General features: G+C 32.1%; 6 protein-coding genes across 6 annotated transcripts; 2 read left to right on the top strand and 4 right to left on the bottom strand.

The window, feature by feature from the left end:
* Positions 1 to 5,413: 5,413 nt before the first annotated feature.
* LOTGIDRAFT_162692 (hypothetical protein) lies at positions 5,414 to 13,596 on the bottom strand (the record flags this gene model as incomplete). Its single annotated transcript, XM_009058692.1, has 10 exons — positions 5,414 to 5,557; positions 6,268 to 6,376; positions 7,069 to 7,169; positions 7,750 to 7,859; positions 8,342 to 8,500; positions 9,323 to 9,472; positions 11,006 to 11,061; positions 12,207 to 12,340; positions 13,125 to 13,231; positions 13,575 to 13,596. The coding sequence occupies 10 exons, from the start codon at positions 13,594 to 13,596 to the stop codon at positions 5,414 to 5,416; spliced, it is 1,092 nt and encodes a 363-aa protein (XP_009056940.1).
* A 4,512-nt stretch (positions 13,597 to 18,108) lies between these two features.
* Positions 18,109 to 20,708, top strand: LOTGIDRAFT_87453 (hypothetical protein; the record flags this gene model as incomplete). The annotated part of the gene is made up of 3 exons (XM_009058613.1): positions 18,109 to 18,309; positions 18,801 to 18,935; positions 20,610 to 20,708. Coding segments are annotated over 3 exons (435 nt in total), but the record flags the coding sequence as incomplete, so codon positions are not given.
* A 12,274-nt stretch (positions 20,709 to 32,982) lies between these two features.
* On the bottom strand, positions 32,983 to 36,988 carry LOTGIDRAFT_206609 (hypothetical protein). Its single transcript, XM_009058691.1, has 10 exons — positions 36,832 to 36,988; positions 36,295 to 36,402; positions 35,945 to 36,148; positions 35,632 to 35,726; positions 35,307 to 35,441; positions 34,895 to 35,083; positions 34,596 to 34,739; positions 34,240 to 34,332; positions 33,898 to 34,047; positions 32,983 to 33,601 (listed from the first exon to the last, which is right to left on the bottom strand). The coding sequence occupies exons 1-10, from the start codon at positions 36,911 to 36,913 to the stop codon at positions 33,581 to 33,583; spliced, it is 1,221 nt and encodes a 406-aa protein (XP_009056939.1). The 5' UTR covers positions 36,914 to 36,988; the 3' UTR covers positions 32,983 to 33,580.
* A 5,686-nt stretch (positions 36,989 to 42,674) lies between these two features.
* On the top strand, positions 42,675 to 49,183 carry LOTGIDRAFT_233142 (hypothetical protein). Its single transcript, XM_009058690.1, has 8 exons — positions 42,675 to 42,835; positions 43,414 to 43,897; positions 44,702 to 44,838; positions 45,536 to 45,758; positions 46,504 to 47,086; positions 47,421 to 47,611; positions 48,461 to 48,624; positions 49,023 to 49,183. The coding sequence occupies exons 1-8, from the start codon at positions 42,725 to 42,727 to the stop codon at positions 49,098 to 49,100; spliced, it is 1,971 nt and encodes a 656-aa protein (XP_009056938.1). The 5' UTR covers positions 42,675 to 42,724; the 3' UTR covers positions 49,101 to 49,183.
* A 4,518-nt stretch (positions 49,184 to 53,701) lies between these two features.
* Positions 53,702 to 66,188, bottom strand: LOTGIDRAFT_120993 (hypothetical protein; the record flags this gene model as incomplete). Its single annotated transcript, XM_009058689.1, has 17 exons — positions 53,702 to 53,785; positions 54,353 to 54,562; positions 55,083 to 55,304; positions 55,354 to 55,516; positions 55,567 to 55,631; positions 55,754 to 55,842; positions 56,629 to 56,765; positions 57,461 to 57,615; positions 58,158 to 58,239; positions 58,644 to 58,707; positions 59,362 to 59,476; positions 60,009 to 60,113; positions 60,635 to 60,718; positions 61,112 to 61,214; positions 64,771 to 64,883; positions 65,289 to 65,373; positions 65,971 to 66,188. 17 exons carry the CDS (start codon positions 66,186 to 66,188, stop codon positions 53,702 to 53,704), a joined length of 2,094 nt encoding a protein of 697 aa, XP_009056937.1.
* A 4,439-nt stretch (positions 66,189 to 70,627) lies between these two features.
* Positions 70,628 to 71,197, bottom strand: LOTGIDRAFT_86469 (hypothetical protein; the record flags this gene model as incomplete). Its single annotated transcript, XM_009058612.1, has 2 exons — positions 70,628 to 70,832; positions 71,004 to 71,197. Coding segments are annotated over 2 exons (399 nt in total), but the record flags the coding sequence as incomplete, so codon positions are not given.
* Positions 71,198 to 72,089: the final 892 nt, after the last annotated feature.

Genomic DNA, 72,089 nt, shown 5'->3' with positions numbered 1-72,089 from the left:
CTTAAAACTTAAGACATACACGCTGGCATGTGGCACTGTTTAATCATCAAGAATTGGTTGTAAATTACAATATTTAAAGTAGAGACAGAACCAAACAATCAGACGATAGAACGAGTGTTCCACGTTTGAATACCTTGATGTTCATTCCATTCCATCTTATAACAAATCTAACTACTTGATGATCGCGACTGAAAATCTTGTCAGAATGATAATCCAGCCAAACGGAAGAAATTGCCAAGTGGGTATTAGAGAATGACAGGGCGACAGACGTGAGTAATTCCTGATAATTAGAGTAAGATAGTCGGAGGAATATCTCTGATAAATTGGCATTATAGAACCAAGAGATTGCCACTTAATTGGGCTTGTTAATAAGTACCTTTGTAGATGCTACACTGCACGGTTTCTATATATGGTACTTCACTGGACTGATTAAGTATTGTCAGGTCATATGAAGAGCCTCAAATACTCAATTAAAAATCTTCCCACCATACTTTTCAAATGCAAGTAGATTTGATCACCAATCGAAGTCAATAAAATCTCTATGAGACCTCGGCGACCATACACCGGCAATTAATCCGAAACTCACTGATTGTCTCCAAACGTTTGATGCTAAAGTAGACTATCTATTTAGAATAACATTCAGTATGAAAATGTGCATCAAAAACAAAAGATAGAGAAAAATTGCATAATTGAATTCGTTATCTTACAAAGCGTATCGTTCAACACAAGGATTCTTTACGACGACTTTTTGATTGTCAAAAGTTTTTGTGTGTGTGATATCACCACTCCTTGAAACTCTGAATCTTACTATATTTCTATTGCTTTAATAAAGCCAGAGGAATATTCTTAAACAAATATTAACACTGTAGCCTAATATATGAAATACAGATCATTTTGGATCATGAACAGTTTGCGATAAAGAATTGAGTTACACGTAGAATTGCACAGACAATTGTTTTAAGATTTTTGTCCGTTGAAAACATTAGTAGGTGTCTATAAGTTTTCTTTCGCCGCACACATACTGAAAATGATGTGAATAGCTCAAATAAGGATTTATATGGAAGAACAAAACATTTAGAGGCAATACAATATCCCTTTAATGTATCCGATGAAAATATCTTTGTGGTCAGATTTGCCCATTTCACAAAGTCGCCAGTGTAGAAATACGCTAGGATAATCATGGCAATCATACAGGCCTACGGATTTTTACTGAAATCCGATCAAAACTGTCTGGGCTCTATTCTGTCTAAATCAATATTAATGAGTAACAAATTCTCTTGCAGGAAAGGATTGCGTCTCACTCAGTTAAAAAGATATAACTGGAACAAATGCCCCCAACAACATAAAAAAAAGATAAATCGTCGTATCATTTCCCTAAGAAACTCAAATTCAGCTAACCATATCGCTTTCTAGAATCAGAATTACTTTACGTTTTCTTACACCCATATCCATCTAACCCATATACCTCACTTGTGATGAAACTTTGTATAGATTGTATATATGGTGAGACTTCGGTCAAGTTCGAAATTAGTAATAATTGGATGAAAGATTACAGGGTTATTACCCTTGACTTAGTAAAACACGTCAAATTTGGCTTGAAGGCACGATATAGATTATAGTTTTTAACCGATCTTGAAGAAACTTTGTATCGAGGGTGCAATTTTTATCTGATCTCGATGAAGCTTGGTATGCATGTACATATGGACAAGATCTCGGGGGGGGGGGGGGGGGGCAAAAGGGTTATCTTCCCCCCCCCCAGCCCCCAATTTTTTCGGGCAAAAATCTCTTAACTTGGTTAGAAATTCGGACAACCTTAGGTATTTATTAAGCCACTACAGACTTTGTTATCATTTCTTACAGATAGTAGCGGGCGTATGTTACATTGCCTGGCAAGCTATCTTTCCTATTACAACAACTGTAGTAAATTATCCCCATTGGAAATATAGACTTTTTACTAAATCGTCAGAAATAACAATGACACGGAGTATAGCCATAAATCATCAGTAAGAACTATAACACGGAGTAAGCCATCATTCATTAGTAATAACAATGATATGGAGTATTGAAAACAAATATCAGTGATAACAATGATATGGAACATTGAAATAATTCATCAGTTAAAACAATGATATGGAATATTTTTTGATATAAATTATCAGTAATAACAATGATATGGAGTATTGATATAAATTATCTGTAATAACAATGATATAGAGTATTGATATAAATTATCAGCAATAACAATGATATGGAGTATTGATATAAATTATCTGTAATAACAATGATATAGAGTATTGATATAAATTATCAGTAATAACAATGATATAGAGTATTGATATAAATTATCAGTAATAACAATGATATGGAGTATTGATATAAATTATCTGTAATAACAATGATATGGAGTATTGGTATAAATTATCTGTAATAACCAGTAATAACAATGATATGGAGTATTGATATAAATTATCAGTAATAACAATGATATGGAGTATTGATATAAATAATCTGTAATAACAATGATATGGAGTATTGATATAAATTATCAGTAATAACAATGATATGGAACATTGTCATAAATCATTAGTTTTAACTAGAATTTGGGGTCATGACACATAGCATAAGTAATAACAATGAAATAGGGAATTGACATAAAAAATCAGTAAAAATAATGATATAGAGTATTAATGGAAAACATCGATGTGATATGAAATATTGGCAATGGAAAAGGAAAAATGGCTATAATAACCAAAATTGGCTAATTCATATGAAAAAAAATTATCGATGGAATAAATCATCAGTAAGGACAATGAAAGGCAACAGTGACTAGATTATATAGTCAGAAATGACATTGAAAGAGAAAATTAGCTGGAATCATCAGTAATAAAAAAAAAATTGTTAGTATTTATCACAAGTAATAACAATGAAAGAGAGGTTGCTAGAATAAATTATCCATAATATTGAAAAAATTGGATAACAATAACAATAGAAGATGAAGATGGGTTGAATAAATTATCCATAACATTGAAAGAGAAAATCTTTTAATTCTTGCCATAAAAATCATATTGGGACAATCTAATAATGTTTGCCGACAAATCAGTCATAATAAGACAATCTAATAATGCTTGTCAGAACAAACCAGTCATAATAAGACAATCTTATAATGCTTGTCAGAACAAACCAGTCATAATAAGACAAGATATTAATGTTTGCCAGAACAAATCAGTCATAATAAGACAATCTATTAATGTTTGCCAGAACAAATCAGTCATAATAAGACAATCTAATAATGTTTGCCTGAAAAAATCAGTCATAATTTGCCAGAACAAATCAGACATAATAAGACAATCTAATAATGTTTGCCAGAACAAATCAGTCATAATAAGACAAGATATTAATGTTTGCCAGAACAAATCAGTCATAATAAGACAATCTATCAATATTTGCCAGAACAAATCAGTCATAATAAGACAATCTAACAATGAATAATAATGTGAATCTTAGGTGGCGCTTGATTGTTGAGTTCTGAACATGTCCTGTTCGTTCCAATTCTGGCCACAATCAAACAGTACAGAACCAGATTCAAAATTTTCCCTTTTAGTCCTTTCTTCACCATTGTGAACTCTGTCTGCATTTACTATTTTTGTGGCACACATGAACTCTGTTTTTATTGAACATCCAGTGGATTCCATAAATCCCAAACATGCAGAATTCACCAATCGAGCGCCCCCCTAGAGTAATGTATGCTAAATAATAAAATACAATTTGACCAGATCTGAGTACTATTTCAACAATTTACTACTGTACTTCATCAAGTCTGTCTTTGAGTGACGATTGTGAATTGATACTACTAGCTGAGGATATCAAGGCCTGGTAATTGGGTGCTATACGACTTCGAAGATCTTGATTAATAGCACTATGAACATCAAACTGGGAACCCGATACAGAATAGTAAGATGAACAATTGGAATCTGTCAAACATCTTGTGGATTTTTGATTCAGTATGTTACCCTACAAAAAGAGTTCAAACAATATGTAGACAATTCCAAACAATTTTACCACTTATAAAAAAGCTCTGGACGAACCAGCATAAATTTTCGCCAAATCACGTCAATTAAAATCGCCAGTGAATTTTCACGCTCCATCACGAAGGGACACATTTTGAAAATCACATATCAACATCATGTTCCATTGGTTTAAAAATACTGATCACATAACAAAATCCAACAAATTGCTTTGCTGTTGTAAGTAATGATCTGAAAGTCCAGGGTTCAATCCTGGCATAGGTCGAGATTATACCTTTTGAATTTTCAACCCGGTTTACCCGAGGACCTGAGTGCTACAGGCTGTGCACATTAAAGATCCCTCGACAGTTGGAAATTGAAAAAGAGCAGGTTAATGCCGCTGTCCTGGAAATATTTCCCTCATCGCACCCTGCATGGCGTTGCCAGTCTTCATTAGCCCACATGGTGCAGAAAAGTGGGAAGTAAAACTCAAATCATTTCATGTAACAATTAGCTAAAAAAGAAAGTAAAGGACATACCTGTTTCCAATCAATGATATTGAGAAGTATGGTAAATATCAAACATAATATTATAATAGACATCAAGAACATTAAAACATTGACCCAATCTTGAGCTTTATCTTCATCACTATAACAAAAGAACACAAGATCAACCAGAGCATGCATGAAAGAGATGCCAAGCTGACGAACAAAACACATGGCATCATATTTTTAATAAGGGTAGAATAAAGTTGTAATTCAAGAATCAGCGAGAACAGCAAAGGCTCCACCAACTCGATACAGATGTTAATCACCACAAACAACCAACCAAAACAGCGAACAAAATGACCGCCTGCCAATCTTTCTGGATATCTTTCGTCTGCATTTCAAGTATCTAATGCACACCTCAATACCATTTTGTCAAATACACACAAGACAACAAAAATCAAATTTCATCTTTAACAACACGCTTGTCACTTTGTTGTTGTGGGTAAAAAATATGAGAGCTGATTTTAAGAGGATTGGTCAATATTCAGGTGTCAATCATTCTTGCAGATCTGTGAAAAGGGACAACCACTTCAATAATTACAGTCTGATGACCTTCAAAGGTCAAACCATCTGTAAATGGGTACGGATAATCCAGATCAGTGCCAAGAGGTTTGGCCAAGGACCAGCTGGTAGAAAGGATCCTCAATTTTGAACCTAAGTTGTTATCCTTGTAAAATATAGTGGTTTCTATTTTTCTTGTTTACTGTTAAAATAGAATAATATACTTAACTGGATATGGATAACAATTACTTAAATAAATAAGTTAAAGTAAGTTATTTATTAAAGTAATTGTAACCCATATAATTGTGTCCAGTTATTCATACCTCAGTTACTAAATGCCACTCAAGGAAGATAAAATACTTACGGGCCACGAAGATTCAGTAATTTACCCATAACCAGATTAGCTATACCAATACCAATAAATTGAAATGATGTCAGTATTCCCATGGCTATACCTAATGCTCTAGGTTTGACAAGCAGTGGTACTGAGGGCCACATAGTAATCTAAATATATTGAAAGGTAATAATATTGCAGTGTGCGATGAGGAACTTCTTACCAAGAAAGATTACTCTTTTTCTTATTTATTTTTTGAAAACTGTCAAGGAATGCAGTATCTCCAAATTGTCAAGCTATTACGATCTTTATCTTATACCTTGACTGCAATAGCCACCTTTCTTGCATCACAGAATGCAACAATTTGACTGGATAGTAGGCCAGCAAATACAGCAAATCATAGCCTGACAGATAAACTGTAATCATTATGCCCCCTTGTTTACAGACTATCAAGGATTTTGGATTGTCTGATTTTTTGCTAACATACAATCCAACCAATCACCATTACCAAACTTCTGTGATACAAGAAAGGTGGCTATTGCAGTCAAGGCATAAAACAAAGATCGGAATAGCTTGACATTGTGAAGATGAGCATGCAGAACCTTGGTTTACTAATATTAGACAATAATGAATGGAGATCTCAAATCTAATCAGATACACTAATCTGAAATCCTTCATCCTATTTTGGACATTTCCTTCCAGTTAAATCTGTCAGACCTTTGTCAATCAAGTTATATGTAATTATTTGTTATCTTTGTTATTATTGTTCACCCTTCAAGCTTGGTGTTTAAATCTGTGCTATAATTATTATTTTGTCTGCACCTGTGGGATATAATAACCAAATTGATAGGTAAGTAATAAACTCCAACATAATACTTACCACTAAGATACCAAGTATAGGAGCTCCTAATAATGCTATATAATAAGGAGCTCCAGCTATATAAGATGCTATATGTTGGTTATAACCATATTTATCTTGATACAATTTACTGAAAAATAATATTAAAAATGTAAGACTTCAAATTTTGTCTGTTCCAAAAACCAGGCAATAAAGCTAACTACTACAGTAAAGATTGCAATTTCAAGGCATTTCATCACTTTATAGCAGATCACAGTCAATTTCAACTTTCCATAGTTAGTAATTAGATAACTTAACTTGAATCAGCAATTGAGAATTGTGGTAAATAGGTTACTAATGTTCAATCAGCAATAAAGGGAATAATGGTAAACAGATTACTAACCTTGAATCAGCAATATAGGGAATAATGGTAAACAGATTACTAACCTTGAATCAGCAATATAGGGAATAATGGTAAACAGATAACTAATCTTGAATCAGCTATATAATGAATAATGGTAAACAGATTACTGGCCTTGAATCAGCTATATAATGAATAATGGTAAACAGATTACTAACCTTGAATCAGCAATATAGGGAATAATTGTAAACTGATAACTAACCTTGAATCAGTAATCTAAGGTATAATGGTAAACAGATTACTAACCTTGAATCAGCAATATAATGAATAATGGTAAACAGATTGCTAACCTTGAATCAGCAATATAAGGAATAATGGTAAACAGATTACTAACCTTGAATCAGCAATATAATGAATAATGGTAAACAGATTGCTAACCTTGAATCAGCTATATAATGAATAATGGTAAACAGATTACTAACCTTGAATCAGCAATATATGGAATAATGGTTGAATAAGACAACATTGTTACTATTGTTAATATCCAATAAGTTGCAGAAAAATCACGGATATCCTTACATTCCTATAAATAAATAAAGTACATGTATACGAGAAACGGTCTTCTAAATGTCTGCTTAACCAGTCTTACTTCTAGCTTAACCTATCAACAGCATTTTCTAAGATGTCAAAGATGCGCACATTCAGGAACAATTCGAGGAGTCTTTTTTGTTTTGAGGTAGAATAATAGAGATACACTACAGCTACAGCAAACTATAGAAATAAATAATCCTTCATTGGCATATTAGAAGCGTAAGATATAGATAAATAAGACAATTATATGGATATATACTTCTGGAATATTTATTACTTCAACGTTTCAATGTGGTTCTCACACCGTCATCAGGAGTATAATCATTTTTAATCATACCCAAATATTCCAGCAGAAACATTCAACATATAATTTCATAACAGACTGTTTAAAATCAATCTAATATAAGAATTCCTAATGCTTTCTATGTTTCACACAGACAAATCCAGACTAAAATTTCAAAAAAGATTGCCAAATATATATATAAGTGGTGATTACTAATCCCAGCTCAGAAATTCAGTGCATGCGAAAGGTAACGAATACAGCAACAGTTCCATAGAAAAATTCAACCTACCAGAGTTCTTCTTACTTCTTTATCTGCTTTGTTCAATTTCTTCAAACCATATTGATCCAAGAAAGACATCAAAACAACAAATAGGAAACCACTACAACATAAGACACTACCTAAAACAAAGAGTCATTATATTATAATATATATATACACCAAATAAGCAATATAAGCTATGTAAGGTTCTAATGCACAGTGGGTCAGAGCGTTGGTTCATTCAAGATATCATTTGCTAGACTACATGGAACAAATGGTGGTTGTGGGCTCTGATATCGATCAGCATGTAAAAGTCCAATGACTTGAACAAGTCATCTTCACTCATAATTCCAGTTGTCCAGCTGTAAATGGGTGCGGATAATCCGGGAAAGATCAATGCCAAGACGTTTGACCAAGAACCAGCTGGTGGAAAGGATCCTTAACTGTGAACCTATTTAGTTATAGTTTTCTTCTTTTTTTTGCTTTCTCATAAAGAAATGGAAGTTGTCAAACACCCTTGGAGAGTTCCATCAGGTGTTCCAGAAGGGCATGATTTGTGTACTATTATCCACCACAGTGAAATTTTTGATCTTCAGTCTAACAGCATATTTGTACCACTTACTTGCCCAAAACAAAACTTCTAAACCAAATTTTTTAACCACAACACTTGTAACCAAAAAGTTAAAGACACTCCCAAGTCGTGAAAATGTTAAACAGATACCAAATGCCAGAGATAATTCTTTGTGACGAAACCAGAAAGCTGTCACCCTATCTTGAACAACTGAAAACGAACAGCAATATAATGTCATGGCTGGATTAATGAACATTAGATAGGATCACTAGTCATACTTCATTTTTGAAGAAAGCATGCGAAGTACGGTAACATATTCACAGTGCTTACAAGCTTATAGTGAATATGTGAACAAGGGCAATAACTCTAATAGAATATTATTATTTGTTTTTGCTGATTCTCGATATGATTCATACTTGGTTCTTAATGAATAATTTTTACTGATTTTTGTCCGAGACCAAAACTGTATGTAGCGTAAGATTTAGTTCAGTTGATATTACAGTAAGGGTATGGGCACACAAGCGGTCTTGGTTGGTGATTTTTGTAAAATCTTAGTAAAATTTTGCATGTGCAAGACAGATCGTCATCATCCAATCAGATTCATGTTCCTTTCAATTGCATGCTCTGCACGTGACAAGGTGGAAACGACCAACTGGAGATTTTTGTTTCCTCATGTGCCGGTGCAAGTCATTGAAACTCAAGAGAAGACTCTAATCAACGTCAAAAACTGCTCATGTGCCTGCACCCATCAGGTGTTTTCAACCTGGGGGCACTATCCCAAGTGAGTAATTTTGCAATTTTCGGGGTGTAGTGAGGCACTTGTAGTCTGGACGATCATAATGCAAGTCGTTCAATTCAGTCAGGCTATAGTCTATGACATGAAAAAGATTGCAGGGAAAACCGTAGAGAAAATCACAAACTAGTAAGGGAAGAGGGGGTAAATGCAATTGATCAAGGTTCCTGAAAGGGGTATTTGAAGGAAAAGATTGAAAACCCCTGCTGTAAATAACTAGAGAACTACATACAACTTACTTCTCATACCACTGTTTCCACTTCCCAGTAAAAATCGGCCTATCATTAACATTGGGAACATATATTCTGTATTTCTTAGTCCTTTGACTATAGATAGAGCAAATATCAGACTACCTGATAGTGATAAGGAACCATATAGCACAGCTCCAACTACAATATAGAATAGAATATTTGGCAGTACAGTAACAATCACCAGTATGAAATATTCAACCTTCAGTCATACACTTCTTTTGGATGATAATTAACAATATTTAACAAGGTTTGTCAAGGTTTTGCCTTTTACGAGCTGAAAATTCAACATGTTTTCAAGAACAAGGGCAATAGCTCATAAAACATATATTTTTTTTTAATAAGGTTTATCATTAAGTGATTATAAACACTCACTCAATTTTGTCAATATTTTAGCCTTCTAGAGTGTTAAAGAGCTACATGCATTGTGAACAGACAGGCAGAAGGAGGGGTCCAACAGATGGACCTGGGCGACGCAAATATGGCTCCACATGTAGGCAGATAAAAATATATCATTATAGATAAATAGAAATGAAAGCAAGCTAAATCAAATGAAACAACAACTGAAAAACTAACTATCAAAACTAATACACACAGACTTAAGTAAGACAAAAAGATAGCTTGCCAGGAAAGATAACATACGCGCACTGGCAGCTGTCAGAAATGATAAAAAGTCTTTATTGACTAAACTATGAATTTTCTCATATTAAAATCAATTGGAAACTTAAGTCTCTAATGTGTTCATAAACAAATTTTGACGCGTTTTTTCTAAGTCAAGGGCAATAACTCAAAGACCTTTCATCGAAATATCAAATTCAAACTTGTCCACTATCTCATCAATATAAATGATCACACCAAATTTCATTAAAATCAGTTGAAAACTGTAGTCTCTATTGTGTTTACAAGAAATGTTGACGGACCGATGGATAGGGGCGACGGCAAGGTATGTAGACATTTCCATGTGGGCGTATAACAAGTATAGTTAAAATGGTTGATGAAAAATATATAACCAATTTCCTTATAGCTTAAGTAAAAAGAAGAAGATAAAATATTTGCTTAATTTTTACAGTAAAGACGAGCACAAGCACAAAGTTATACAAATAACAAATACCTTTAATACTTTAAACCTAGGCTACAAGAGAAATGAATTTAATATTTGAATTATTTATTAAATGTCATCTGACAAGGATATGAACCACAACTTCCTGAATTCTTCAAATAACAATATAAAGTAAAGAATTAGAGTTAAAGGGATTATAGAGAGATTTTCTAAACTTTTTATGTCTATGACAGACACTGATAGCACCCATTTTTGTTCAATTTTCAGTCGGACATCTGTGATAGCAATTCCACTCAAACTAACCGTTTTCTAACATGGCTATCGCAAAGACTATTTGACGTAGATATTGTGATAATGATGTCATAAATCAGAATAGTTCAAGTGAATTGCAAAACTCACACACGTCTGACTGAAAATTTTGGAATGGCGCAAATCGATGTTATCAGTGTCCCTGATATGCATAAAATCTTCATAAAATTCTTTTTACAGTTTCTTTATTAGCCCACATGGTGCAGAAAAGTAGGTCATAAAACTCCATTCATTTCATTTCATTTACAGTTTCTTTAAAAAATTGTTAGATTACAATAAGAGTAATAAAAACTGAAGTTACTTACATTTAGTTCCTAGTTTATCTACCAGAACACCAGCTATTAATACATTGATAGAGGCACTGAAATAAACTTTATTAGTAAAATACCAACATAACTAGAGCTCAAATTATGGATAACTTAAGCCGCTCTTTGCAAACATCAAGGTAACTGTTTATGATAGCTTTACAACCATATATACTCTTTCACATTATTTTTCAAATATTTTAAATAATCACTGCCATACTACATAGCAGTAATGGGTCTTTTAGCTAATTTTTGAATAAAGTCATCTTCTGAAAATAGGTATCACCAGTTAGTAAATTTGACATTCGAATATCCTGTAACCTTAAAAGGACAGATGCACCATTTTGAAGGAATGATTTATGTAAGAAAATCACATAATTACTTTAAAAATACTTCAAACCAGGAATTTTACTCACTATTTTTATATATGTCTTTTCAATATATCACAGAGTATCTTATATTGACGAGTCGTCATTTTAACATTCAATCGCGGATAATTATGGACACACATGCATTTGAAGGCTCAAATTTTGACGGTGAGCTGTGAACACTATCACGGATTGGCTTAGCTAATAAAATGATTGGTCAAAAAAAATGGTGCACCTGTCCCTTCTGCATGGGAGAAGGGGAAGAACTCTGTCAATATCTTATCTTATCTTCATTTGTGTACTATATTTTGTACGAAATAAATATATTATTATTATTATTGCTGACGGTCAAACTCTGTTTCACAAATTTACTTTTAAAGATGGATTTTTGTGTCAAATTAAGCCTTTTCATCATGTATTCTTAATCATATCATTATGTTCTTATTGCATATAATAAAGATTTTTAACCAATCATAAATGTCCATGTAAGTACAGTCTGGATAAAAAAAGACTTTTTGACCTTTCTTGATCGGTCACTAATTCAAATTCTGCTGGTAACTCTCTTCAATTTAGTTAATTATGGATTAATTATGAACATGTGAGACACACTGGTATTTTTTCAAGTCATTAGAGCATCTCTACTTTCTATTCATACAAGTATTAGCATTTTCATTTTCATAAATCAAAATAAGGGAACCCATTTTTAATAGAGTTTCATGCCTGTACACTTTCAAGTGGCTATCAGCAAGTGTACTAACAAAACGCTATAAAAGTGAACAATAAACATTAATGATTTAAAACAAATGAGAGTGTAAAAATGATGCAAAACTTACGTCCATGCATACAAGGCAAATAATAGATTATAATGTAATGGACCTAGTCCAAGACATCCAGTACAACAGGTTACATTAAATTCTGAAGTAGCATTATCAACATCTAGAAATGATCCATTTTCATCACAATCCACCTGAAGTATATTTTCAACACTAAACATATATGCATCTAACAAAAGATAGCCCTACAAAGCAAGGTGACATACTCACACCAGCAGCTTTGATTGATTTGAGGTACTAATCATTGTTTATAGTCTGTACCGTGAGCCATGAGCCAATTGTGAACAGAGGGACGGATGACAATATGCTTCCATACTACATGTGGGCATATATAAATCAACAAAATACATAAAGAATTGTAAGCAAAAGTTGCACCATATAGCTAATAGAGTGAATACACGAAGTTGGAAATGACATTTCAGTGAAAAATTACAGGGATCATCTTCATGACATTGACCCACAAAATAAAAAGCAAAAGAATCTATAATGAATTGTTGCCTGTAGAGTGAGACATGCTCACTAATCAGGGGTGTGAAGGCTGAAATAGGTTGGAAACCACTGCATTATGGGGTAAATGTTTATAGATTTTAGTTTATAGTTTTCACAAATTGGAGCAAAATAAAATTAGACCTACAAAACAAGTGGAATGTCTCTTTAAGCAAAATAAAGTCACAATGAAATCTGATTTTCAGGCTAACATTGAAATGTGACACTGAAGTCTTAAAGAAGAAGTAAATACTAAAATCTAAATTATTTTTTTGGCATCACACATTATTATATTCACTAATGCACTAAACAAAATGATTTAACAGTATCACCCTTAGACTGGGTATTCTATACATTAGATCATTCAGCTACCCAGTGGTACAGATCAGTGTTTGAACATCTTAGCTGACAATAGCAGACAAAAATACTAACCGGTAATTCCTGTAATTCTGTTTGAATAGTGCTTGGCATATCAAAGGAGAAGAATGATCCAAATGTTAACATACATCCACAGAATAATATGAGGAATCTAAACGTACCTACAATAACAAATAAGAATCATCATATTCAATATGAATTATCTTCAACTTGAGCAAGACATGCAGAACATCTGAAAGTGCGGGCACACGAGCGGTCTTGGTCAGAGATATTTGTCGTCGATTAAAATTTAGGACATCTTTAGTGCAGAAATGAACAAGTGATATCTATTCAGAGCAGCAAACCTATATTGGTGAATGAACAATTGAGAGTCTATGTGTCAAAATATATCATATTGTTGTATATCTCTACTTAAAACACCGGTATCAGATAAATCATAAATATACATAGAAAATTTAGAAATAATAATGAACAATAATAATTGGCTTCAAATTCAATACTTACGAAACTCTGAATAAGAAGGCATTTTCAAATTATTTCTTTGCTTTCAAATCTGTTTAACCTTTGTTACCCTAGACAGTTTACCTGAAAATTGAAGAAATCCTCCTATTTAACGACAAAAAGCAAATTTCATTCAGCCATTTGAACAGATTGATCTTATTAACATTGAATAGAATAAATGATTTTAATCATGAACAAAGGATCAATTAGGCCTAATGTTTTAGAAAATGTTTAGCTTAAGCTTTTTTGAGATCCAAACCAACTTAACTGAAACCTCAAAGTTTATCATGTCACATGTTACTACATAATTATTACAATCAATTATAAATTTGGTATCGGTACTTATTTTTCGAATAGTCCCTATTGCCATAAGGTCAAGGAAAACAAATTAAAATTTGATATAAAAACTGTCTCAATCTATAATTTTTGATCCAACTTATTTGAAGGTTTTCCGGGAGATCTGGACAATGACAAAGTCATATAAGATAAAAAAAAAATAAGTCAGTCCACAACAGTCTATAATGATTGTATAAAGTCAAATGTGTGACCGTTCATGACAGCTGATTCATTTAGACTAGAGTTTGCAATAAGTAATCGAAACTAGTTGGTGACATTTAATGGTCTTTAGTGTGGATATGTTGTTCTACGCATGAAGTGCAAATTTGGTCGATTTCAATGCACGATGGGTAAAAAATTTGACCAGCCACAGACACGACATAAGGGTCAAAGAAGACGATAGACTTAAGTTATATTAGCACGGTCTGCGAATCTTACTTAGTTAGTTACTCTGAGTGATGATGCCTTGATTGTGTAATTTTGTTCTTTTAAGATTTCAAAAGCTTTGCTACATAAATGAATGTTGACAAAGTCTGTCTTATCGACTTCCTCTCCTGTCTGGTAAATACCAACACTTGTCAAGTCCGTGAGTAATGATGATTGCCAATCACATTTTCTTAGGAGTTTTCTGAAGTCTTACGATTTGTTTCCCCCGCGACGAGCACCTGCTTCCGGTGTCAAGGTCGGTGATAGATCAAGGTCAATGTCAAAGGTTGTGCATCCGGGTAGGCGTGTCAAAAGATCATCACACGCACCAAAATAGATACATTTTCAACTGAACCTCAGCTTTTTTTTAACTTATGCAAAAGTCTTGCGGACAGATATATGTAATTTTGATGTAACCCTATCTACTGAAATGTATTAACGATAGAGACTAACGGTAAGTATGAGATTTTTCTCTGGGATGGCTAATACTACAGAGAGTGGTTTGTTTACGATGTGTCTTTTTGAGTTGATATTGTGCTAAGTTTATCATGTATGTGTTCTGACCTCCCCTCTTTTTTTTAGAATTTGATTATGCATTGCCTACTGAGAACACATTTAGATTTACATATACGGGATAAATTTGTCTTTTGCTGAAAACTTTATAGAAAGTTGTTAGTAATGCTACCCTATGTCAAACAAGGTTATAAAGTAGATAGGTTAGATAAGGACATAGTAACTTTGACTTCAGTTTAGTAGATCCACCCCCTTCTGAATGACTATTTTTACTCTGAAACCCTTCATCATAAGACTTTCTGTTAAGCCCTTTCTTCATCCTTTTCATCTGTCATCTCATCATATATTGCCTGCTAAAATCGAAGCTTTTCCTTTGTCAAAATGTAGCAAAATCAAGTGTGCCATGTGGATCAGTGTTTGCAACTTATGTCATTCATGTTCTATGTGTAAAATTGGTATTATTATTTTTTGCTCACATGTATTCTAGAATTAAGGCTTTAAGTACATTGATAACTTAGATGCAGGAAAATATCAACAATGATCCAAAATTGGATATAAGGCGTATGTGTATTTAAGCAGTTGACAACAAGAATATTCTATATTCCAAACACTGTTCAATCTTATCAGTCCAAAATTGGGCTTTATACATGTTAGGAAAAATATTCCGCTGTATGGTGACCCTTGACTTATATCTTATTGACGCTTGCAACCATTTTGATGTGGTTTTCATAGAAGTGGTGTAGAAGCAATACCAGGATGACTTTTGATAGGACAGTTGATGGCACCAAAATTATTTCTTATATTAAAGAGCATTTCACCTAAATTTGTAATCAACTGAGCTAACACATCTAGTATTTCAGCACAAAGCTGCACTAGGAAACAGTGGATTGGGGAAGGGGGTTGAAGAAGATTCAACTTTAATTGTAAATGAGTATCGAAATAGATTGACTATGGATAAAGGACAACTTAATTTCTCCAGTGCATTGTCTGTATTTGAGATCTATTCATATAACAAGATAACATTCCATGGTGTAGCTTGTAATTAGAGCTGATTAGAATAGGTTATCTTTTAGCTTTTATTTCTATCATGATACATAACATCCTACAAACATTTATCTTAACTATATTATCTGAACTTTGACTTTTTCAATTTTGAAATCATTTTCTCTTGAATAGAATAAGACCCAGGTAAAAAAAATTTCAATTTTTAAAAGGGGTGTATTGCATATTCAATACCTTTCTTTAAGGGGCAGCATGCAAAATTTTCATTATCAAACATGTCGTAAGTTTTTGGTAATGTGTATGTGTAAACATATCTTAAGTGAAGATCAAGTTTTTTGATTTCCTAATATTAGTACCAGTGTCCATGATCGGTTTCTTGCATCTTGGCTGATTTGTTTGTTCAGGCATATTGGTCTGATTGTATCTCATGATATTGACTTCTTTAGTAGATGGTGGGTGTGAAGTAGATCATGCTTACTCTATTTGAAACAACTGATGGTACTTCTATTTGAAGGAGACCACTACTATTGTACTTGTACTCTTGATTTTTCCTTATTTTGGACGAGATTTTGATTTATTGAATTTTTTGCTAGTACGGATTTTGATTAACCCCTTTGACATATTGAAATTGCTCTAGCCCTTCAGCTTGTAACTGCTTTTTGGAGACAAGTCTGTGACAATCGAATTTTAGTTAAAATTAAAACAACTTTAGTTGTTAACTTCCTTTTCATAAAACTATTTGTATAGACCAAAAATTTAAGACCAAGTGAGGAAAGTTTCTCATGTTACTTACCGCTTTCTGAAGTGGGAATATTTTAACGTGACACGTTATCTCCCTTATACAGGGGTGACTTCTGCATTTGTTGGCGTGTTTGTAAGAGAATAAAAATGATTTGAATATGATATATGTCTTTACAGAACAATATTGAATGTGATATATAGCACAGCAGTTGATTTATAAAAGATTTTAAAATGGCTGGCACGAGTAGTAAAGGTAGGTCTATCAGAATGACATAGTTCCATCATGTGATGTGATTGGCAGATGAAGCCAATTTGTCTTGCAATGTGATTTAAGAATTTTTTTAGTTACTCTGAAACACTCTATAAATATCTAGACATTATCTCATCCAAAAATTTGACCACAGGATAACATTGATTGTCATAACTGTGGAAATTTTCAAGAAGTACTTTTCTACAGCTTGATTCGGAAAATATTACATTATAAAGGCAACTAACAATTTGAAAGGACGTCTGTTTGACCAATCGTACCTTAATCTCAGAAACAGGAATTTTTTAACTAAGCTCATCAGTAATAGTGTTCATACTTTTCTTGAGATTCTGGGAATTTGAAAGACCTTGAAAGAAATATTTGCTGTAAAATGTTGAAATGATTTGAGAACTAGAGGACTGTTCAAACAACTCTATTACATTTAATCAATATATATTAATTTAATAATATATATATTATATAACTAGTTAGTATGTTAGAATAACTTGTTAAACACAGAACACTTTCCTTTAATTTATAGTGCTTTGCATTGTATGAATTTCAATATATAAATAAAGATGGGTTCCCTTATTTTCATTGAAGGAAATGAAACTGATAATACTTATATGAATAGAAAGTAGAGGTGTTCTAATGACTTGGAAAACTATCAGTTTGTCTCACATGTTCATAATTAATTCATAATTAGCTAAATTAGAAGAGAATTACCAACAGAATTCCAATGAGTGACCGATCAAGAAAGGTCAAAAAGTCTTTTTCGTTGTTTATCCAGACTCTCATACATGGACATATATGATTGGTTAAAACTCTTAATTATATGCAATAAGAGCATAATGATATGATTAAGAATACATGTTAATTCATTAGAAACACCAATTAATCAAATAGTGTGCTTTATTTGACAATAGAAAATAAGGAAACCCATCTTTAATGTATACATAAGGATTTTTTTAAGCTTATGCAGGTGGCTGATAATCAGTGTTCAAGTTAGATTGAAAAATTTGATTTGCATTTTATCTCACCAAAACTTAGGTTTGGTTTAAATATAGTTAAATTTTGATTCGCATTTCTTAAAAATGCAGTAGTGAGCATCAAAAGATCTAGCCAATTAAAATTAGACCACTCTTTTGTTCCCTTTTTTTTTAAATTTGTTTTATTTTTAATATAGCCACTTCAGTTAGGGTCTAAAGACAGCCCTTTTGAGCAATCTTACAGTTTGATTTGATTTGCCTTTCAGATCCTCTTCCAGATGCCAGCAAATTTGAAGGTGAAGGAATGATTTTTCGTGCCAAATTGATTGGTTCTGAAATTGTACCAGAAGCCAGAGGTGATAAAATGTGCCAAGAAACTATTCAAAAGTTAAAAGCAATAGTCAAAGTATCAAAAGAACATAAACAGAAAATAAATGTGAATGTGTCATTAGAAGGATTAAAAATCTTAGATCAGGCCACTGGAGTAAGTATTGAAAGCAAAATCAGTTGAAACCTAAGCGGGTTTTCTAGTTTTTATTGGTGTTATTCATGGTTTATGTTTGTATCATTCAATTTTATAGCAAATGTCTGCAGTTCCTTTAATGTTAGAAATGCTTAATTGAAAGTGACATCACTATTATCAAAGCTGCTTATGATATCTAAGGTGCTTTGTAAAAGCTATGTTATAAATACTTAATTTGAGTAAAATTGCAAGACCAACAGATGATTTACGACAAATCAGAATGGTGAAAATAATGGCTCTGTCTCCAATTTCAGTTTAAAAAACCTCTTTTCAATCCCTTTAATAAGGATGCAGATTTCATATTATTTGTTCACAATATTGCAGCACATTTTCTGCCTTACTGCATTACTTTAGATGCCTTACCTTCTGCCTTTATGATAAGTTACTAAGTTTGTTATTTTTCAATTTTGGGTTATTAACTTCAATTTGATGTTGTGATAATTATATTTCAGAATGTAGAACACACACATGAAGTCCATAGAATATCGTTTATATCTCGTGATGTGACAGATTCTAGAGCTTTCGGCTATGTTTATGGACCTGGAGATGGATCTCACAAATTTTTTGCTATTAAAACAGAAAAAGCTGTGAGTACTATTTAGATTCATACCCAATTATTTGCTTTTCCCATTTAAAATGTCTTAAGTGTTCTGGCTTTTGCTCAAAATATTTTATGCTCAATAATTAGTATTATTTATCTCAAGATGTTTATATTTTAGGCTGAAGCGTTAGTGTTATCATTAAAAGATTTATATCAAGATGTTTATATTTTAGGCTGAAGCGTTAGTGTTATTATTAAGAGATTTATATCAAGATGTTTATATTTTAGGCTGAAGCGTTAGTGTTATCATTAAGAGACTTATATCAAGATGTTTATATTTTAGGCTGAAGCATTAGTGTTATTATTAAGAGGTTTGTATCAAGATGTTTATATTTTAGGCTGAAGCGTTAGTGTTATTATTAAGAGGTTTGTATCAAGATGTTTATATTTTAGGCTGAAGCATTAGTGTTATTATTAAGAGGTTTGTATCAAGATGTTTATATTTTAGGCTGAAGTGTTGGTGTTATCATTAAGAGACTTATATCAAGATGTTTATATTTTAGGCTGAAGTGTTATTGTTATCATTAAGAGACTTATATCAAGATGTTTATATTTTAGGCTGAAGCATTAGTGTTATTATTAAGAGGTTTGTATCAAGATGTTTATATTTTAGGCTGAAGTGTTGGTGTTATCATTAAGAGACTTATATCAAGATGTTTATATTTTAGGCTGAAGTGTTATTGTTATCATTAAGAGACTTATATCAAGATGTTTATATTTTAGGCTGAAGCGTTAGTGTTATTATTAAAAGATTTATATCAAGATGTTTATATTTTAGGCTGAAGCGTTAGTGTTATTATTAATAGATTTATCTCAAGATGTTTATTTTTTAGGCTGAAGCATATAAGTGTTATCATTTAGAGACTTATATCAAGATGTTTATATTTTAGGCTGAAGTGTTGGTGTTATCATTAAGAGACTTATATCAAGATGTTTATATTTTTGGCTGAAGTGTTAGTGTTATCATTAAGAGACTTATATCAAGATGTTTATATTTTAGGCTGAAGCATTAGTGTTATTATTAAGAGATTTATGTCAAGATTTTCATATTTTAGGCTGAAGCGTTAGTGTTATCATTAAGAGATTTATCTCAAGATGTTTATATTTTAGGCTGAAGTGTTAGTGTTATCATTAAGAGATTTATCTCAAGATGTTTATATTTTAGGCTGAAGTGTTATTGTTATCATTAAGAGATTTATCTCAAGATGTTTATATTTTAGGCTGAAGCGTTAGTGTTATCATTAAGAGATTTATCTCAAGATGTTTATATTTTAGGCTGAAGCATTAGTGTTATCATTAAGTGATTTATCTCAAGATGTTTATATTTTAGGCTGAAGCATTAGTGTTATTATTAAGAGATTTATGTCAAGATTTTCATATTTTAGGCTGAAGCGTTAGTGTTATCATTAAGAGATTTATCTCAAGATGTTTATATTTTAGGCTGAAGCGTTAGTGTTATCATTAAGAGATTTATCTCAAGATGTTTATATTTTAGGCTGAAGCGTTAGTGTTATCATTAAGAGATTTATCTCAAGATGTTTATATTTTAGGCTGAAGCGTTAGTGTTATTATTAAGAGATTTATCTCAAGATGTTTATATTTTAGGCTGAAGCGTTAGTGTTATCATTAAGAGATTTATATCAAGATGTTTATATTTTAGGCTGAAGCGTTAGTGTTATCATTAAGAGATTTATTTCAAGTGGTTTATGATTTAAAGAAGAAGGAAGTTGAAGAAGCTAAGAAACAGCAAGATCCAAATGTACTACAATTAAAGGGTGTTGAAGTTGGGGAAAGTGATGACTCTGTTTATCAGGTAGGATTAATGTTTATCACATGGGATAGATGTTTATCAGGTGGGATTAATGTTTATCAGGTAGGATTAATGTTTATCAGGTAGGATTAATGTTTATCAGGTAGGATTAATGTTTATCAAGTGGGATAGATGTTTACCAAGTGGGATAGATGTTTATCAGGTGGGATAAATGTATCAAGTGGCATTAATGTTTATCAGGTGGGACACCTAAATACACCGACTTTTGACTCATGTAATTCTAACTTTTGAAGAACTTTTCCAGGTTCCACAAAATGGTGCTCCTGTTGAAGGAACAGATGCTGAATATGCCGTGAGTTGGATTTTTTTTATGTATAACCTTTATAACAATTTATATATATACTTTTGGAATATAACAATTCAATGTAGTATAGTTAGATATATAATATTTGTAGTAACTGGTAGAAATATCTCATAGAAATAAGAATATCACAAAATTAAAATTTTTTAATAGAAGTCTTTTTTTATGTAATTGTTGTTTGCTTCAGTAGTTTAGTAGATTTTGTGACCACATTTTGATTTTTGCATGTGTATTTGTATTAGAAAGGGCACATTTTGAAGAAAAAATAGTTTTAAGTGTTTTTTTTTTATCAATGGTTATACAACTTGTACTTTTTTTGAGCCTAGAAATTCAAAATGTCCTCTTTAACTACCCTCAGCTTTGGGGATGGAATGCTCATATTAACTACATGTTTACATTCCTTATTGATTCTACTAACTGTACTGAGGAATATATATAGGTACCTAAGAGTAATAAACCCGTAGAGGAAGATTCTGGTGGTAATTTATTGGATTTAGAAGATCAACTAACAAATATAGAACAAGTGGGCATATTTATTTTAATTTATTTCTGAAAATAGCCTGTGTTTCCTTTTTCTGGACAGAGCTAAAAGTTTTTCTGTGGATTATTCATCATGAAATTTTTTTAAATATTTGTAATCCAGTTTTGATTAATTTTTTAAATATCAGAATTATGTACATGAATTTATCTCTTTTTTTTTCTTTTGAAGATTTTTGATAATTAAAATCAAAATTTTGAATCTAAAATTTAAAATTTTTCTCTTACACTGCCTTTTATGGTGGAAAAACAGCCCATTGGCAGGCTTTCAATAATGTCAAAAGACTGCAATTTTTATTGTTTTCAACTGATAATCCATGTTAATGATTTTGGGAAAAAATTGGAAACACAGGATATTTTTCTGCTTCAATTCAATCTGAAGGGATACAGTCTTCATGCTACACAGTGAACTATTCAGAATGAAGATTTTTTAATTAAATTATTTTGTTTTAAGTAAATACAAACTTCTGTAACATATTAGTTCCTTGAAGTCATCTTGATTGGAGATGGCTTTTACTAACCTGTAACTGATTCTATGTAGAAGAACTAGTCTGTTTCTTGTGGTCACCATAATTGTCTATTACATGCTCCATTTCGTAGAAAGTTCTCTTTTTTAATTGTAGACAAACTGTTAATCAGATTTATGTTGTGAAAAGTATGTAGTTGTAACATTCTGAAAAGTTATATATTAATTCTGACAATTTTGAAAAGTTATTTAGTAGCTCTGATACTCTGAAAGTTATTTCGTGTCTCTAACATTATGAAAGTTATTTCGTGTCTCTAACATTATGAAAGTTATTTCGTGTCTCTAACATTATGAAAGTTATTTCGTGTCTCTAACATTATGAAAAGCTATTTCGTATCTCCGAAATTATGAAAAGTTATTTCATATCTCTGACATTATGAAAAATTAATTCGTAGCTCTGGCGTTCTGAAAAAAAATTTCGTAGCTCTGTCATTATATTCTGGCATTCTGAAAAGTTATTTAATAGCTCTGACATTCTGAAAAGTTATTTCGTAGCTCTGACAATCTGAAAAGTTATTTCGTAGTTCTGATATTCTGAAAGGCTATTTAGTAGCTCTGACATTCTGAAGAGTTATTTCGTAGCTCAGATATTCTGAAAAGTTATTTAGTAGTTCTGATATTCTGAAAAGCTATTTAGTAGCTCTGACATTCTGACAGTTATTTCGTAGCTCTGATATTCTGAAAAGCTATTTAGTATTTCTGATATTCTGAAAAGCTATTTAGTAGCTCTGACATTCTGACAGTTATTTCGTAGCTCTGATATTCTGAAAAGCTATTTAGTATTTCTGATATTCTGAAAAACTATTTAGTAGCTCTGACATTCTGACAGTTATTTCGTAGCTCTGATATTCTGAAAAGCTATTTAGTATTTCTGATATTCTGAAAAACTATTTAGTAGGTCTAACATTCTGAAAAGCAATTTAGTAGCTCTAACGTTCTGAAAAAATATTTCAAAGTAACAAAAGAAGACTATGTTCCTTTCAGCGTCCACTTAAGTTGTCGTTTAATTTAATTGTTTGCTTTTTGCAGAAATTTGTTTTTGTATTAGAATGATATATTTATACATGTAAAATCAATGTTAATAGCATATAAAAGTTGGTTTGTTGTATTGTATGGGTTTTTGTGGTGTTTTTTGTTTTGTTTTGATAAATGGAATTTGCTGTGAAGGAATAATCTTATTGATAAGAGAAATTGAAAAGCAACAAGTACTATATTCGCTGGCACGGGGTTTAAGTCATGTTTAAAAATAATGTGATGATTACTGGTATAAACTATATCAAAGATCAAAATTATGAATGGCTATCATATAATAATTATAATTGGCCTAAAAATGATAATTCAGTGCCTCTTGATGAACTTTTCCCAACTGATTTACAATGTGTTTTATTGATGAAATGTTAAATTGAACATGCTGAAATCAAGAAAATAAAAAAATATCAACTTGAGTGTTTTTTTTAAAGAAATAGGTCAAAATTAAACATCTAGTCTAGATCTAAAACTGATACACTTAAGCTATATAACAGTTTATATAGGCATAACTGCATATCAACTCCTTGTCCTACAAATTAAGGGATATCTTTGCTAGATTACCAGACTGATATTCTTGTTGTTTATAATAAATATGCGGAAAAATTTTTTTATTAGAAAACGTAAAACGTAATGTCTCAATACGGAAACTTAAATTCAATAATGTTTTGGACTACTGTATAGGTTCTTGCCTTTAATGAAGCGAAGAGGTGCACGCTAAACAGAACAAAGCTATTTTGATCCTTACCTGAAATAAAAAGAGAGTACCCATATCTGAGTTCATATGGCACATATATTTTTCAATTTTCTTATTTTTTGTATTGTAGGGTATTGAACAAATGAGTTCATTTGATACTTTGTTCAGTGCTGGACCATCAGACGCACCAACATCAACTGCTCCTAATGTAGCAGCAACAACATCATCATCTGCTATGGATGATTTAGCCTGGGCTTCCACACCAGCGCAATCAGCACCAGCAGCATCAGCTTCTCAAGCTCTGGCTGGACTCGGTCAAACAACCACACCATTTGGTATACCTAGTATTAGTGGACCAGGAACACCATTTCCTTCCTCTACAGTTACATCTAGTCCATTTCAAACTGGTTTCCCGGGAACATCTGTTCAACCGGGTTTTGGTGTACCATCTCCTCGTTCTGGTTCCCCATTTGGTACACCTTTTGCAAGATCATCTTCACCATTTGCTCAGCCAAGTGGTTTTCAACAGGTAAGCAAAGTAGCTATTTGAAAGCTCTAATAGTTCAGTTTGCTTTCAGTTTGGCAATTTTACTGTTAAAGGGACAGGTTTGCCATTTTCTGGAGTAGATTTGGGTCTTCAATATACTTAAATTCAGAAATACTAGAAATGTACGAAATCACATAATTACTAGGAATTTCTTTTCCTATTTCTATAGTTGTCTTTTCTATAAATGACACTCTTTTTAACTTTTAAGCATGGGTAATTCTGGACACACATGGATTTGAAGGCTCATATTTTGTACTGTAAGTTGAGATATTGGTCATCAGCTAAGCTAAAAAAAATTACAGTTTTTGAGACTCGGGTATGATTGTTCAAACGAATGGCATTCCTGTCCTTTTTAAGAAAAAACTAAAAAATGATGATATGTTGGAATAAAGTACTAATCATTTTATTTTGCTTTTCAGTCCCCTGGTCTTCAACCACCTGGACTCCAGCCACCACCCAGGACAGCACCAAATATACCTGTTGCTACTGACCCGTTTGCTAATGATCCATTTGCAGCTTCTGCCTCCCAAAATGTGCCAGGAGGGATGAATCAGGGCAATATGTTTGGCTCTGCAGCTGGTAATCCATTTGGAACACCATCATCCACAGGTGCAAGTATGTTTCCACCATCTCCAGCACCAACTGGAAATGATTCAGGATGGCCCAATGCACCCCCAGACCTATTAGCTCCAATGAAAGTTGGTGGAGAATCTGATGCTCCAAAAGAACCTGAGAAGAAGAAAGATTTATTTGGTGATCTGTGTGATATAGGAGGTTTCAGTAAAGAGAAGAAATCGCCAAAAGATATGTTCAAAGATTTGAACTCTCCAGCCAAAAAGACTTTGAATGAGTTAAAATCTGAAAATTTAAAGGTTACTGCTAATCCTGCTCTACCACCATCACCTCAGCCAATATTTGGCTCTGGTGATCCATTTGGAATGCCAGCACCAAATGCTGTACCAGCTGCTGCTCCAGCATCAAATGATCCTTTTGGCAACTTTCCACCAATACCAACAACACAACAGGCAAGTGTTGATGCAGATCCATTTGGTCCACTTGATAAAACTATCCAAAAAATACCAGACCTTGCCAGCACATCATCAGATCCTTTCGACACGTCAACCTTCCTGCACATATCCACTCCTGCTAAATCTACACCATCCTTGTCATCACAATCAGCTCAATCAAATGCTGTCAAAGAAACTATATCACCTGCAAAAATTGCTCCTCCAGCTTCAATTCATCAAAGACCTCGTCCAAAAGCTAAAAAACCAGAGAGTATAGTCAGTGATAATACATCAATAGAGAAAACAATATTTAATGATAATGGATTCAGTATGCCTTCCCCAGATGAACCTCCCCCTCCATTGCCATCAGATGCTTTAATATTATCAAAAAATGCTCCTAAACCCCCACCTCGACCTCCTTCAGTGACCAGTAAACCATCCACTCCTAGTCGCTCAAATTCTGTGAGATTGAATAGTAGTTTATCAGTGCAATCTAATTTAAGTGTTTCAAGTCTTGGATCAGAAGATCACGATATTGAAAGTAGTTCAACAAGTACAAATGTGTCACCAGTTCCTCGAATTAAACCAAGAAGATGCAACTCCACAGCATCATCAACAGATCAAACTGAAAATCACTCTCCAAGTGTAACATCCCCTGTATCTCCAAGTTCCAGTGATACAACTTCTAATTATAATTCTGCACTGCAACGCCATCCTGTGCCAAAACCTAGAAAGAGCTTAACCAAAAAACCTCCCAATGTCAAATTGAACTATTCCTCTGTTCCCAGTGTATCTATCCCTTCAACTAATGAATACTCTAATCATAATTTAAAGGACTTTAATGATAACGATCCGTTTTTATCCAGTCAGCCAAAAAGTGATGATTTTGACTCTAGTTGGGATGCATTCAATAGTGATCCTAAATGGGATGCTTTTGCATTGCAGGACCCCTTTTCTAGTGACCAAAATGATGCATTTGCATTTAAGGACCCATTTTCTAGTAATCCCAAGGATGCATTTTCTAGTAATCCCAAGGATGCATTTTCAAAGACAAAGAATAGTTTTAGTGATTTAAAGAATGAAATTTTAAGTGACTCTAAGGATCCTTTTGCTAATGACTCGAAATGGGATCCATTTTCTAGTGATTTTGAAAAATCTATTCCGGTAAATAGTATTAATGAAATATCTGAATCAAAAGAAATATAATGGTAAGTATATCTTTACTGATGGTGTTGGTAGATAATTTTCATGGGTGTAGTATAGAAAGGTTGCACTTTTATTTATAAGGGGTTTGAAAGAGGTTTTGTCACTTTTTTTGTTTGTAGCTAATTTGTGACTTGTATTATTCCTGGAATATTCGATTTCGATCGGTCTCATTTACCCTACTTTGAAAATGATATCTAGATATTGGTGGGTCCGATTTGTCCTGTCCATGGATTTTCTGAATGGCTTTGAGACTTTGGTATTCTTTCGTTCAGCTCTATCAGGAACATTTCAAGCCAAATGGCTGATTTAGGGCTTTATTCTCAAAAATTCAATTTTGATTATTATTTTAGGCAAATCGTTGTAGGCATTTCGCTTATTACAATCAATAACAGAAGATTTTATTTTTCAAAGTGTATTTTATTTTGCTCAATATGATTTGTTGCCACAATACAATGCAATGTCGTTTATTTGCATACATACTGAATATTTTCTTTTTTCTATTATTGCAGAATAATAATTCAGCACCTTTTGGAGATCCATTTTAAATATTGTCCTTCACCTGGTAAGCTCTATTTGTATTATGTGTAATAGTTATTGTAAAACGAATGGTACGCTGCTGACGTAGCAACATTTTTCTCATTCACATTGCATGGTGTTGTCCTTCACCATTAGCTGTATCGATACAGAAGAGTACTTCATTTGATGTCACAGTATTTGCTGTTGATATTTGGCCATTCGCATTTCATAAAATTTTTTGTTACAATTCAAAATATAAATTTCTGATTGATCTTGCCAATGACGTTAGTTCTTTAAGAGTCTATACAGTCCAATAGAGAGTTACTGTTACTAGACTTGGCAAAAAATTCACGAAAAATATACATATTGATTTCATTCGCAGATCTTCAAGATAAATTTTGATATTGGCTAATCATAGGAAATATTGGATCACAAAAGGGGTGATTTTGAATCGCATATAGCAATATAATACTGCTTAAATTGAACTTTGGTTGATAAATATTTTGTGTTTTATAGATGTATTTAAAGATGAAAGAAGCATATGGTTCATCAATATAAAGTATATTCTTCATTCTTCCTTCAAAGATACCAAATTACTGTTAGCAGAGCATGAAACTTACAAATAATTTTAACAAATTTTTTTTTTTTTTTTTCTTTTATCCATTTTTCCATCTTGAGTTTTGAAATTTAATTTGCTTTTGGTTTTTTTTGACATCTTCATAGGTTTGAATTTTGCATTAAACAACAGCAGAGTGTTAGAAAACTGAAACCCTGTAATGATAGAAAATGTTTGGTTTATGCACAGGTTTTGAAATTTCATTAATATAATGTAACTACAAAATACTGATATAGCAGGATTGATCTTAATAAAAGGGATAGATGTGCCATTTTCGGGGGTTGATTCAGAAGTACTAGAAATGTACAAAAATCACATAATTCCTTTAAAAATACTTCAAAATAGGAATTTTACTCACTATTTCTATTTATATATTTTTTTTTTATATATATCACAAAGTATCTTAAATTGACGAGTGGATTCGAAGGCTCAAATTTTGATGGTGATTTCAACCTCGTTCTTTGATGGGTCACATTTTGTTTAATATTATTGTTTTGTTACACTTCTTTAGCCATATAAAGCCACAAAACAAAGAATTCTTTGGAGGAAATTCAAGTCTATAACAAGCCTTATTTTTTTTGCTGATGGCTCATGAATTTCTGCCATCTGCAATGCTGAGATTCCGAAGTATTATTTTTCATGTATTTTTTTTCGTGTCAAAAATTCCCAGCGTTGGAGAGAAATTTAATTGGTTGGTGGCATCATCAAACTGACAAATGTTTGAGAGGCCGTCTTTAGACTCTAAGTGAAGTGGCAACATTTAAAATACAAGTTAAACAAAAAAGCGGAAGGAGAGTTTGGTATAATTTTAATTATTGTTTGTTCACAAAAGCAATTATAAACATCACTATCTCTGATATAGTGTCACTAATAACATTATGCCTAAATGTGACTGGAACTTTGATTTTATATGTTTGATTTCACAATGAGATTTAAATCATATTTATTTACAATTCAATGGTATTTATATTTGTTATAAACACATAAATGTTTATTTATTTACACTAATCAGCACTGCTTTTATCAAATCAATTTGCACATTAATCATATCTTGATTTTAATTCTGTTATTAGCTATTATATTATTGATTTTTACGTAAAATGGTTGCAATTATCATATACCTGCCATTATGAATTGAACAAATACTGACTGATAAGTCATGGGCATTTTTTACACCTTGTAGCCTTGATGCTTGTATGTAGCTACATATGGTTTAAGGGATTCTAAAGATTTTTTTGTAACTTTTATGTGTATCAAGAACATTGTTATGCATCGTTCCAATTTTCAGTCAGGTGTATGTGGTTCCTGCGATTCCATTTAACCTAAGCGTTTTAAGATGTCACTATCACTTAATATAAGCAGATTTTGGGATAGTTTTAGGGGAATTGGAGAAACCACAGATATCTGACTGAAAATTGGAACAGTGCATATCAATGCTATCAGTGTAACAGATATGCATAAAAAGTTAAGAAAAAACTATTTACAATCCCTTTAAGTCGAGCAAAAATATTAATTAAAGATCTAGGTCTGTTTGTGTTATCAAAAAATTATATCAATCATTTCACCGACAGTATCTTTATCAAATATTAGGGGTGCAACGATTCGTGATGATCAATGATAAGATTTATTGTGATAATAATTGCGATTTATTTATTATTTTAGGGAAGAGAAATTTTTAAAAAAATTATAACAATTTTGTCATTGTTTACATGAAGACGTATAGAAGTAAAGAATTGTGAAAGAAAATTCTTAATGTTTGCAGTCAGAAATTATTTTTTTTAACAAATTTTGAGAAGAAAATCAATTTTGAGGATTCTGTGTCATTTGTTATTAAAGGAGGCTAATAAATAACTGCCAATACATCGTGATTATTTTTATCAAATGCATTACATGGATAAGAAAAGGAAAGAATAGCGATTCATCGGTGAATCGTTGCAGCCCTATCAAATATGTATCATTTAAGAAATCTTCCATATCAACAGTGTATTTAAATAACATGGTTTCCATGCACCAAAAAAACTTCGGAAACCAATGAGACCTGCTATAAATTAAGACCTCATAATACCTTTTAAGGAGTAGAAATAATTTGTTATTAGTTGTTATGTTTTTACAAGTAGTTATGTTTTTGTTTGGATATTTATGATTTACGTTATACCATCTTGTTTTTGTTATGTTTCATATTTTTAAGTTTCAAATTCTTGACACTTCTTAGATATAGAGCTATTTTGTTGTTAAAGGGATTGTAGAGACGTTTTCTAAAAAAAAAATTGATGTGTATCAGGGACAATGATAGCATCAATTTGCACTATTCCAATTCTGTGGTTCCTGCAATTCCACTAAAACTAATTGTTCTATGACGTCACTAATCCCAAAGGGTCTTATATGATAGAGCATAATTTGCCGTTAGTGACGTCATCAAACACTTAGATATAATGGAATTGCAGGAACCACAGATGTCAGATTGAAAATTGGATTGGTGCAAATGGATGCTATCAGTGTCCCTGATACACATACAAATTTTACAAAACCTCTTTAAGTAGCTTTATTTTAAATTGTGTTTCAATTGCTAGAGCTGTTTTGAGTGGAGTTGACCAGTAAATTGAAGTATTTGCTAAATATGGCAGAAGCTGTTTTAAGCTCTATTTGCAACTGTGTTCAGAATATAGAAATTTGGAAATGGTGATCATGTTATAGAGCTATTTTGCAATAGGCTTTATTTGGAAATTATATTTAACACTACTAAATCAGTTTTTTTAAAGCTTTTTCAAATTGTGCTTATTGTATTTTAGAACTACTTTGGAATATGTATTCTTTGGAAAGCATGCTGACTGCAACTAAATTGATTATTTTTTATTGTACTTTCATGACTTTTGTAAGCTCTTTTGGAATTTAAAAAATTGAAATAGCTGTAATTTGAAATTGACCTTATGTAGACATATGCAACATCCTCGCACAAAATTTTCATATAGATTATATAGCATAATGATATATTTTGCTCAAAAGTTAAAGTATTAGAGTTATCTTTTTTTTAAAAAGTAGATTATAGTGCTCTTTATTGAAGTGTATTGCAACTTACTTCAGGTCTATACCTTCTGTTTTACTATCTTCATAATTATCAAGGTATTAAGAATTCTTTCTAAAAGGGATTCTAAAGAGGTTTTGTGAAATTTTTATGTGTATGACACTGATAGCATCATTCCAATTTTCAGTCAGACGTCTGTGGTTCCTGCAATTCCACTAAAACAAAGTGTTTGACGATGTCACTAATCGCAAAATATGCTTTATCACATAAGGCCCTTCGCATTCAGTGACGTAATTAAACAGATAGTTTTAGTGGACTTGCAGGAACCAAATTGATGCAAATTGATGGTGTCCCCGATTCACATACAAAAATTAGAAAAACCTCTTTACAATCCCTTTAATTCATAAAACCATGACCATTGTGAAGATGCTATAATGCAAACACTTCCTTATTATTCATCTATGCATAGTGTTTAAAGAGTTTTATATACTTACATAATGCTTTCATTATAATAATGTACATTAAGTCAAATTTCTGATCTATAGCCTATGCTTTGACCTTCATATGCCAAAATACCATACACTTTTTACTGTGATTGTAAATTTTAATGAACAATCTTAATTAATATGCAATCATGATGAGTGCCTCTTATATAGAAATATTAGTTAAAACACAATTATTGTTTTCTTTCACAAAATATTATCTGAGGCCCATGGACATGTATAGGCCTACAATTAGGGTTCTTTCATGTCAGATGTACACTCTATGCACAAAATATATTCACTATTAGAATTTTAGATATCATCTGCACTGTTCATTTTCATTGTCACAGTTTTGTACAAAAAAAATATAGAATTTCAGAATTTCTCTAAATAACACAATTTAAATTCAAATTAGTGAATCCTGCTACAATTTAATCTTTCATTTAGAAAGACTTTGAGATTTTCATCCTTAAGAGGGTATTTTTTAGCATATATTTGCTTCATTGGAAATTAGCAATAGTGGGTAATTTTTGATCTTCCATGTGTTACTGAGTGATTTTTTTCTGAAAATTTTTTGAAAGTTGATTGATAACTGTTTTATTTTCTGTCCAAAATTTAAACTATGCCATTGTGATTTTTAATGTAGATAAAATATATTATAACAACACATCTGTGATTATTTCATTATTCTATATTCATATCTTATAATACGTGCCTTTTCCATTAATAAAACTTACTAATTACTTAGAATCCTTTTTTGTTGTTTGTTGTTTCTATGATACAGTCTTTGAGCACTTGGTAGGAAATGGTGTTTAGCAATGGCTGAAAAAGCTATAGCAAGTTTTCTAACAAACGAAAAAGGAAGTTTATGTACAATTGTTTAGGGTTTGCATATTTTTCGGTCAGTCTGACCTTTGAAAGAAAATGAAGACATAGCAAGAATATTGAATTTTTTTAAATTTTGTTATCTCCCTTTGACCATCCTTAGAGTGAGATGAGAATAGTTTTCAAGGCATTGGCCTAGGTCATGAAGTAAGAAACAAAAACAAGGGGATAGGTTTCAAGTGAGGGCTTTCTCTTTGCCCATGGTGTTATTTTCATGTCAAAGTTATCTGAATATTTACATTTCCAGCTGATAAAACTCAAATTCAGCTATCTTATCTTAGAGTGTAGTCTACATGGTCACCTTCTGTTTGTTAAGTCATATGCGCTAATATGATGAAGGTCTAGAAATATTTTACCATATTTCTTCATATAGATTTCAATGCTGCCCAAATCGCTTTTACTAGATCCCAAAAGGAACTTCAGAGGGGAAAGGAATCAATTCTAGCATGAGATATCTTGGGCTCCCTTAACCTCGATTCCTTGCTTTTGTAATGAAGGTCAGAGGGGCCTGACAAGTCTGTGATAAATGGAATTAAGTTCAATGCCATTAAAAATTGCACTGGCTGCTGCTGCTAACTATGGCTAAGACACGCTAGGTTTTTTTTTAATAAAGCCATTTTGATTGACAATGATGTTAAGTGACTTTGTTAGGGTTAGGCATATGTTTTTTAATGCCCATTTTTGTACCATTGCGGTGCAAATAGTCACAATAGTCACAGTCTTACAAAATACATGTATATCTTCATCCTGATATAGGTTGTGAAACAGCCGAAGTCCCTTTACCCTTTTATAAGAATCAACTGTCCATAAGAAAATTCACAACCACTGGCAAATAAATGAAAGACAATTTTATATAAAAAAGAAGTATTTATTACCATATAACAACTTTTTATAACTAATTTTGGTAAAATACACTTCTTCACCTTAAGTCTAGATTTCAAGGCTGCCTACACACAGTTTCATACTCTATCTACACAGCAGAAAACTGTGTCTAGACATCCATACTATTTTTGTCAATGTACAGAAATATTTTACATCAAGTTTACTATACACTTAAATATATTTTCTTTTAAATAATAAAAAAAAAAGAACCATGAACGTAACGATGAAATCATGATTTTAGTAGCCCAAGTTGAAATGCAACATCCATCAAAAAAAAAAAAAAAAAAAAAACATCACAACAAAAAAATAGCTTTCAAAAATCTTCATATAACAACTTAAAATTAAGAGCAGGTACTTTTGTAGAATTGTCTTTATGCCAGATGAAAAAAATCATATCACAAGATACTGCACAGCATTATGATATTAATACCATGCTTATCCACTTGAAATATTATCCCATTACTTGGAGTTTCCTCTTCGTCGGATGATAAAAATGACCAACAATTTGATGAAATGGCGATTTAAAATGAAAGGAATAGGAACATTTGGATTATAATTCATCATGGTCAGGCTGAAAATAGAAAACAAATATACATTTAGCAAAAAAAAAGTCTTTGTACCAAAAAATCACTAAAAGCCAGCTGAATTATACAAATACATCACATATAAATATGCTTCTTGCAAAAAAATTTCACCAAGTAAAATTTCAATTTTTTATTTAACTTTTTACATGATTTATAGTGAGATGGAAAAATTACCCAAGTCTAATTTTAAGTTTGTGCTTGATTAGTTAGATTTTGTTAAACTCGATACCTAAAAATCTTTCAGACATGTACTAAAATCATTAAGAGCCAAAAAACTACTGACCTCTTTCTCATCCTCCTCCTCTTCCTTATCTTCTTCCTCATCATCATCATCTTTTTTGGCATCTTCCTCTTCTTTACGTTTCTTTTCTTCCTCTTCTCTCTTTTTACTTTCTTCTTCATCTTGTGCTTCTTTCATTTTCTTTTCTGGGTCCTAAAATAAAAATAAACTTTATAATTATAAAATATCAGGCACACATACAACTATAAAAAAAAGCTGTGCTTTGTTTCATAAACTCAAACATTTGACCATCCCAAAAATGTGCAATTTGTGCATCCTTGCAATTATTATTTTATGTTTCTTAAATTCTGATCTCATCTAAAGAAAAATATCTTTATAACCTACCTTTGTTTCTCCCCATGTGTCTGTTCCGTATTTTTCTGCATATTTTTCATCATCAGTGATCAAGACATTGTCGAAAATAGTTCCAGATTTTACCTACAAAATATTTATCAAATTAAAATACAAAAAAAACTGAATTTTAAGTATAACATGCCTGGCCTAAAATATAAAGAGTTCTTAGCTGCAGAACATTAAAATATTTTGCATCTTTCACATAAAAATCATCTGCTTATGGTATTGTGAATGTAATATGAATGCAATACCAATACACAATACCATAGGATGTAAGAATTTGAATTCATATGTTAACAAATTCCATCTCAACACTTTGTGGCTAACCAAACAACATCTATACATACCTGCCATAAATCAAATCCAAGAGCACCAATATCATCATATTTGTATAAACTATCATCAGAGGAATATTCTGGATTATCAATTTCAGGGTGTACCCATTTTCCTTTGTATTTTGGATTAGGTATCTGTTTTGGCTTCCATTCACCCTAGAATAAACACAAATAATTAGTTCATTGTAGTGGACATGGACAAATTCATCAAGGGAACACTATATGTTCTTTTACTGCTTTAATCTATGACCTGCTCAGAACCAAAAGGTAATAAAATAAATACCAATTTAGGACAAAAACAAACCACTTACTTTGTATTCTGGGTTGTCAATCATTGGTGGTTCCCATTCACCATCCATCTCATCATCCCAATCATCGGGTTTCTTAGCTTCTGGGTCGGGAATATGTTCTGGTTTATCGTAATCTTCTGGTTTAGTATCTTCAGGATCATCAATATTTTCACGATCATCCCAATCTTCTGGTTTCTTAGCTTCTGGATCCTTAAAAACAATATGGAAAATATTTATCTCTTGTTGAACAAGATTCTCTTAAATAATGCAGGTCTTTAAAACATGGCAAAAATTACACTTTAAATAGACATTGATGATAGAAAATGACCTCCAGGCAATAATTAATAGATTTTCAGATTTGTACCGCCCTTTGGATTAGTCACAATTTTTCCATATTAGGCCGCTTTATTCGTGGAATTCCAATGCATCTTACCTTAATTTTCTTAGGGGGAAGGAAATCCCAGTCTGATTCTAAATCACCACTTTCAACCTTTTCGTTATCAATTTTTACAACATATGTATTATCTGAGTTGACAACCAAAGTGTACAGATGTGTGTAAACATCATCCTGAAATGAATAAAGATAAAATTAAGATAAGCAAAATTACAATTGAAAACTGACCACTGTCTAATTTTCAGATTTCACCTGATCGTGTTAAAAAGCAGATATACTATTGCTTTCTTTGTTAAATCAACAGCGTTACAAAAGACCATAGACACTAGATAAATTCCTTGGTTCAAATAGTTTTTTTTTTTACCTTGCATCGGATATCTTTTTTGATTAATAAGTTTTTGCCTTTGTAGTTGAAGATCACATGGACTTTCTTAGTACCTGGTCCACAAATATCAGGCCCTGAAATAAAAGTACACTTATCATTAACATGTTTGCTCTATCACACCTTTAGAGCTTTTAACATTACATTCATAAAATTCAGTATTAATCATTGTCCAAAATGTCAATTTAGCCATTTGTTAAATCATCGGAAAAGAGATGAGAAAAAAACTATTACATAACTTGATACTTTTTTAACCATGATGCTGGTGAAATTTGTTTAATTTCTGAGTACTTACCAAACATGATCAAGTATGGGGAATCACCATGCATGTTTTCTTGATCTAAGTCACTGGAGAAAACTTTAACATATCCACCACCACAATCAATGTTTTGTTCATGTTTTACTGTGAATTGTACGACCAGTGATTTTCCTTCATTGCTGAATTTATCAAATTTAGCAGAAAGGCCATAAAATCTGGCATCCTGAGATGTTTGAATACCTGAAATAAGAAAAGTTTATCAATATATCTCAGCTCAAATTTTGCCTTTCTGGAATGTCTTAAATCAAATCCAGACTGAAAATGGTAAAAAAAAACTGAAGTAAAGCCTTAAATTTCAGGTTATTTTCTGTTTATCATATACATACCTTTGTCTTTATCAGCATCCCCATAAAATTTACCAGCAGACCAAACAAATTTTCCCTGCTCTGCTCCTTTTTTGGTGGATTCTACCCAATTGTCAGTGTATGATTCATCTGAAATACGACAATAATATAGCAATTTAATATATTTAAAAGCTTCTAAACTACCCCTACTCTACTGGCCAAGAAAATATTTATTAAAAGATTGTTATCCTCAACTTAAGCCCTGTAGGCTATAGGCTAGGCTTATGCCAAGTTTTTGTTGGGTGTAGGCCTAGTGTATGTGCCTGTCTTTCCATCTTTTAACTAAACTTTAAACGAATCAACAATTTTTTCAATTAAACTTAGGTCTAACCATTTTTGCAACATGATATTCATGCCAATAATAATGGAACTCAGCCTACAAAATTGTGACAGAAGAAAATCTAAATTGACTTAAAAAAAAAAAAAGCAAAGCAAGCACATCGTTCCACAATATTCAATTCACATGTGTAGACTGTTGAAAATGATTATTTGATATCAAAACACAATCAAAATACATACCTTTGAATTCTTCATTAAAATACACTTTGGGATCACATAATACAGTGCCCACAAGGGCAAGAAACAATAAACCTGCTTTCATTTTGACCAGACACTCACAATTTTTGGAAGGACCTAACACAACCGGTGCCGAAGTAAGTATAGTTTCCCAACCACGTGACTCAGACAGTTGTACAGCTCTGATTGGCTTTCATCAACCAATCAGCTTTCACCACGCGCAGAGCAGGGAATCACCCCGCGTGGATTCCTCCGGAAAATACCGAGATTTAGCGGAAAACATTACGGAACAAACCGATGTTAGGAATTATTAAAGGGGCATAACTTTTTTGTTTATATTTTTTCTAGAGGAAGTTGACATTCTCATGTTCAGGTAATATTTCGTTTTTCGAAACTTTAAACCCAAATCTTTACACATGATTGACTTAAATTGTCTCCATAGACATAGTCCAAATTACAGTGTCAAATTTTATTTTCAGTGATTATATTTTCCAAATAGTTTAGCCTGTCTTTATCTATTATTAATTTTGACAAAATTTTTTCCTTCAGTGGCGGCTTCAGTTTCAGACGTTCCGTGCACAGACATGTCCTGTCTGTAGTCTGTACCACTCTTCACAATGAGAAACTGAAGTTTGTCTTCACTTGCATAAATGTCAACACTTTGAGCTGTTTCAATTTTAAATAGGGCTACAGCTCAAAGAGTTGGATATATCGCAGATGGAAATTGGTAACCGTAACATAGGCATTGAAAATTTATCAACCCCCTAATCAGGCCTAATCTTGACTCTGGTTTAGGCCTTACTTAGGGCAGTTCAGGCCATAATCTTTATAGCTCCCTTTTTTTACTTTTGTTTAAAGGGACATGTTCGCCATCCGTTACACCAATTACTATAATCTCAAAAGACAGGAATATTTTTATCTAAACACAGCTAAGCTAACCAGTAATAGTGTTCAAAGCTAACTGTCAAAATTTTAGCTTTTAAATCCATGTGTGTCTAGAATTATCCGCGTTGAAAGGTTAAAAGGACGACTCGTCGTTTCTTGAGACTGCCATATATAGAAAATATAGGAAAGACTATAGGGAGTAGTAAATTTAGTAAGTGAAATTCCTAAGTATTTTTGAATGAATTATGCGATTTTTTTAGTACTTCTGAAGACTATTTACATATATATATTTAAGACCCAAATCAACTCCCTAAAATGGCAAACCTGTCCCTTTAAAATATTAGAAGTAGAAATTGAATTGACATTTTGTGAATCATTTGACAGCTGTCTGTCCTAAACATTTGTCATGTAGTGAGTGGTTGCACGATGTTATATTTCATTGGTTAATGAAGATTGGAAATTTTTATAGCCTAGCCTAAATGTCCTGACAATAGCCAACAATATGTATGTAATTTCAAGTGGCAAGTGCTTGTCTGTTTGTCAAAATTGTATGGGTATATTAGCCTATTATATAAAGCACTGTGCTACCTTTTGTAGTTGTGCAAAATTCTAAAAAACTTCCCCAGCCACAAGAAGGACAATTAAATTATTCCTGCTAACCAAACTTTAGGTCCATCTTATTTGATCTTCAGAATTATGTCCAAGAAAATGTCTTAAAGCCTTATTGTGCTGTTGTAATGTTTTGGTAAACACAAGTAATTTGACCTTTACATTTCTGAAGACTGTTTACATATATTTACATAGAAGTTGAAATCCTTGACAAATGTTAAGGTATGTTCCAGGACAAAACTTAACAAAAAAACATCTTAGGTTGTGATTTAGAGCTCAATCAGGCTTTGACCTAATTCATTACCTAATAAACATATTGTTATTGTTTTCAGATTGTGTGAAGTACTTTGTAAACTTATATAATATTGAATGTCAGTTTTTTTTACTATAACAAAGCTTAAATTTCACATTTCTTAAGCATCATAACAGTTACAAGGTGACATATGGTAAAAATGTCTAATATCTTCTATCTGTGATTAAATAAAAAACATAAAAAGCTAAGCTTATAATACAATAATAGCAAAAACATCTCTTTTGGGTAAGAGGTCATAAAATATTTGTGTTAAAATGCTCATTTGAATAATTTCAATAAATTTTGTTATTCTGTTTCACAATAGTTTGATTTGTAGGTGACTTAAACATATGTCAGTCTGTGATTGGCTCCACTGTGTGATATTTCATTGGCTAGTGTTAAAGTCTTAATCATCCTGCTGTCAGATATGGAAATAATTATTGATAACTAATCCAGGTCAACATGACACACATTTAAACTGAAGCTTTTCTCTATTCTGTAGAAAAATATAGTTTTGAAAGGACTTCCTTCACTCGATTAATCACTATTGATTTTGATATTCAGACACATACAAAACAATTCACTAAAAATGGAAAATACTTTTGGATTATGATTAAAATAAGCATATTTTTTTTAGAGAGAAATTCAATACAATAACTTGTTTCAGGTTCTGTTTTAATATCAAAAAAGATATACATCACTAATCTTACTAAGTAATTCATTGAATTTAGTAATTGGCCGTTGCTTTCCGCAACATAAATTTTGTCATAACTATATGTTAAACTATATGTTAAAAAGTTATCTTAAAAAATTGTATTCAGAAGAGCCAATGTTTATTCATGCTAAAAGGATATAAAAAAATATTGATTGACATTGATAAGAGTATATATATTTTTAGCAGTTGTATTGTTACAATGTTATTGACATGTGGCAAGTGATAAATGGCCTTTAGTCATTATTTATCTTTATATAGTTGACCAATTATCATTAATATCTACTCTTAATCTACTCTTAATCAACCCAATTGTTATATAACTGGATTTATTTAATCTTTATGATACCCTTTATCAATGAACAATTTTTTAAGAAGATCAAGGGTAAATTCTTGAGGGCGTTGTCTGAGACAATGAGTGCTGTTGTGTTTCCCATCTATGTAATCAAACTTAACGGTACAAGTGCTCGAGGTGGGAGAAGGGGGGTGTGGGAGATTTAAGTCTTGTATATTGTATAAATTTGTCTTCATTCAGAAGTTCTAGAAATGTATGAAAATTGAATAATTCCTTTACAAAAACTTCAAACTATGAATTTTACTCACTATTTCTATATATGTCTTTTCTATATATAAGCTTATCACAGTGTATATTGAATTAAAGAGTCATCATTTTACCATTCAAACACAGACAATGCCGGACAGACGAGGATTTGAAGGCTCAAATTTCGACGGTGAACTGTGAACACTATTACTAATTGGCTAAGCTAAAAAATTCCTGTCGCATCTGCGCATCCATCCCTTTAAATGTCATTTGTGATTTAAAAAAATAAATGACATTATTGAAGCTTCCTAGTCTGTAAAATTGTAGACTTTTTTATTGGAAAAAACTGTTGAAAATTTCAACATCATAAATAGTTTTGGTGTTAAAAATTAAAGTTATAACTTTCAGACACATTTCACTGGATTTTGCTGTATAGTTTTAACAAATTTGATAAAATAAAATTGTCCACCTATGAAAAAATCATAATGCTCTTTCAAGGTTTAACATTACTATATACAATTTGATAAGTTTATACCAATAAGGTAGTAAAGGTTGAACCTTATTTGTATCTAAAATGAGAATCAGTAAAAATTTGAGTGATATTGATATAGTCAAATTTGTAAAATTCAAACGTAAACAATGTAAGACTTGTATTTGTTCAACACTATAGTGAGATCATCAGTTTAAAAAATTAGGTTCAATAAATAACAGATATACTTCAATTTACCTGTAGTTTCAATGACCTTGGACCCAAGGCCACAAACCTTTGTTTATATATATAGCTGAGATTTTACTTAAATTTGGGTAAAATCTCATCAGCTGTATTGCACCAAACAATTGCATTTGATTGCATCAAAGAAAAGAAGTATATCAAACCCTTTCTTAGTGCACAATAATTCTAGTGTTTTTTTTTTGTTGATGCAAGAGGCAGTATGAATTTGAGTAAAAACTGAGCTGAGCATGAGAAAAGTATTGTGTCCCAGGGATCTGGTTTATACTGAAAATTTGGCTGATGCAATCTTGCATAAGGATTGTTAATTCATGAAGTATACCAGTATATATGAACTTTCACAGTTTGATTGTTGTCTGCTAAGCAACAGTCTAATTAAAATTAGACCGACCGACCGACCGAGGTAGTTTGGTAGGTAGATGACAAGTTAACGCTCACATCCAGTGGATGCTGATATCGCAAAGTAGGTAGCTTGTTGGTAGTCGTAGTAGTTAGTAGTAGACCAAACTTAGCTTTTATTTATAATATATCTACTTCAGTTAGGGTCTAAAGACCCATAAGTTTGTTTGATGACGCCACCAGTCCATCAAATTCCTGCCCTCTGCAACTCTGGGATTTTGTGTTTTTTTTTGTGGAAAAAGCTCTTTAAAAAACAGAACAAAAGTTAGGTCTCATTTGAATAAAACTGGCTAAGCAAGTTAATGTCAGAGATTTGTATTCCTCCCAAGGTAGAACATAAATCAAGTTCTAATAGTCAATGGATTTTTGACAGGCCAATTTTTTTATTATTTAGGGGACATTTTGTGATTGATTAATCAATTGTCAAGTCCATATAAGATACATCTTAGATTGAATAACAGTTCAATGTTCAGTATCGTAATATAGAAAACAAAAATGAACAAAAGTGTTATGATAATTATTTCTGTATATTTTGTGATCATTGAAAGGAACAGTTTTAAAAATCAATAAAATCGTGGAATAGTGTTCATAAAATATTAACCATCTGTTGACATAATATATGTATCTAATATACCGTATCATGACAACAGTGAAATAATTACTAGGGTTGCATATAATTTTATCCAATCATACATGTTATGAATTAGTGAGAAAAATTGGTATTTTTCTAAGTCATTTGAACCCATCTGTAATCGCTTGAAATTCGATTTCTGGAATTTTGGAAAAAATATTGTCATTGTCATATTTATGTTTTAAAAGTATTTTAGACTCGTTTTTGGGAAAGAGTTTTTACCTTCATACTTGTAGGCTTAATGATAATGTTAATTACTTAACTAAAATATGTTGAATTGAAATTATGAATTTTTAGTTATATTCATGTTTTAAAAGCAAAATCAATATCTGGGGAACAGTTTTAACATTCAAATTCATGTTAATTACTTAAGTAAAATATTTTGAATTGAAATTATAAAAAAAAAAAATAGTTATATTCATGTTAAAAGCATTGCATTTTTTAATCAATCTTGGGCAAATGGTTTTATTTACTATCCTTAAGCTCATTGATCAAATTCATGCTATGGCAATTACTATTGTAAAATATGTGGAATTGAAAATGCAATAAATATATTTATTTATAAGACATATAGAAGTAGGAAGGTTAAGTTAAGAAGTTTTCAAAAAAAATTTTATGTGTATTGGGGACATTGATAGAATTGATTTGCACAATGCCAATTTTCAATCAGAGGCCTTTGGTTCCTGCAATTCCACTACAATTTCACTAAAACAAGTGTTTAATGATGTCACTAATCGCAAAATATGATTTGAATGTCACTTTGTGACGTCATCAAAATCTTTGTTTCTGTGGAATTGCAGGAACCACAAATGTCTGATTGAAAATTGGAATGGTGCAAATTAATGCTATCAGTGTCCCTGATACACAATTAGACAACCTCTTTACAATATTTTTAACAGTGAATTCAACTTCTTCACCATGTTCTCTTCTTGTGACCTTGACCTTGAACATCAACGATGTGTGCAATGCCTCTATGAAATGATTGGGCTGTGGATTTTCTGCAATGTCGATATATAATAGTTGAATGTAACCAAATATTTTATGTTTTTCAGATATTTAAAATGAAGTGGTAAGGGTGTAAACCTATAGAAGTCATAATGAATAGACCTAGAGGTGGTGGTAGAGCATCAGCTCTATTACAGAAAGTATCAACACAGTTGAAAGGTGAAAGAGTTCCTACTGTACCTAAAGAGGAAGATGAGCTAAATGTAAGTCTAAAAGATTTATCCTAGAAAATATATCATAACAAAGTCATTGATTTTGCATCGTATCCCCAATACAGAGTTTTGACATTGTCTTATCAACCCGTATTAAACTACACTTCCGTTTGTGGGCGTGGAGATTAAATCGAAGTTGAAGAAGAACGTCGACTAAACACAAAATTGATTTGCTGCCACCAGTTTTGAAGAGATAAGAACACATTCTTTTCAACAACTTAAAATTAAAGTACGATTTTGATTATTCATTCATTCCGAAAAATCATACTTAATTCCAGATCTTTAATTACACACCATTTCGTTTTTGTTTACATTCACGAACAAAGCGTTTAGAACAAGTGGTTTGATTTGATTGGCCGAAATTTTACTTTAAAGATTTCAGGGCCAATTTTGATTGGACCATACTAAGCTATGAATATGTTCCTGACTTGTATTACGACAGCCTCGAGGAAGAATGACAAATGGGGTCTGTTGGTTGGACATGATGATGATTTTGCTGTTCATTGATTCGACTTTAGTTGTATTGGTATTTATGTGTATTATCAGTGAATATATTTTATATTTTTCAGGCTTATTTGAGTACATTATCGAAAAAGACTTCACAACAAGCCAAGTCTATAAATTTTAGTGATTTTGGGGACATATCAATATCTAGTTCAGACAACTTATCTACTCCCAAACAAAAATCCCCAGAAATTGGTGCTGGCAGTAAATTTTTAAAAAAGAAAAAACCTCCAGAGCCTATTAGTGATGAGGATGAAAGCTCAATTCAAGTTAGGAAGAAAAAAACAATTACTCAGAATGCTTCCAACTTACTGAACAAAGCAGCTGGTCTGACCAAAAAAGAGCAAGTACCCAGGCAGACGTCACTCTTAGCCAATCAGAATGTGTTTAGTATTGACTCTGATTCTGATAGTGAGAAAGTGCGTCTGTCAAGATTGGACACTCCAACTGATATGAGTGTTGGTCATGATGGAAGAAAATTTATGAAAAGACCAGAAACACCGAAAGCCACAAAAGAAACGGTGAAAAAAACTAATAAAAGTTTAAAAGGTGGGTATTTAGATTGTAAGAAACAAGGATCTTCCACTGTTGTTGTTGACCTATTTTCAAATCTGGGACAGCTTGGTCAGAAATTGAAATAAACTCTTTAAGAGCAATGTCTACATACGGGAAATATAAGCAAGAAAAAATGACTGTATCAAAGAAAAGAACCTATAAAGTCCCAATGTAATGCTACTATGACACTTAGACAATTTTGTCCCGCAATGCTACTCAGAACTTATGGCAAGGCGTGCAATTTGGTGCTTTGCAATGGAATGCAGCCTTTGCGGCCTGTTCACGGACTGTACATGTAATGTTTGTGCAATGCACGACAGAAAATATTGACTCATTGCTTAAGTATTGTTTGCTTATAGTTCACACTTTGTTCGAATTTTGGCAGTGTTTGCGCTATGTTCATGCATGGGATATGCGAGTTGCAGTCATATCGTACGAAAACTAAAGAGTGGCAGATTTTTTAACCATTTGAAATTTTATCTACAACATGGCGCACACTCTTCACACATTCCTTATGCTAGTTCACAATCACTTCAATTATTGCCAAGCCGTAGTGTGTAACATTGCACAAACAGAAATCGCGCAAGTGTAAGTGAGATTTATGTCATAACACTTGAATATGAGAATCTGTCTTTAGGACAGCTCGATCAGAATATAAAAAGTATCTGTGCCTATCCATTGGAATTGATGGAAAGGAAAATAACTATATATGAACACAAAGAACTTAAAAAATCTCAATCTATATTATACCTCTTGATCTGTTAGAATGTAGAATATATGTTTTTTATTGTATTGTAGGTTCAAAAGAGAAGAATAAGAAGGTAACCAGTGCTCTGACATCAGAAGAAGAGAGTTTAGCTGATTTTATGCAGAGATTATCTTCATCAGATTCAACACCCAGACCTAGGTCCCCTAATAAGTTTCTCAAACGTCCAGTAGGTATATTACTAACATTGATATAGAACAGTTTTAATGTGCTTTTTTTCCTTCATTACATCATTCACCACTAAATGCTGAGGGGGTTGAAACAATGGCAATGCTTGTTCATGGAATAATGGTTATTTCATCTTCATGCAATATTTATTAAAGGGATTATAAAGAGGTTTTCTAAATTTTTTATGGGTATCAGGACACTGATAGCATCATTTTGCACCATTCCCATATTCCATCCAACGTCTGTGGTTCTTGCAATTCCACTAAAACTAATGCATTTTATGGCACCATTAGAGGTGAGCTACCGAAAGCTACTATTGATATATGTAATTCCCTTCACGTCATAAAACGCATTAGTTTTAGTGGAATTGCAAGAACCACACACATCGGAATGAAAATAGGAATGGTGCAAATTGAAGCTATCAGTGTCCCCGATGCACATAAAAAATTTAAAAAACCTCTGTATAATCCCTTTAAGTAAACTCAACAAATGTTGGTTGATGGTTTTAATCATTCTTTGATTCACCTGTAAATGATTAAGAGTTTTGGCTAAGAGTTGTCCTTGTAAGATATCATAATATTTATTTAGTTTTCTCACAAAATATTTGAAAATTATTACCTTGCTGATACCTTAAAGAAAGTGAATTGTTTGAGACCTTGAAACAATTTCATTTGTTCAAAAAATATTTTTCATTTCAGGTTGAAGGAGCTCCTCCTATACCAAGATCACCATCACCAGAATCCAAACCATTTAGATACACACCAAGCCCAAGATCACCAAAAAGATCACCAATAATAGGACGGCGAACACCTTCACCACTTCACCTCCATTCGCGATCACAAGATTCAGACATGGTTGATTCTATTACTAGTGAAGTAGCAGATACACAAGATACCAGTAGTTCCAATGATCTATTGAAAGGTAAGAAGTAGGTTTATTATGAAAATATCTTGAAGGAATCCTCTAAAGTTTGCTCTTCACAGTGATCTAGGAATTTTGTTTATTTTCGTTACAATGTTTATCATTCAGTGGGCAAAACAGTATAATATATAAACAATCAACTGTAATATTCAGCAAAAGTGTGAAAAGCTTAAAGATGGGTTCCCTTATTTTCAATTACGAAAATGAAATGCTAATACTTATATGAATAGAAAGTAGAGGTGTTCTAATGACTTGGAAAAATACCAGTTTGTCTCACTTGTCTATAATTAATTCATAATTAGCTAAATTAGAAGAGAATTACCAGCAGAGTGACTGATCAAGAAAGGTCAAAAAGTCTTTTTTTGTTTATCCAGACTGTAAATATTACATGGGCATTTATGATTGGTTAAAAATGTTAATCATATGCAATAAGAACATAATGACTTGAATACGTGTTAATTCATTAGCAACACCAATTAATCAAATAGTTTGCTTAATTTGACACTAAAAAATAAGGTAACCCATCTTTAACTTAATTGGAAAATAAAATATTCTAGTTGGACTACGTAGAGGAAAGTAAGAAATTGAAGCCTGAAACACGTGAATGGCCGAAAAAACTAGCCCTAATACAACTTTTACTCCTGATTTTGCCATTTTTAGGAGATTTTCTATTGACGGAATTGTCTTGCTTGTAAAGATTTTTATTATCATGTTATCAATTGATAGATGAAACCTTAAATTGCAGATGTGATGGATATAAATGCCTTAGAACCAGCTATACCAGATACCAAGAAAGCCAGCTCTAAGGAGAAAAAACATAGTTTCAAAAAAGAAAAACCGAAGAAAGAAAAGAAAATGGCTGACTCAGATATTTTCTTTGGGTTACAGTCGGTTGATGATCTAATGGGAAGAATCTCAGATGAGGAAGAAAGTATTGCTAGTGAAATTTCTGAAATTCATACTGGAAGAGGTTATACACCAACTCCACGAAAGGATTCTTTAACCGGTATTCAGACTTTTGGCTCAAAACCATCAACCAGAAAACAAATTTCTTTATCTCAAGATTATGATGATTCTATATCAGAGCGAATTGGAATTTCAAGTAAATACGATAAATCATCTATGGCATCAGAGGTCAGAACTCAATACAGTGAAGATACAGCAGGTGATTATACTGAAGGCTTTGAAAGTGACACAGAAAGTATCACAGAAACATATTCTGATAGAGTCCACCAGACCAAAGCCAAATCTCGACCAGTGAAGGATGTTGATAGAAGTTACAGTGAAAGTTATACATCATATAGTGATTCTAAAACATTTTCCAAAAGGTACTTCAATATTTTTTACCTAAATCAATAGGCCAACAGCAAAAAGCCGCATCATTTTTTTCATCTGGATGGGTGCATATTATTTACAGAGAGTGTTTTTGATTGACACTAAACCACTTCGTCAAAGTTCATACACTGCTTTTGTTGATCTCTCTGAAAAATATCTTAATTTTACTAAAGCTTTTTTGCCTGGCAAGACATAATTGTCTAAAAAGATTCTGCAGTTCTTATCTAGTCTTTTGACAGGAACTATTTTGAATCTTGTTTTGTACAAGATGTTTGTAAATTTTTGTTACGAGCAATTTGTTAACTGTAATTATTTTATTTATTCTAGTTTAAGACAGCCAGAAAAAACATCAAAACATCGTCCACCTACTAGAAATATACAAGTACAGACAGGAGAAGAACCTGGTCTGTCCTATTCTTGGAAGACACCCTATGCTACTGTTGGTCCACAGTATGGTTTAGACTTTGTTGATCCATCACCTATTGCTACTCATGTTATTAGTGCTGATGCATTAGAAAGTAAGTGTGAGGCTTTACAAAATATATCTGTTGCCTGCTTGCCACTGGGAACTTCTACCATTGGATGCCAAATAATTGTGATATAAAATACGAAGTGGCAACATTTAACCTGTCAGGATTGTTTTTGCTCATTTGAATATGCATTTTTGGGACTTAATGATTAGGTAGAGATAGAACTATGGGGAAAGTGCTATTGTAGGCCCAAATAATCCCATTGAATCCCACTGTGTCATGACCATTTTTGCCCATTTAAATATGTTCTTTGGTATCTTATGATTAGCTTGAGATCCAGAATCATTGGAAAACTTGTTGAGCAGGTCCAGATAAAACCATTGTATAATATTTGTATATAATCTGAATATAATACAAAGTGGCAATGTTTGACCTTGTTAGGACCATTTTTTCATTTTGACTTTTTGGCTTTTTGGCATCTTATGATTCCAGCTAGAGATTCAAAACCATGGACAAATATAAGGATATCTGATTAATTGGTTATATACAATAAAAAAAAATATATTCACTGTTAAAATATTTAAATAGTGCTCAATACATCAATTGTAGAGCGATAGAGAAATATTGATAGAGAACTTGCATCATGTAGTTTCACCATATGAGATTTTCATACAACTGACCTATTTTCAGGCTGCGTCCCTACTGAAGTTGGACAACTTATTCTCATGTTGTAATACTCTACATAAAGCAGTCAGATTTCTTTACATTGTAATATGTGAAATAACTAAAATCTCTTGCGATCATGATCAGAATTTCTGACATTTTTAAGACTCCTAAAACAATGATCAAGTATATTTCTGTAAAGTAATTTCTATTACATTTCTATTTCAATTTAAGCCATGACAGCATACAGTCCAGCAATGATAGCCCTACATGATATGTTAAAACAGCAGTTATTATTAACACAAAGTTTTTTATCAGCACAACAACGTATTTATAGTAATTATCAATCATCATTAGAGACTAATTATCATTATACTACATTAGAAGATACAAAAGAGGTATGTCCAGTTCTTTTAATGCTTTAAAGGGATTGAAAAGGGGTTTTCTAAACTTTTTATGTGTACTGAGGACATGGCATTGATTTGCACCATTTTGTTTTTCAGATAGACGTCTGTGGTTCCTACAATTCCACAAAAAATAGTTGTTTGATGTCATATATCACAAAAAAGGCTTTATCACATAAGACTCTTCAAGATTAGACTTCAATTGAGTGGAATGGCAGGAACCACAGACACCTGATTGAAAATTGGAATGGTGCAAATTGATGCTATCAATAAAGATGCAAATCGATCCAAAATCATGCACTAATTTAATTTCCCTCAATATCTTGAGATGAAATTGTAAATCATCCTTTTGATTTGATATTTCTCTAATGTCTATTAAATGTCTATTTCAGTACATCAAGCAACATAGAAAGAAACCAATAACATTTAAAGAAGCCTATAAAATGGTATCAGCAGAAATGGATTCATGATAATTCCAGTTTGTAATTAATTGTAATGTCCGTCCTTATTGTGATATTTATTTATATTTTTTTAATAAATAACTTAATAATAAATCTTTTTAAATAAGTATGCTGAATATCGTTGCAAAATACGAAACTTGACCGGTACTTATAATTGGTTTTGTTTGATAATAGTACTATATAGCTTCATTTTTTTTCCCTGTCAGTGATGCAGGTAAGAGGGGCTGACATGGAAAAAGCATCTAGTGGTTCGGATGGGACAATAAACCGAGGCCCCATGTGCTACAGGCTGTGCACGTTAAAGATCCCTAGAGAGTTAGAAATTGAAAAAGAGCAGGCTAATGCCACTGTCCTGGCATAATTTCCCTCATGGCACCCTGCATGGCGTTGCCCATCTTCATTAGCCCACATGGTGCAGAAAAGTAATACGTCAAACTCCATTCATTTCATTTCATTTCAAAGATTTTGTAATTTTATGGGAAAGTTTCACTTCTAGACAGAATAATCCAATATATATGTCATAATCCACAAACATAACTATAGTATCTATCTTGATATAAACATTTTATGACCATGCATGAAAAAAATAAAATATCATCTTCATGACTGTTATGCTAAGGGCAGAAGAGTGTACTTTTTGAGCCTGATCACATTGATTAAAATTGCCAGCGAAGGGGCACAACTACCGAATATTTTAGAGTCAATTATCGGACTGGACAATGGCAGCCATTCTGAAAGTCACATATCAACATCAAGTCTCATTGGTTTAAGAATACTGAGCAGACGAGCAAAATTTAATCACCTAAAATATCGAACATTTTTTATGCCAACAATTCATACAGGCGTTAAAAATCGTCGTTGACATGAGCTGGCACACAAGCGAATTTTTAAGCAGTTTCAAAATTTGCCACAATCAGGCAATACAAAACGCTTGGCTACCCCCATCATTACACTTAATTATCACTTACAGTTTACTTAAAACTATATCAAAACTCAATTATCTATATCAATCATAACTGCATTTCGCATTTGTAGATAAAGGTGTAAGGCAATAGCTGAGCAAAAGAGGAAAATGTGGGGAATTATTTATTATATTATAGGTATGCATACCAAATTTCATAGAAATCTGATTTATTAAAGGAATACTATCTGTTAGAATGGACATAAAATTTAGTCACAAACTTGGTCAAAGTGAAAATGGACTCTCTGTATTAAATTAAATAATCATTGAATCTAAGCTCTTTCAAAATTAGACCTACTTAGTTTAATGAATGAGTTTTCTAGATTTATTGGATTATAAAGGAATTCTGTTGTATAGTTATGACACCTGGTAAGTCAATTGAACAAAGACCCACTTAGGCCAAGAATAAAAATTTCAATATTTTGGTCATCCTAAGAGGTAGTTTACCATAGGTTATAGATAAAATATTGCCCAATTTCTGTTAAATGTTCCTCAGACAACAATTTCAATGCTATCAAGAGATATTCTGCACCAGAGAATTTTCTTTATCTTTGCAAAAAATAATACAGCATGTGGATATAACTTATTTCATTAATACAAGTTTTAACAATTACTAATTGATTTATATTTTAAAATAATATAATAGTCATTTGATTTGTACAGTTTTCTTGTCAAAATAAATTTAACACCCATAATAGGGTCGCTTATATACAATTATATTAACTCAATATATATAACTAATGTACAACCACATACCAATTAATTAAGTCCACTAGGAGCCAAATTTACGAAAACTGAATTAATTGTAGACAACCCAAATGTAGGATTTCATTTTTAAAGGTGATACCAATGTCTGTGTAATAAAGTTGGTATTTTAGCAAATATTTAGGCCTTTGTATAAAACTGGTTTCCTCCATGTAAAGCCTTAAAACCTCCGCCATCCAACAGATTGTATCTAAACGATAGTTTAGAAAAGGAGGTAAAATTTCTATTGCCTGAGCAAATCAAATTGTTTTTATATAAGAAAATTGGAATATCTAAAAAGGTATTTATATTCGTAGAAAGTATTTGCTTTGATAAAAATATAATCTTTTGTAAGTTTATATTGAAAAGAAATCCTAGAAAATTCAATCAAAAAGAGTCCCAAATTTTGGCTGAAAATTGTCCTCTGTAAAAACAAATTTTGAGGACATAATGTGTGCTCATCTCATGTTTATATTTGTATCAATGCAAATATATTTTAAGTCTAACAGCACTATTTTGAGGCTGCTATTCCAATTCTCATAAAAATAATAGAAAGAATTCAAAAAACCTGCTCAGACAATAGTATAAGGACTTGACAAGCAAGTAAGCAAAGGTTTATAGGTGTGATTGTACTAAAGTTATTTGACAGTTAATAATACCATCATACATACACAATCATACATCCTTCCTCACAAATAGTCCAAAAACTTCCATTCAAGTCAAATTAATATCCAGGATTCTCGAACGGTCTTAATATATAACTAGAATCATTGGGAATTGGGCAAATAGATCTATTTAGCTTTATTGAGATTAAAATTGAAGTAGTCTTCCTTCTTTACAGGCCGGTAGCCAAGATGGGGGCTTGGCCAAATTTTCTATAGGAGATCCCCAGACTTTAGAAAATCGTGTCTCCAATGGGCCTCCTCGACAGTAATAAGTCTTTAAGAGCACCACTGTAATACATAACAATTCACAAAGTTTTCCGGGAGGGGAGGAGGCTACCTAAACTGCCCCCCTTGTATGGACGTTTGCCCCTCCAGAAGTACTTGGCTGGCTACGGGCCTGCTTCTTATTAGTACCCCCTTCACATTGCAAAAGTAATTCAGTTCTATCCAAATAACTATAAAATCGCACATGCAAATAAACTTATTCCATTAAAACTAGAAGATATCCAGATAGAAAATTTACCTCTAGGGGTGGATTTCGTCTAATTCAATAATCCAGTTATATTTCCAGTGGTATATTTGGTGGTTTTAACTAATTTAAGTAATATAGTCATCTGATTGGTCAAACACTATAACAGATCTTAAATTTATCTGAACAGATCACTGTATTTCTTAAAGTTTGGTATCATGTTAATTTTTAGTTTTTTCGAGAATATGGCCCAAGATTTTAACAATGGTACATTATGCATTTTTTAGAATTTTCATGTCATAAATTCTAATATTACCGATTTAAGTTATATATAGAACAGCTTAAACCACCTAATAGGAATTGAAGGTGACATCAACCTTTGAAAAGCTTGAAATCCAATTAAACTGCTTAAATTATTGGGTTCGATCTAGCAAGTACATTGGCACAAGACAATTTTCAAATGGCAGAACAGAAGATGTATGCAGAAAATAAAACTGAATGATGTGTAAATGTCAACAGGTTTTATGTGGCAGTGGTTGTTTAAAAACCATAAAACAAATATCACACTATCATACTTTTATCACATTTATAAATTAATATATTTACATCATTCATACACTATCATACAACCTATCAATCAAAATCCTATATCCTGACTAATAATGGCCAAAAGAAACAGGTCTTTGATTTAAACTTTACAATGTCCAATGCCTTAATGCCTAAATTCAAAATGAAAATGCCATCAAAAAAATAAAATCTCTCACAGCCACTTCAGCAGCTTCTATATAGTCACCTAAATATTTCTTTAAGAGCCGATATGTCAGCTGTCCATGACACTTTTTAAATCAAATTAAATTCGACCTTCAGTGATATTTGAGACCATTGGCTTGAAGCTGTTATTAACAATCAATATGATGTCACTGGTCATATGACCAATCTGATTAACTTGAGGTTACAATTTCGTTTATTTTTTTGTGTTAATTTTTAATTTTTTATAGACAATTGAAAAATAAAAACAAGTTTTCTACTTAAGACCTGTCTTAAAGGTAGTATTTCTATCAATCACAGCGTGTCATAAGGAATTTTGGGATAGCAAAACCCAAAGTAGAAGGATGTTAGACTCTATAATTTTCGCTACCCCACAATTCCTTATTTTATTTAGAAATGGGTTCTACATCACAGGATTTTATTGGTTAAAAAATATTACTTTAGGACATGCCATTGGTAGGAAACTTGTTAGATTACAATGGAGACAATTCATATCTGAAACCAAAGAAAAGATACAAAATTGTAATCCAATTTTAATCAGATTAAGACATGACTGGTATGACAACTGCTACAATTTGAATTGAGCTCTAACCATCAATTAAGGGATTGTCAAGATGTTTTCTAAAATTTGTATGTGTATAAGGGACACTGATAGCATCAATTTGCACCAATCCAATTCCAAATGTCTGTGGTTCTTGCAATTCCTCATAAGCTATGTGTTTGATGACGTCACTAATCACAAAAGGCTTTATATTTAAGCATATTTTGCGATTAGTGACGTCATCAAACACTTAGTTATAGCAGAATTGTAGGAACCACAGACATCTGATTGAAAATTTGAATGGTGCAAATTGATGCTATCAGTGTCCCTAATACACATACAAAATGTAGAAAACCTCTTTAAAATCCCTTTCAAAGCAAATTTATAGAAGACACTCATACAAGTCCTATATAATTATCAGATGATATAATAACTCACACTCAAACTCTCACTCACTCAACTTTAAGATTTCTCCTCCAAGATTAAAGTTTCTTGAGGAAATAATTTAGCATCTTGTAATGTCTGTGTTTCATCTAACTGTGTAATCTACAAAACAAAACAAAATATTCTCAATTAAAGTATGGAAAAAAAACCAAAAACTTTTCAACCACAGAATATGAAATGGAATGCAGGGATATGCCATTGTTAACTCTTGTTTATGAGGGCTTTTAATGTGAATCCTTTAATTCCATGCACAGGCTGATATCAAGGGAACAACTCTGTATACAAGGAATTTTCAAGTTCAAGTAACAATTAATCAAAGAAAAGTGAAAATATTTTCAAGGACAGTAAAAACCCTTTTTTAAAGACTTTCAATGTGAAAACTCAAACTATACTATAACGAGGGCCCCATTGCACAAAAAATCATACGACCAATTTGATCAGAAATATGGTATTTTTCAATGTAAAATTTAGCATCTCAATCTTAGGATTGATCAGTCACTAAAATTGATTTTAAATTTTGTTTTATTATCCAATCAGATTACTGTATTTCTTCAAATCTGGATTTTATCTTAATTGGGTTTTCAAGAATAAGGTTATAAAGACAAAATGAGGTGAGAGGATGCTCTAGCTTATGTCTGCTATTCTTAAAAAAAGAGAAAGGTAGCTTACATCACGTCTAGGATATGTGGTTATAACTTTATATTCTTCTGTATGGAAACCTTTAGTTATTAAGAAATTGAGTAGTGTTTGTATTGTATCATCAGCTCGGAAACGTCTAGTGATAACATCACCACCTTGTACACGAAATCTTATCTGACTAATGAGATATGTAGCATCTTCAGGAGGTTCTGGTGCTAGAGATCTTGATACTGATTGTTGCTTGTTCTGCAAAAAAAGGGATTGTACTTAATCAAAGGTCACTTTAGAGATTTTGACACCCCAAGAAAAAGGGGAGCTTGTATCTAACTTATGAAATTTTATCTGAAGTTTCAAAGCAAACCCTAGGCCCTTTTCTCAGACAGTTGCAACTTAAAGATTATCTTAACAAGTGGTTGTCTAGCATGACAGTCACTTTCCTGATACATTTTTAGTATATCAGTGTGTCAAATCATACCAAAATTTTGACGCGATTTTTCAAGTCAAGGGCAATAACTAAAAACACGTTCATCTAAAGATCATCAAATTCCAATTGTCCAAATTCTCATCATTATAAATGATTAAAATCAGATGAAAACTGTACTCTCTATTGTGTTCAAAAACAAATTTTGACATGTTTTCCTAAGTCAAGGGCAATAACTCAAAAACAGTTCATCAAATGATAGCCAAATTAGAACTTGAAGATCTTATCATTATAAATATTCACACCAAATTCCCTTTCACTAATAAATACCTTTTTCACATCGTCTTCTTCTTGTTTCAGCCTGTCTTCTTCTCTTTGTTTCTCTAATTCAACTTCTAATATAGCTTGTCTTTTGGCTTCTTCTTCTCTCTGGATTTCAGCTTTAGCTTTATCAGCTGCTAATGACTCTTCATAAGCTGCATCTTGCTGCTGTTTGATTAATTCTCTATTCGTTCTTTCTTGCTGAATTTGAAAGAAAAAATTAGGATGTTTACATAGGTACTGCAATTAGGATCAATGTAACAGGGCAATGCTATGCAGACTATGGTACAATATGAGCCAAGTCGTTGTTAATAGCCTGTTTCATTTTTTGTGTACTGGGATCTTTGAAAGGGTACATTGTGCAGCAAACGAGACCTGTTTTATATACCATCCAAATTTCAAGACACAATTCCATGTCAGCGTGTCTAACCTGCATCACTGACAGGTGGAAACTTCATTGAAAAGGTATCATCAATGATAAAATCTTGAACCCCAAGTTAACCAGTAAGTGCTATATTTGCTGTATCTTACATATAATTTTCTAACGATACAAATGGACAGTATCAACTTATATCTACACTCCACATTGAGATATATAGATTATGTTATCCACAAGAAAACTAAGGGAAATACTAATAGTGCAATGCATATGTTTACTACTTCATTTAAATTTCGTCAAAATATCCTACCTCTTCAGCAATGTCTGCTATTTGTTGTTCTTTAAATATTTCTACAGAATGTATTAATCTTGTCATTAATTCATCTAATGTTACATGACCTGTCAACATAACAAGATAAAGTTTTGTAACATATATGGCAAGAGAATGAAAGAAACAAACAATCATTGTTTACAATGACTTTTTCTTAAGTTCATAAGTCCGATTCTTTTTAGCACTTTGGCAAAATCTCTTTGCATTTAATTTTCCTGGATTATCTGTACCAGCTAGGTCCATGGGAAGAATTTTAACAAAACATGACTTAGTCAAGGAATATCAATCTTTTGAGGACAATTATCGATGTAACTCAGCAAATGAATTAATTAACCAATTGTGCTACTGTCCATCTGCACAAAATGTAGTAAAAAATGTTGGTTCAAAAAGCGAAAAAACATTAGCGTTATCATCTTCATAATGTCCTAATGCTATTACGAACTTCATCTTATACCTTGACTACAATAGCCAACTTTCACAGAAGTTCCCTACTCATATGCCTCTGAGGACAAGTTTGGTGACCAAGAAAATAAATAATTTTACAGAATGTTAAAGATAGTGGACCACAGCCATATACGCCCACCACAGCATGCGGATGGTAAATATTCAAGATTTTGGGGCAAGGGCAATAACTGTGCTTCTAACGGTCGAAAATAGCTCAAATTCGAACTTGATCCTCGTTTATGTATACACATACTGAATTTCATTTGATTCCATAAAAAAAATCTAGTTTTGAGAGCGTTTACAAGCAAATGTTGACGGACGGACGGGCCAATGGACCAAAAGACGGACAGGGGTGCCGTCAATATACGTCCACATAGAGAGATGTGGGCATATAAAAATAAATAACTGACCCTGTATAACATCAACTATTTCATTAGTAGCGCGTGACCGTGATATAATTAATAATGCCGGTAAATCTTCACTTCTATAATTTCTCATCTGCGTAGCTGCCACACTTCCAAAGTGACGTGTTGCTGTAGTGATGAATCTAAATTCAAAATATATTGTTAACTTCACAAGATCACAAATGAAAATAACTGGATTCTGTAGGTTTGAGCCACGTCATCAAGATGGGCAATGAAATATGGCAAAAGTGAAAAGCAAAGAGAACGTAATTTATTTTGCTTTTAAAGATGGGTTTCCTTATTTCTTAGTGTCGAATTAAGCAAACTATGTGATTAATTGGTGTTTCTAATGAATTATCATGTATTCTTAAAGGTCAATCATAAATGTACATGTATGTACTGTCTGGATAAACAAAAAAAAAGACTTTTTGACCATTCGTGATCAGTCACTCTTTGGAATTCTGCTGGTAATTCTCTTCTAATTTAGCTAATTATGAATTAATTATGGACATATGAGACAAACTGGTATTTTTTCAAGTCATTAGAACACCTCAACTTTCTATTCATATAAGTATTAGCATTTTCATTTTCATAAATAAAAATAAGGGAACCCATCTTTAACTATTTGAAATCTTGATCAAAATGGTTTTAACAATTTTTTTTTATTGTCAATTAAATCTGTAAGACACTGTGAAAAAGCAAAACCCTGCACATGGTTAATTAAACTATCAAAAGCTTTAAATTTTATGGATTGCAAAAATAATGAGCCCATGAGCGTTACATCGAGCTTAGAGAAGTTCACACAACTGACATAAATGGAGACTGCAGAATTTCTTACCTATTTGTGTTGGCTTCATGAGTGAGATCCCAGGCCCAGGTGATAAAATTACTTGATAAATAATTGACAATACTATCAGAACATAATAATTGAGAACAAAATACATTAGAAAATATACTTCCATCATGATGTAAATATATAGCTAATAACTTCCTCTGAAATAACAATAACATATTGAATTACTGCCCTTGCTGTTAATATTTAACATAATACTAGGGGCAGACAAGGGTATTTTTTTGTATAATCATCTCAATTAAAGTCACCAGTGATTTTTTTACACCCTATCCCGAAAGGGGCACACATTTGTTTGTCAATCGGCAGAATTTTTCCACTGATCATAACAAAATGGAAGAGTCAGTATCAATCACCCATTACAATACGACGTACACAAGACAGCCGTGGGAATTTGAAACATTTAGAATAAGTAGGAGACATATTTCTCTACAATAAGGTGTTTATTTATTCAAATACCTTACAGTGGTTTAACAGCTTCCAAAAAGGCATAACAAACTTTAAAACCTTACGTAATATTTTTAAATAGTTTTGGCGTTATAAAATTAAGGGCTGGATTTTTTTAGTTCAAACTTTCAGATGATTAGGTTCTCTAGATTTTGGTGCATAGTTTTCTCAAATTTGAGAACAAAAAATTTTTGTCCCTTTAACTGTATAAATTTATAAACTGAAATAATGATCTTACATCTGTGGCTTTTAGTTGTAAAGATTCTTTTATAGCATCATCTAATGATCCAATAAAAAATACTGGATGTGTTTCACCGTATCTGAAAATTATAAATCTGAACTTGATCTTAGGGAATATGTTACATAGAAAAATACATATTCAAGACATCAAATCCAAACAAAACTTTTTAAAAAATGGGCAATGCCATGCAGGGTACAATGAGGGAATTTTTCCAGGACAGCGGCATTAGCCTGCTCTTTTTCGATTTCCAACTGTCAAGGGATCTTTAACATGCACATCCTGTGGCACATGGCTTTCGGTTTATTGTCTCATCCGAATGACTTGACGCTTTTTTCCATGTCAGCCCCTCTTACCTGCATCATTAACAGGGGGAAACCCGGTTGAAATATCCAAAGGTATCATCTGTATCATCTCTACCTCCTGAGACGACTAGTGAGACACTCATATAAAATATAAATTGTCTAGAAAATGTTATGTACATACCGTTCTTTAAATTCTCTAGTAAGATGTTCTAAAGCTTCTGTTTCATCTGAAAAACTTTCTGGCACTGTAAAGATAGTAACAATCAATGAATGACTGTGGGCTGTGTAATCATTAAGAACAAATGAATCTTTATCACAAACAATCTCCAGTTATTTTCATCTGATGACAACGCTTGTAAAGTGTGTTGAAACGTTATGTACTTTGTTATTAAAGAAGTGTGTTATACCATAATATATACCCTTTTTTTTTTTTTTTAACTATCTCCTATATACTGTATATTAACAATGAACTAGAAGAATTAGGTCCAATACAAAATGTCTAACATTCAGCCCATGGGAACAAAGAAAGTAATGATTACTGTGATTTACATAAAGATCAGGTAACCTTATTTTTAAAGTCTACGTCATGTGATAATGGTGTCATAGTGGACATAAAAAATGCAGGCCAAATCGATTTGGACTGGAAGTCGGGCTTTCATACTTGCTGACTCCAGAGCATTGATAATCATTTTTGATAGAAGCAATCAGCTGACAGCTTAGCTTGATTCTATGGGGAATTTTCAAATTCTATCCTCAAATTTCCAAACCGGATAGAAATTGATGAATTGAATAATATCCAGCTACTTTCTAACACAGCAAAAAATTGTAAAACTTGATTCAATGACACTCTAGTATCTTTGCTAATTCTAAAATCGTATAGAATCATAGCAATTACTTACTTAAGGTAGTATTTCGTCGACTAGGTGTAGAATCTGATTCTGAGTTGAACAGTTCATCTTCCTGAAAACTATCAATAACTTCATCTTCATCACTACTTAATTCCATTACAACTTCCTACAATAATATATATATTTTACTGTCACAATATTTCACTTCCTATAAATGTAAGTCTTCTTGTAATTTTCTAATTACATGTATTCTTTTTAAAGGGCCAGGTGTCTTTTTAAAGACAAATAATTCTAGACATACATGGTTTTGAAGGCTTAAATTACGAAGATGAGCAGTGAACACTATTACTGATTGGCTTAGCTAAAAAAAATTCTCGTTTCTGAGACTCAACTACCATTGGTCAAAAAAAAAAGCACCTGTCCCTTTAATTGATAATAAACCTACATTACTTTAAACAATAAGTAAAGTGTGCAATATAGTCAATTCACTTATTGTTGTTGATTTTTCATCCAGATCTGCAGATGGCATACAGAGCTCAGTTTTCTTACACGTTGTATTACAAAGTCCAAATGCTTCTGCATAGTCAACGAAGCGCCACAGGCCAAATGCTGACAACACATGGGAAAGCTGTAAATTCATTAGCACACTGCTCAATGCATACAGCTACAGTAGTTTTCAATATAAAATCATATCTTACGTCTGCAGTGTGTCTATGAGTAGATTTATTATTGGTTGTATTATTGGCCCTGGCTAGAGTTAATTTATGTGTTGGTAAATCTAGACCGCACTGAGATAAATATAACTAAAATATAGAAAATAACAAATTAGATTGAAATACAGATATTTTGTTTCAGAAAGTGCCTCACTTACTCTGCAATTTGGGCAACTCAGAGTCAAGGCAACTACATTCAAATTAACAACATCAAAAAGCTCAGTTCCAAATTTTTTGAAGAAATTGGTGGAAAATTCGAAAAAAGGAAAAATAAAGACATACAGAGCTTCTATTTGAATAGACCTTATTCATGCCTCATTTTGAAACCATCCAATGCGAGGCTCATAACACAAATTATGTCATATGTTAAAAAGATGGCGATGTCATTATGATGTAATAGTCTATATTATGATGCCTTGAAACACTCAATAGACAGCGGGAAAATGGGACCTATACTGCCCGTTCTCAGAAATGCGTGAAGGTAAACTTCATCTGAAAGAATCATTAAATACAAATGATATGATATCAAGTGACCATTGTATTTTCACTGAAAAAACTGTCTGTATTCTCAGTTGAAACACATTACATATTGGTTTAATTACAAAACTTACATTATCTTTGGTACCTTGAGGCCACCCTGTCCAGATCTGATGTCTTACTGGTATATCTGATACATTGGATAAATCTTGTTTCACCTGAGGAGAAAATATCCTAGTTAATGATTTAAATTTACTAATCAGTTATTAATTACATCATTAAAATATTTTCCAGTTATTGAGATGCTCTAATGACCAAATTTGATCTTTATTACTTTAACACACAGATGTAAATAGAAACTGGTTATCTATTATGATTTCTTTTTTGGATGTTTTTTTTCTCCAAATTTTACCCAAAAATTTCTGTGTGCAGTTGTTTAAATATATATTGGAATTTCAACCTACATTTCAACAAAAAAAAAATAGTACGATGGACCATAAGTTGAACATAATATACATAAAAACAAATGTCCTACTTAAGCACTGGAAATACTGATTAGTAATAAGACTATGCTTGGGTTTTCGTCAAAAAAATAAAACAAGTATATCTACCTCTTGTACAGTTTTTCTACCAGGATATTTTAAATTATACATTCTATATCTACTACTTTCATTAAATGATATTTCTAACTTGTATTCTTCATTCATATCATGACTACTGAAAAATATATGAGCTCAGGTTTTTTTTTCTGTTTAATCAAAAAAATATTAATAATACAGCGATTAGATTTCAAGCGCTCTATAATGAAAAGTTGTTTTAATTAAATGTCAATGCTAAAAGCAATCAGTTTTGTTTTAATATTTTCCCATTAATACTCAAATAGAAAAAGGAAAATAAATATTTCTAATGTTAGATGCTATTTTCAAAATACTTACTTGTTATTATCTAAAGGTTAAATACTTACTTGTGTATATGGTTAAAATCTCCATGTTTTACACTTACTTGTGTATATGGTTAAAATCTCAATGTTTTACACTTACTTGTTTAAATGGTTAAAATCTCCATGTTTAATACTTGCGTAAATAAATGATCACTGTGTTGAATACTTACTTGTGTAAATGGTTATCTTTTGAGTTAAATACTTACTTTTGTATATTGTTATAAACTATGTATTAAAGACTTACTTTTGTAAATGGTTATTATCTTTGTGATAAAAACTTACTTGTGTACATCGCTGTTCGTTCATAATCTTGTATCTCTAAATTTGTAACTTTACAGGAGAGACAAAAAAACTTTGAAAAATCTAAGCTTTCGATCTAAATAACTCAGGTTTTCATTAAAGTCAAATCAACGTTTTCTCACATATTTTCTAGCAATAAAATCAAGTTTGTTTCTTATCACTCGCGTCAAAACAGACATACAACATTTTGATGAATTTTGAAAAAGCAAAATCCGAAATACACCAATTTTCTCAGCTTTTTATACGCCCACATATCTCTATCCGTCAACATTTGCTTGTAAACGCTCTAAAAACTAGAGTTTTTGATGGAATCAAATGAAATTCGGTATGTGTATACATATTCATACAACGAAGATCAAGTTCGAATTTGAGCTATTTTCGACTGTTAGAAGCAGAGTTATTGCCCTTGCCCCAAAATCTTGAATATGCTATTACTCTTAGTTTTCAACCGATTTTGATGAAACTTAAAATGGATGTTATTGGACCTAAATCGAAAGGTTTAAGAAAGTTTAGTTTACTTCTGATTAAATTGAAAGCTTTTCAAGATTTAGGCTTCTTACGTCAGTTTTGAGGAGTTATCGCCCTTTTTACACTCTAAAAACTAGATTTTTTGATGGAATCAAATAAAATTCGAGCTATTTTCGACCATAAGAAGCAGAGTTATTGCCCTTGCCTCAAAATCTTTAATTTTTTACCATCCGCATGCCGCGGTGGGCGTATATGGCTGTGGTCCACTATCTTAACTAATATTCTGAAATATGACGATTTGTCAACCTTGAGTCCATTGAATGGTGCTTCACATCATCGATAGATTTATATATTTGGAGTGAACCAGTATCAATACTTGACAATTTTGCACACAGACTTTAGGAACCTATTCTTATTGAACATCATGGGATTTGTCTACATAAATGGTAGAGCTAGGAAATATTCTTGGAAAATATATTTGAGATTTGAAGTCCATAGATGTAAACATGATATTGTAATGAAATAAAGAATGGAAAACTTGTTATTGTTATCAAAATATTTGAAGGAAAAAAGTAAAAGAAAAAACAGCAGACAACTAATAAAACAATATAAATTTGACTCCAAAGAGCAACTCCATTGCATCCAGTATCATACATGATAATGATTAATTCCCATGTAGTAATTCATCAAAGAAGCTATGGTTATCTTTAGAAATAAAAGATTTTCGAAAATCATTGACTTACACACTACGTTCATATATAATCTTGAGATAATATTCAAAAGAATGTTGCTGTCTGCCGTTCATGTTCTCCTATGAACCTCTCTCTGTTCGCCTTGTTTTATCTTGTTATTCTTCCCACATTTGCTGTTTGTTTTAATACTTTTACTTGGTTTTAATTTCTTGCATTCCCTATCAATATCAATTTAAATAGGCCATCTACCTTCATCAAACCTTTATAGTTCTTCCCTTTCATTCTCAGCTGCTTATTCACATTCTTTTCCCAGTATAACCCATTTCTCTTGTCTCTCCTGTTGTCATTCCCATCTTTGTCTACGTTGGGGGTATGTCCTATTAATCATTATCACCATCATCATCTGTCTCATCTTGTCGTCGCATATCATCTAAATTATCTTCTGCACTTGAGATAAGCTCTCAATCTTGATCACGATACGAGTCATCTAAAAGATCTTCATCATCGCCAATATCTGTTTGCTTGAACAGTGGTGCTTTAAGATGGATTAAGAAAGTATTCAGAGCAGAATCATTTAAAACTGTATTTTGTAAAATATCTATCTATAGGTTCGTCATCATTAGCTTCAGATTCAATCCAAATCCATCACCTCTTCATTCATAGATTGGTCATCAATAATGGTTGAAACTATATTGCTGCTGTTGCATATAAAGACATCAGATGATTATTCACGTTAGATACAGGATCCAGAGAATTAATGGACAAATCCATACTGAGAGGGATAAGATCGTCAGTGGTGTGAAGTTGATTAAATTGTGAATAAACAGGTAAAGTGTTGGTTGAGGGCAGTTGATCAGTGGTTGGTGCACCTGGAAAGGCGTTCTTTTTATTAAAATTATGAGATCTCATCTGAAGTGTTTTGGTGTAGGTTTTGTGAACATAAGTGAATTTCACCTGAAAGTGAAATGATTAGATTAATATAATAACATTAAAATGAATTAGATCATGTCAAAACCTTGTATGTTACTAAATTTGGAAAATCTTAATTTCAAAAACTTGTAGACTGTCAATGATTAGATTTATTCTAAACTACCATAAAATGAAATACTTCAAGTTCAATTAATGAAATGAACATGCAAACTAGAAATCTTGGAGACTATTAAATTCTCTCTCATTGAATTCCAGATTATATATCATGAAATATGAGACAAAGTCATCATAAGTGATTTTAGCATTAAATTTAAATAATTCAATATCAAATATCTTTAAATAACATATAAAAATACTCACCATTAAAAGTAAGGCATATGACATCAATTTCATACGTGGCCAAGATACAAGGTTTAAACGTAAATATTTCGGAACCAATAAAAATACAATTCATGACATGGCTAAAAAAAAGTTTTCTAATTTGATTAGGATTATGACACTGACAGTATATGTGGTAGGATGTGTAGGTTCTAAGTTTTTTTTTAATCTTTAAAAATTTGAGAAAATTCCGAAATTACGAGGTTTTGGAACCGTAACGACAATCTGGTTAACTCCATGTTTAACACTAACTTGTGTACATGGTAACCATTTCTATACTTACTTTCGTAACTGATTATTATCTCCATGTTCAACACTAAATTAAGTGTAAATGGTTATTATCTCTATCTATTAAATACTTACTTGTGTATATGGTTATATATTCACCATGTTAAATACTTATAATCTCAATGTTAAATATCTAACTTCTGTATATGTTTATAATCACCATGTTCAATACTTATAATCTCCATGTTAAATACTTACTTGTGTATATGGTTATTATCTCCATGTTAAATACTTACTTATGAATATGGTTATTTTTTCCATGTTAAATACTTACTTGTGTATATGGTTATTATCTTCCCGAGATCTTGATAATGTAGGATTATTAATATTTGGTGTTAACACATATAAAGAATTGTCTTTTGGTAGGTGTAAATCTCTTAATATAGTCTGAAAAAAAGCATTTTTCATTTGATAAGGTCATCAACATGTGAATATCGTCTCATTTTAAAACCAGCCGATCAAAACACCTCCTCCAAGCCATTTTTTATTTGTGTTGTTCACATAAATGAAACTTAAATAAGGCAGTTCTGATTCACCAACATTCACTGCCTCATATAAAATGAACAACAACTATTTATTGTCTAATTATTGACAAGGTGGTGTTTATTTTCAGTTGGCTCTGTAAGAGACTAATCGCATGCCATAGAAATCTACTTGATCATAGCACCTCTAAAATCTCTAATTTCTCTATCTGTTTTGTTCTAAGAAGAGTTCACTATTCAGAAGCTCTTCTTTCAGTTTACAGAATATTGAAGTTTACATCTTATTAACACAAAGATTCTCAATACTTACTGTATCGTCAAATTTTCTTTTGATGCCCTTTAAAACCTGTTGACCAGCAGGAATACCTATTTCTCCCTCTAAAATATCTTTGATACTACCTTTAATTTAGAAAAAATATCAAGTTCAATAGAAGTCACCAAAATTCAAACTGTTTAAGATTCGGAAAGAACATTACGCCATACATTTCTTTTCTGATCTTGAGCAAGTTGACATATTATAATGTCAAAAGACAAAGTTTACATTCAAAATTTTGAGAAGAGATCTAGACACGAAATTGGCACTGATAATTTGGGATAGAACACACTTCTTTGACATAAACCATACAATTCAAGACAAGCTTAAATTTATTTTTTTTTAATGAATAAGCTGCCAAAAGCTGTCAGAACAAATAAGGCCAAAATAAACCGTACATGACATTTAAGCTTAACAAGATACGAAAATGAAAAGAAATTTTGAATAGAGATTTGGACACAAAATTGGCATTGATGTTGTCAAAAAAAAAAAAAAGAATTTTGCCCTTGATAATTTGGGATAGAACACCCTTCTTTGACATAACCCATACAAATCAAGCCAAGCTTAAATTTCTTTATTCTACTTAAAAAGGTGTCATGGAACAAATATGGCCAAAATAAACCGAACATGTACATGAAATATAAGATTAGCAAGTGATAAAAATTAAAAAAAATAGTACACACCTATTGTTTCATTATCAGCAATAACAACAGGAATATTTCTATCTCTATATTCTACACTAAAATTTAACATCCTGCGTCTAATATTGCTGTAACTAGATGATGGTACAGACATACCAACAGCTGCTATATGACTAGCAGATGCTGCACCTGATGCATTTGAGGATTCATCATCACTGATATTAACAATATCTTCTATAGGACTTGGTATGTACATGTGTCCACTGTCTGTTGCTTCATCTGGAATTGCTGTTGAAAAGCCTGACGGTACTGCTTCACATTCTCTGGGTCCAACTGCTTCAAATGATGGCATAATACTGTTGACAGCGACCTACAAACAAATTTTATACCTTGTGCTCAAAGAAATTTAAAAAAATCAAAATTAAAACAAGGAAACTCAATCATTGGTGATTTGTAGTTAATTCATTCAATTGAGCAAAACAAGTTCATTCTGATAATGATCTCAAAAGAGGGTATGCATTGGTCACCACATAATTAGTCAGCATCAATTTTTTGACGCTCAGAAAGTAAGCCTAACAACAAAGGTAAGTAATGTCCAATTATCTGAAACACATCAAAACTTTTTTCCCATTCCATTTGGTATATTTTTTAGCTCAAAGGAGGAGTATGTACCAGTTTCAAATAATAAGAATTATCAAGAAATCATGCATCCTACTGTACAGAGATTTATTTCTGTTAAAGACGGGTTTCCTTATTTTTGAGTGTCATATTAAGCAAACTTTTTGATTAATCGGTGTTAGGGTGTATTGAGACGAGTCTCAATGAAAGCACTGGCCTAGGTCACAGAGCAATAGATAAGTCTATTGATTATGTGAAAATTAGTTAGTCATTAGTATGATTTTAGTTGAAAAGACACAAACACAAAAATACACTGCATGTTATATAATACACTGTATATAGCCATGGCACCAGTCCTGAAATAAGTATTCCCTGAAATCTAACTCAGAAATAGATTAATTTATTGATAGAACATGATACATTTATATTAACAAATCTATGCTCCTAGGATGAATGGACATTGTTCAATGGTTCAAGTCTACCGTGAAAGAGGAAATTGCTAAGATTTTGATTTCTTTTGTAAGCTACAACCAAACGTTTCGTGTATACATGGGGAAATTTGTTCTGAAGTTCAGCTGTAGAATCAAATGTCGTTATAAAGGGTATTATCTGGTTATCATGTTGAATGTTGAGTCCATTTTGGCCTCACAGTCTGCAGTTGATCGATCCAATAACTTTCGCGTTGTAGACGTCTAAGCTTAGGTTTCATGCTAGGTGATGTAGAAACTGTTTCTATAGGCATGATGAGAAGGTCATCAATGTAATGATCGGGAAGGTTGAAGTGATTCGCAATTGGTCTATCCTTGCCATGCACTATATCATAGCGACGGCCATTGAATTGCGTTCGAAGCGCATTTTGAGTCTCGCCAACACATTGTACATCGCATTTTTTACAAGAAATTAGGTATATGATATTTTGATCTCCGCAAGAAATTAGGTTATTCATCGCAAACAATTTTCCGTTCTTGTTATTTTTGAAAAAATGGGTAACATGTATGTGTTCGCATGTGCGACAAGTAGGACCTCCACAGGGAAATAAACCGAATCCAATAAAAGGTGGAGGTTGGTCTTCTTTTCTCAAAATGTCTGAAAGCGTGTCATTCTTAATTTTTCGAAGAAACCTTTTGGAATAACCCCTCTCCTTTAATTTGTCAAAAACTAGTTTACAGGCGGATTCAAAATCAGCCTGCTGGGTGCAAATTCTATGAAATCTTAGAATTTGAGATTTAATTATTCCAGAAAATGTGTGCTTCGTGTGGAACGAGCTTTTGTATAAAAGTTGGTGGGTATCAGTTTCCTTAAAAAATACTTTAATGTCTAATTTTTTAGAAGAAAGAAAGTTGTTGCCTTTGAACACCGTGGTGTCCAAAAAATCCATGCTGTTTTCGCTGATATTTGCTGTCAATTTCACAGAAGGGTGGTGGTTGTTTAAAATTTCGAAATATTTCCAGAAATGTTCTAGAGTATCGGACCAAATGAAAAAAATATCGTCAAGAAACCGGCCATAAAATAAAGGTTTAAACAGTGAGATATTTTCTATCTCCCTCTCCCACTCGGCCATAAATATATTCGCATAACTAGGGGCAAATTGTTTGCCCATAGCAGTTCCAGATGTTTGTAAATATATTTTTCCATTAAAAAAGAAGTCATTGCGCGTTAAACAATGTTGGTATACATACTGGTTACGTCCAAAGAAATGAATTACGCGTTTTCGGGAATGTCCAATTTCTTGATTTTTTCAACAAAATCGGTTGTGTCTTTCAGATAAGAAGGGTGTTGGCATGCTAGTGGCAGTAAAAAGTAATCTATGTATTCTGAAACTCGGTATGATTCGCTAGAACAATCAGAAATGATTGGTCTACCTTTAGGAATTTTGTTGGCAACGGACCACTCAGTTTCGAGATTTTTATGAATTTTCGGAAGCGTGTAAATGTGTCGTTGGTAAGGCTCAGTGGACGCGGAAAGGTAGTCATATTGCTTTTCTGAAATAAATTTCTTGTTTACCAAATTTTGTAGAATATTGTTTATTTCTCGCGCAGTTTCCATAAAAATAGGTGTATCAAGTTGGCGAAAGTGATTTGGATTGTTCAACTGTTTATCAATTTCAAAAATGTAGTCATCGCGATTTTGAATGACGCAGCAACTGCCTTTGTCACTTTTCCTGATGATAATGTTTTTGTCATTTTTTAGATTATTGAGAGATTTTCGTTCAAAATTGGTAAGATTGTTTTTCTCATTCACCAAAGGCAAATGAGAAATTTCTTCAATCGGTGTTACTATTGAATTATCATGTATTCTTAATCATATCATTATGTTTTTATTGTATAAAATTAAGAGTTTTAACCAATAAATGAAAAAAGACTTTTGACCTTTCTTGATCGGTCACCCATTGGATTTTCTTTTAATTTAGCTTATCATGAATTAATTATGGACATGTAAGTATTAGCATTTTCATAAATGAAAATAAGGGAAACATCTTTAACATAGTAAATGTCAATGTCAAGTTATTACAAATTCCACCTAATACTGCAGTAACTACTATTCTTTTACCGTCAAGTTTGCAAATGCAGCGATGTCATTGGAATGTATGTCTCGATAGAATGTTTGTTATCAATAAGCCATAATGTTTACAGTCTTTCTGTCGAGGGCTACGATTGGCTGTATTTGGTGGCGTAAAATCCAATCAAATGGTGGTATTCGGTGATACAAAAAAGATGGCTATTGAAGTCAAGTTGTAAGACGAAGGATGTTATAGCTTGACATTGTGAAGATGAGTACAATCATTCTTTGCTTTTCCATTCATGTCATGTTTATTGTTTATAACTTTTGTAAAAATATTAAAATATACCTCAAGTTTCCAGTCATGTTGTTCTAAAATAGCTGCACAGGTATCAAAGTCTTCAATTCCAGTAAAGGCCTGAAACATAGACAAAAATTATTATAGCTAGCTCATGAACTTCTCTATAGAAGTCAATACATATTATAAGTAAATTAAGTGGCATCAAACTCCTTCAACTTAAAAATCGCGGAAGATCTCCAAAGTAACTCACAAGTTCTTGTTTACAAAATGAAGAAAAAGGAACAACAGTAACGAGATACCTAATCTAGCCTAAGGTTTGCTACACTGTTACTACAGGTGACAGTAGTAGAGTAAGGTCTCCGTCAAAACCCAACGAATCCTTGTCTATGTTTAATCAATAATTAACATATCTTTCTAAGATCATTAGTGATGTTATTCGAATTTTCTTTAATCGATAATATTCAATTTACCATCGAGAGTGCTAAGGCAGTGAGATGACTTGCAAGTTGCAACATACGAAATGGAAAACGAAAAGATGTTTACTTTTTACGTTGTAATAAACGAATGCTTTGTCTTATAAATTCAAATTCAAAAGGGAAAGGCCGGGTTGGAAACTAAACAAATCATAATAATGATTATTCGATCTTTAAGACACGTAAATATTATATCGATAACGATTAAACTATTCCCAAAAAACTGGGAATTATACCTGGAAATCAACCAGTACTTGATCTCTTGTGTCGTCCGCCATTGTTTCTGTTCAGTCATCGCGCATGCTCAACAGCTTTACCGGAAATTCCAATGTTTACATCGTAAAATTGGAAATTTTACATAAATATCAACTAAATCTGAATTCATGTGCCTAATATGCACATGGAACAAATATAATAAAGATTGCATATGATTTCCCTCTGCACAATCACCATTGTTCGAATGTGGTATTTCTAATGTCTATTTTAAGTAACAAAGCACATGGCTAGTCACATGGTTGTTAAAAGGCGGGGCCAAAAGTAGTCGAAATGTAGACGACATAAAAATTAATGGGGCAGATATTTTCATGTTTTAAAAAAATATGATTTTTATACTTATTAATTACTTTCAGTTTCTTAAAAATTATTGTACGTTTTACAAAAGTAATGCAGGCCTAGGATTAGGCCTATATACTGTGGTAATTTACATTTTGCCAAATCCGACAACTCTGAAAAATTAGACAAAAAATTAAGTTCATTACTATATCTCCATTTTTTTAGTAAAGTAATGTAAAGCAACTTATTCGGAATTTTGTGAAAATACCATAAAACACATTGTGTATAGTCTGCATGACGCATTGTGTATAAACTGTATACCTTTTGTGTATACACTGAATGGCAGATTGTGTATACACTGTTTGACGGATTATGCTCGCTCTGTACATGACGCATTGTGTATACAGTGTATGATGCATTCTGTATAGTACACTTTATGACGGATTGTGTATACACTCTATGACGGATTGTATATACACTGTATGATAGATTGTGTATACACTATATGACGGATTGTATATACTTGCACTGTATGACAGATTGTGTATACAATGTATGACGGATTGTGTATAATACTGAATGACGCATAGTGTATACACTGTATGACGTATACACATTGTGTTAACACGGCAATATGATGCATTCTGTATAATACACTGTATGACGGATTGTGTATAGGCTACACTGTATGACGGATTGTATATATAATGTATGACAGATTGTGTATACACTGTATGACAGATTGTGTATACACTGTATGACAGATTGTGTATACAATATATGACGGATTGTGTATACACTGAATGACACATATTGTATACATACCCTGTATAACGGATTGCGTATATACAGTATGACGGATTCACTAGCTGTATATACACCGTATTTCGATAATTTTGATTTGAATATTGGACTCTTAAACTTTATAATTTACTGATTGATACCTTATACTTAATAATCACTATAGATTTAGTCTATTTGTTTTTGTAATATTCGTCTGCTTTAGATTAAAATGATAAGCACGCGCAGAAATCCATAATATATAGAGATAAGTAGGCGGGAATAATGTAATTTACTGTTAATTGGCACCTATAACCGACAGATAAACCCAAAATATTATCTTTACAGCTTAAAACATATACCAATAACATAGACTTCTGAGTTATAAGTGTAGTACTATTTTTAGTTTTTGTGATTCATTAGACCAGTAATGCGAGGATTTCGTTCGGACGTAATATGTATGTCAGCTACTATTTATTTACTTCAAGATCACCAAAGCGTATCACTAATAGTCTATATAAATATATGTATCTATATACATTGGGTAGAATATTTAATGAAAAGCGAAAATCATTCAGAATATTACCATTTATAGTCTGAACATATGTGTACAGAAAAGTTGATTATTTAACGAATCTGAATAATGTAGAATATTAAGGTATGTTTATAGATTTTATTTTAAGTATTCTATGTTTTTTATCTTTTTAACAATATAAATGTATTCGATATTTAGCAATTCAATTGGATATTATAGTAAAACGCAGACAAATAAAGGTGTAAAGGGCCTTCGGTGTATGAACGTTAATTTGTACAGAACTATAGCTTTACTATGGTTGCTTCTAGAAGCCCATTGGGACCAAGGTTATAGGGACTGCCAGCCAACGGATTAATATTTAAATTGAGTTTTTTCAAAAGAGGGGAGGGCCGGGGGGGG

The sequence above is a fragment of the Lottia gigantea genome, assembly GCF_000327385.1.
Source record: "Lottia gigantea unplaced genomic scaffold LOTGIsca_35, whole genome shotgun sequence".
Lineage (NCBI taxonomy): Eukaryota > Metazoa > Mollusca > Gastropoda > Lottiidae > Lottia > Lottia gigantea.
The sequence above is the reverse complement of the archived record's forward strand: the minus strand, read 5'-3'. Positions and strand labels throughout refer to the sequence as shown.

What these genes read in the sequence shown, in the direction of transcription:
- LOTGIDRAFT_206609 (XM_009058691.1), bottom strand. Translation starts at nt 36,913, where the DNA reads ATGAAAGCAGGTTTATTGTTTCTTGCCCTTGTGGGCACTGTATTATGT. An exon ending in GGATGCTGATAAAGACAAAG is followed by an intron (nt 36,149 to 36,294) that starts GTATGTATATGA and finishes TTCTTATTTCAG; the next exon opens with GTATTCAAACATCTCAGGAT. An exon ending in AGGAGGAGGATGAGAAAGAG is followed by an intron (nt 33,602 to 33,897) that starts GTCAGTAGTTTT and finishes TTCTATTTTCAG; the next exon opens with CCTGACCATGATGAATTATA.
- LOTGIDRAFT_233142 (XM_009058690.1), top strand. Translation starts at nt 42,725, where the DNA reads ATGAATAGACCTAGAGGTGGTGGTAGAGCATCAGCTCTATTACAGAAA. An exon ending in TTCCAATGATCTATTGAAAG is followed by an intron (nt 45,759 to 46,503) that starts GTAAGAAGTAGG and finishes CTTAAATTGCAG; the next exon opens with ATGTGATGGATATAAATGCC. An exon ending in TCTAAAACATTTTCCAAAAG is followed by an intron (nt 47,087 to 47,420) that starts GTACTTCAATAT and finishes TATTTATTCTAG; the next exon opens with TTTAAGACAGCCAGAAAAAA.